Here is a 72089-nt window from a genome sequence, read left to right on the forward strand (position 1 = left end):
TTTGTAAATAAGGAAATGAGCTTTCATGCTAGGTGCCCAAGCTCTTTGGAGCCATTCCTATATTCTTTCCATGTGTGCTGTTTTTGCATTAATGCTGAAAAAGAAATGTAGGTTGAGTTAGAGATTTAAATGACTGCAAGTTGGAAATAGTACTTTGCTTCCATAAGGAATACGTTATTATAGTTTAGAAAGTTCCCAAAGGGAACTAAACTAAACTTCCCAAAGAGAGAAGTGATTTCTCTTGACCAAGAGCCTCATGTAATAGTTTTGCTGCCAAACACATAAGTAGACTGTAGTATAAACTGCTTCAGTGTGTAATCTGAATTTTCAGAGCAGGTAGATGGAGGAGGAGTGTATGGCAAAGTTGATTTTAAGAAAGGGTTTAGTTTCGTTGAGAAAGATTTTTCCGGTAGGGATACATTGGGCAAATGTGATTTGCTGAAAAGTTCTAAAAACTTAGGTGACATGTATGAAATAAACAGCATACAATGCCAGGAAACAAAGTATATGATTTCAGGAGAAGCTTACAGATACATAGAAAGTTCAAGCACTCTGGGAGGCCGAGGCGGGTGGATCGCTCGAGGTCAGGAGTTCGAGACCAGCCTGAGCAAGAGTGAGACCCCCGTCTCTACTAAAAATAGAAAGAAATTATATGGACAACTAAAATATATATATACAAAAAATTAGCCGGGCATGGTGGCGCATGCCTGTAGTCCCAGCTACTCGGGAGGCTGAGGCAGTAGGATCGCTTAAGCCCAGGAGTTTGAGGTTGCTGTGAGCTAGGCTGACGCCACGGCACTCACTCTAGCCCGGGCAACAGAGCGAGACTCTGTCTCAAAAAAAAAAAAAATAAAAAAAATAAAAAAAAAAAATAGAAAGTTCATTCATTGCATGGATAACACATCAAATTCAGAGATTTTTCTGTTATGTTACATTTAAATAAAATTTTTTTATAGAAGTTATGTTACATGTCTTTTGAAATGTGTCTTAGAATTGATGGAATACTGTATAAGGATTATATAACAAACAATCAGGTCTAAAGACCAAAACATGCCTAGGAATTCAAAGGAGCATGACTAATGAGGTACACTTTTGGGGGTGGGGAGAATGGCACTTTTTAAGCTGGAATTATCCAAATTTTATATTTGGCACCTAATTCTACATTTATTCAACTTCATAGTAACTTATAATTGACTACAGTATATCTTTGAAATTGCCAAGTCTTCATTAATTTGACTTTTAGAAAATTTCTCCTTAACTCTAGAAACCTGAAGTAACTTATGCGGAAATAAAAACTCATTTTTTGATGTGGGGTTAAATACATTCTGGTAAAATTATATATTTTCAAAAATAACCAAGGTTTTCCAAGAATTTAATTGTAAAATGAAGTCCAAATACAAACAGGTATTAAATTGATGTGATTGATTCTTGGTTTGTTGTTTCGAATTTTTACTTTGTACATGCCAATCTGACTTTTTGTTTGGTGTATGTATACAACAATAGATACAAGTGGCTTGAGTTGATGCTTTTATTTAACAAAATTACTATCTAGACAGTATAGTAGAATATTGATACATCGAAATTGTTTGCTGTTGCTGATGGTTTTCACATAGTCTCTACATCAAATCTATACAGAAAGTAAGTTGTATATTCTCACACTGTAAAGCTATACCATAGAAATTTTTGCGTTGGATTTTTTTGTTATATATGCGCATTGTTTTTAAAAGGAAATTATTTTTAAATGTATATTTACAGTTTTCCCAAAGTGAAATGCTTTGGATGTGATAATATCTGATTCACTGGAAATGTTATTTTTGGAAGCTGGGTTATTTTCAGACAATGCAAATTTCCTGTATTTCCTGTAGTTTACTTGGAGAAGAGGATGTAGTGAGCCAAGAGGTCACAACTTAAGTTTCACAATATAAGTTTGCTAAACATGAAAGGTGCTGAGATATACTTAGTGTTTGTTCTTTTAAGCTAACTTCATATTCGATTTCAATGAATTCCTTAAATGATTTCTTTAGGCATATTAAAAAACAGTCTTTTTTTTACCCTTGTGAAGTTACACAGTGCATGCCCCTTTTTTTAGTCTTTCCTGGGAATGTTAAGTTTAAATCGGTATGCCCTATTTGATCCTTTTTTTAACAAATTCAAGTTTAAGGCTTATTTAAAACTATTAATAGTAGTTACAGAAAATAAAGTTCTCTGCTCTCTTAAGGATCCATTTGGAGGAGTGTATTCAATACTTGGAATGCTTTAATGTTTTCTGTCTCAAGCGAGTCTGTACAAAATTTTCACAGTCTAGTTGATACATACGTTAACTTACAATGTCTCAAAAAAATACACCATAAAAATCTTCAGAAACTTTTATGAAGAAAAGTGAAAGAAAAACGTTAACAAGTATCTAAACTAGATGTTTTGCCATATATATTTTCTCTTTTAGTTTAGTGGATAATTTGGTTTAAAAAATATAATTTGTAGGAACACCATTGCATTTGAAACAAAAATTGTGTAGACAGCATTAAAGGAACAAAACGTGGGCATACAACATTTTATTGTTTATTTTTGAAACTGTGACTTGTACATTTGTACTCTCCCTTATTTCTACCATGTTCTCCCTGCTGTTGGGCATTTTGAAAGACTTTCTGACTTGATTAGTTTCTGCTGGATACTGGATCCGGGTAGGTAGACCATTGTGCTCTCGAGATGCAGAGAAGTAAAACTGGTCGCTGGTGGGCGCTGTGGGTCCGTGGAAGTCATTGATGTGGTTGCTGGAGCTCGTCAAAGCTGTTCTTTGGACCAGCTCTTAACAGGGAAAGTAATGAATTCCTGCCACCTCTGCATTTGGGTCTTTAGACACTGAATAAGACGCACATTGACTTTTACATCACACCCGGATATATGTTCCCGTCACCCCCTAAATCCCGGTCACCTTGGGAAGCGTGTCTCCAGAAGGCCAATTAATAAGAAAGTCCCTGCGGGCGTGTGCGTGCCGGCGACGTTTGCAGGGGAGGCTTGGGAGGTGCGGCTTTCCCAGGAAGTGAGGAGCGGAAGAGACGCCCGCGAAGAAAGTGTGGAGAGAGTGGAGAGCGAAGACGTTCACGCCCTAATTATCAGCTGCAAATTCCTGCGCCGCGTCCCCTGGAGTCGTTTTGCATTTCCCAGCCCTATTGACTTAAGTCGGGCCCGAGCTGATTGTTTGGTTCCAAAATTAAGTGAGAAACCTTCGCTAAGAGGCTTCGTGAGAAACAGCGAAGAGAGAAGGGGACTCAGTGGGTGCGTGTACGGTGTGTAAGTTAGTCCTATAAAGAGGGAAACATTTCGTTTTAAGAAGGAAAACCCAAAAGGAAACCCACTGCTTGGACTCTGCACAAGTCTGGATTATCTGTTGAAGTTGGGACACTTTCTGGACAACGAAGGCGCTGCCGAGCGCGGAGACACGGGCGGGCGGGCGCGGGGACAGGTGGCCCGTCGTGGTCGTCCACTGCACACTTGGCCGTCCCTATTTCAACGTCTCCACAACGTCCGGGAGGCCTCCCGCCGCCGCAGCGAGGGCGCCGTGTGCACACGCTGGGTCACTTCTCTCTCCCAGTCGACGGCTCAGCTGCGCGGCGCTCTGAGCCGGGGGCGGGGCTCACCTGTCAGCCTGAGCCCCGCCTCGCGGCGCCCAGGGCCGGGCGGGGGCGACAGACGGACGGGCCAGCTGCCCAACCAGCGCGCAGCTACCGCGCGGCGGGCCAATGGGCTTCGCGCTTCGGGGCGGGGCCCCGCGTTTATAGCGCTCTGACAGCGCGCTGACCGCGCGGACTCTTCTCGGCGGGGACGGCGGCGCCGGCCGGAGCGGAGAGCTGCGCGCAGAGTCGGTCCCGGCGCCCTCCCCGCACACAAAGGCCCGCGCGCGTCCTGCGCCCGCGGCGGGGACGGAGTTTCCTCCTGCTTGCTCCGTGAGCCGGGAGCCGCGAGGACTAAGGAGGCTCCTGCGCGCCCGGAGGCGCCCTTCTCCGCTCCGCGCTCCGGGACATGGAACCGCGCCGACGCGGCGCCCGCGCGCTCGGGCCGCTGCCCGCTCCACTGGATCTATAGTCAGAGGCGGCCCCGCTCGGGGCGCAGCGCCCGCCGCCCCGCGCCGAGTCGTCTCTCCGCTTCGGGCCTTTGTGTCCCGGCCCCGCTCCCTCCCTGCCGCCCGCGCCCGCCCGCCTGTCCGCCCGCCGCGGCTGGCCCGGCACCCTGGAGCCGCACGGGAGCCGGCCGTCCGAGCTGCGTCCGGCGCGGCGCCCCGGAGCCCCGAGTCCGCCGCGCCGCCGCGCCCCGCGCATGCGATCCCGCCCCGCACCCTGAGGGCCCGGGAGGGCGAGCGCACCTGGCCTCCGCGACCCCCGGAGCTGCTCGGCGCACCCCGAAGCTGTCTGCGGGCGCCTGCAACCTTACCCCGTGGTCTGCCCCGGAGGATTGCGGCTCCCGGCCCGCGTCCTGTCCCTCCGCGGCCCGGAGTGCGCGGAGCTGGGAGTGGCTTAGCCATGGCCGTGAGGAGGGACTCCGTGTGGAAGTACTGCTGGGGAGTTTTGATGGTTTTATGCAGAACTGCGATTTCCAGATCGATAGTTTTAGAGCCTATCTATTGGAATTCCTCGAACTCCAAGTAAGTGGCGTCCGCGGTATCTCTAGGTCCTAGCCCCGGGGTCCGCTCGCTGTGCTGTCCTGGCGGGAGGAAGGGTCGGCTCGCGGAACCTTGGAGCCTGTTTCTGGAACCTCGGTCCCCTGTCCCCCTTCCCTGCCACATTTCACTAGATGGAGACTCCTCGCTCTATTTTCCAGCCCGCGCGTCGGCTCGAAGGGGCGGTTTCCCCGCCTTTCCTCCCCCAAGCGCTGCCCCGCGTTAAAAGCTCTTGGCGGCTCGGGTGTCACGTCCGGGAAGGTGTCCGATGGTGATACCTGACTCTCTCTTGTTTTCGAGGACGGAGGACAAGGCCACAAACAGGGCTGGCCGGCGCGCAGGGACGGGCGGGCTCTGGAGAGAGGTGGAGATGCTGCACTAGCGAGGAGCCTAGGCGGCCCAGTCCGGGGCCCGCGCGGGCAGGCGGGCAGGCGGGCGGGCGGGCGGACGACGGGTGTGGCGGGACTGGGGCAGTGGAGCGCACCCTCTCAGAGGGAAACCGTGGGTTGCTGCGCCGCCCGCAGCGCCCCGGAACCCGCGCGCCTCGGCGCCGTGCGGCTAACCCGAGAGTGCGCGGGGAGTTCTCTTGCTCCGCAGAACTCGGGCGGCGAGCCCTCTCTTCCTCGCCCGGGGACTGGCCTTGGGCTTCTCCGGAAGGGCCCTCTGCACATCGGCTTCTCCGTTCCTTTATAAACCAAAGGCCCCGAACTCTGTGCAGACTCTATCGCCGCCCCTATTTTTAGGATACCTTGTGCAAAAGCTTAGGGCCCTGCCCAGCCGACGCTGCTCCTGAAGTCTTTGCCCTTGGGGACCCTGGGTAGGAATGGGATCCTTTGGACCAGACTTGCTTTTATCCAACGGTACGGGTGGGAGAGCCAGGCCTTGGGAAGAGTAACTTTCATCTGGGCTACCGCAGTGTACTCACAATTCAGAAAATGCAATGCATCCTAAATATATATGGCCGTGACTCGTAGTCATGTGGGCATTCAATATTGCATATCATCTCATTTCGAATTACATCCAAAAAATATTTTACAGAATCATGGAATTTTATTCTTGGAAAACGTGGGAGAAAGTGTGGAGTTATTAGCTTCTGGGGTAAACGTTTGAGACCAGAAGCAGTATCAATGGCCTAATGGAAGTTGATCAAGTTGGGCATGGATTTTGGAGTAAAGAGATGGGGATCGATTTAGAAATCCCATCTTCATTAAAGAATTTTATCCACTCTGTGAGATGTGGTGCATTTCAAATTCACCAACACGTTAGCCAAGAATTCCTTCAGTAAAAGAGCAAAAACGTCACAGTTATAAATCGGTTTAAAGAAAATCTTGCATGATGCTAGAAGGCACTTAAGGCACTTTCAAACACAGCTCCTATTTAAAAGTTGCTTCATGCCGCCTCCTTCCATGTAGTCTGATCTGGTATGGATTATATTTTTAATGTAAGATTGCATTTGCCGATGAAGTACTGGCGGTCTCATCTTTACACCGACACCGAATCGTGAGGCACCAGGTGATGCCGGAAAGCGCCGGGCTGGGACCTGCGCGCCGAGCGGGCCCCGGAGCCGAGAGAGGCCGCCGGCCAGCCGGGAAGGGGGAGCCCGCGGCCGCGGCTGCGGCCGCTGCCCGCTCGGCGCCTACAGAGGTCACTCTTCCATGCGGAATGCGCGCGGCGCCCGTCTCGCCCCTCCCCCAGGCGGCCTGCTCCACTCCGCTCCTCACTTTCACTGACCGGCTCTCTTTGGGGGCCGATTTTTTTTTTTTCTTTTGAGGATTTAATATTTATATTTAAATCTAGTTGAAAGAAATTCTCCCATTAACTTCTTCAACGTTCAGCTCAGTATATGTATCTTCGCGTTATTATTAAGTATTAGTTTGTGTGTACCCGACAGGAGGATTAGAAATACCAACTTGGGGAGAAAAAAGGTAGAACAATAATTATTTCAACCTGAGTCTTGGGCATTAATAGCATCTTTTCGTAATGTGTCGGGGGATGGGCGAGGTGACTTCTATTTACTCACTATCCTGATGATTCAGATTAGTCTGGTTTTCCAAGCGGTGGCCGGATTTAGAGACCTGCTAGGGCCCTGCATTTCCCAGAAGCCTGCCTCCCTGCACTGCTACCCTTGCTGTTGGTGTGATTGCTCCTGTCCTCAACAGTAGAATTTCTTTTAAAATTCTCAAGATAATGGTTTGCCTGGAGGACTGGATAATATGTTCCTGGAAAAAGATCTGCTTTGCAAACGCATGCAGCTGAATGCTAGCTTGAGAGATCAGAAAGATTTCTTCCTGGAGGAATGATATGAAAGAGCCTTTTCTAAGTTTGAGAATGAATAAAAATCCCCTGGTGCCAAGGGGTTGCTTTACTTGGAGAAATTGCACATTTATTTCCAGGGAAAAGTTTCAGTCAGTAAATATGACTTGGCAGAAAGGTAATCAAATGCATTGAAGTTTCACGTCAGTTCCTATGAACTGTGAAACAATTCATTTGTGATGAAGCAGCCATCAGTAATTAGATTTGTTTCATTCGGAGGTCAGCTTTTTTAGCAGGTGGTCGGCATAGGGAGCATGCAGCAGCTGTTTGGATACGGGGTCCAGAAAGTCCTTTGTGAATTCAGCGTCTCCATAACTACTTTAATCACATTGTCTGCTGCTCCTATCCGGGAGAGTGTATGTGATAATCTAAAGAAGTTCTGTGTACTGAAACATTAGTGGCTGCCCAGTTAGGTTATTCGCATTTCATCCATAGGTTCTGGTAGAGTTGGGTCGGTTGTAGCCATTTTGGTTTTTTAGGGTTTTTTTTTTTTTTTTTTTTATTCAGCAGAAAACAGCAACGCCTAGCTTCCATTTTTAATTAACATTTCAGTAGAACATTCTTTTTCCAAGTGTGATATTTTTGTCAAAATAAAATGATTGGCTATTTTTTTAAAAAAAAAATACTAATTTTACTTTAGCATGAGCAAATCTGTATAGGTATGGTATTGTGGAATGAATTACACTGACTTTGTTGAAAATTTTAATCCAGTATTAATTTCTTATGTCTAGGATTGCTATTTCATCTGCATCACATACCAGTTAGTTAACAAAGCATTTTGTTTTTCCCGTGTAATTTTTTCCCCTACATAATACAGAATTCCTGATATTGATTGACTTGATACAAAAGAATGGCTGGATCATATCCAGATAAAGTATAATACATGGGCTTTACCACAGTCAGGCCCTGAATAAATACGGACCTGTCAGAGATTGATAAAATAAACTACAATGGATAGTGCTGTTTAAACAGTCCATTCAATAACATATATAAGCCAGCCTGCCTTCCATTGTGTCTGAAATTCTTATTTTTGTAGGTAAACAAATGCACATTCAGCACTGATTGAATAGCCCCTTGAACTATGCTCCACAGTTTGCGTTCGGGTTAATCTTGTCGGTTTTAATATAGAGAGAAAAAAGCTCAAAGCACCAGGGGTGGGATTGTTAGTGCTTTCACATCCACATTCCTCACATTTTGTCAGGATGATAAACTGTAGGTAATGGACTGTCGTTGTTCTACAGGACAACTGAGCCAGGCAGAGCACAAAGACAGAGCTAAAGCGATATCTCACAACGTGCTTGGTAGTCTTCTTTTCAGATGAGAATTTATTTGGGAATCCTGTGTCTAGGGACCACACTTCTTAACCTCAACAATTACAACTCAGAGCCCTAGAAACAGGAGCTGGAGGTTAAGATGATTTGTTAAGCACTTGGTTCTAAATCTTTCACAAAGCATAGCTGTTGACACTTGTCCTTCTGATGCAAAGAAATGCAAATGACTCCAACATTTCTAAACGTTTCTGACTTTTAAGCTGTAGTATGTGGACAGGTGAATTAGCCATTGGCCAGAGACCAGCTAAAAAGTACTAGTTGGGATGGTTTTTCCACACAGAGTCAACTGAAGAACAATTGGGATATTTATTATCATAAAGCCTCTTATCTGTAAACTTACTGAAGTGAATCCTTTGGTGGATCGGCGAGATAATTATCTTCCGGACGGACATTGCAACTGGAGCAACTAAGTCCTTGCTATCTTGTCTTCCATTACACATCTTTCAGGTAGCTCCCAGGAGCTTCAGTGTCACACCTAACTTCGAGCGACACGTTTCAGAGTATGTTCACCTAGTGGGAAACTATTTGAGATCCCAGCATGACTGCAGCGGTGCGTCATAGGAATGGGAGTGGCAGGGAAGAGGAAATACAGATTGTAGACCCTAATAAAAAAATTTTTTTAGGAAAGATATTTCTTTTAAGATTTCATGAAAACATTATTCTTAAAATATTTAATTGTAAGTTAGACAAAAAGAAGTGCTCTTCTAAGAAAAATGATGAAAATGGTCCTCATATCTGCCTCCTGTCTGCCTGCCTTTGCTGCTGACATAAAGAACCTGTTTTTCAGGTCACTTATCATACATCTACATAGATTTGCGTATGAGCTCACCCTTTGTGTAGCAGAGTGGAGCCTTAAAGAGGAGTGTTCAACTGTTTAAAATATTTTGATTAAAATATGCAGAACCCATAGAATTATAAGCTCCTAGTCAGGAATTAGCTCTTTCAGGGAAGAGCTCCCCCCTTTTAAGGGGGGAATTAGAATGGGGCTGGAGGAGGAATATAAGAACAGCAAAGAAGGAAGGATAGCAAATGGGACATGTTCCGAACAGCTTGGAAAAACTCCTGTGGCTTCATTGTCTCTGTAAAGCCAAAGAATACAAAGACATAAGCAATTCAGCCCTTCTCCCATGATGGAAGATGTAAACCGTTGACATGCCTCCCCTGTTTAACTTGTTTAATTCTCATTTTAAATTCAGCACTATACTGGCCGTGTGAACTCTGAAGGTTTCTTTAGTAATCCATTTTGTAGTTCCGAATCAAAAACAAAGTGAAAGGGTCTGACACAATTTGCTTTTATTTTTAGGCAAATCAACCCTGGTCATAGTTAATAAGGGGATTACAACCCAGACTAGGTCTTTACAGATGTGATGTACACCAAGGGCAGAGTATAAAGAAACTGATCCCTTTTGATTGAAGTATGGTAAAAAGGCATAGAGAAACCAGCAGCAGTAATCTGATTGTATGGCAATAAAACCACCATTTTCTGTCTTTCAGATAAAAATAATGTGGTAAATCCATGCAGTTCATAAGATGTAAAGGCAGATAAAGGGTGAAGCCATGGCAACATATAGATTAGCTTGATGTTAGAAATGACACGTCTCTGAAAAGGGCACAGAGACGAGGGCCCTTGCTCCAGGCTGTTGGGTATTATGTGAGAACCACGCAGACTTGGAAACTAGGATTAGAAAGTATGAAAGCTCTACTTGTGGTCTGGGATGGCTAAGGCAGTAAAGAAAGGCTGCTCAGTTCTTGCTCATTGGTGGTGGATAATATGGCAAAGGTAGGTTTCATTGACTGCCTTTTTTATAGATTGAGATGGGGGCTGATTAAAACTTCAGATCACTGCAGTTGTTAGGGCCTGGGAGATTTTCCTTTTTAACTCCTGGCCTTACAGCGGCAGCCGTTCTGTAGGATTAACTGCACTTCGCGGTCCTTGCCTTAATCTATTTGGGCTTCAGCAGGGCCATGCTGGGAAGGAACAGAGACCAGAGGGGATAGGTAGGGCTGGGGTTATCTGAAAAGAAAACAGAGACTTTTTGATTTCAGCCATCTTTTCAGAGCCAGCTCCATCTCCCACCGCATGGGAGAAGCAAAGGTAAACAGGACACATTGTCCCTCTCCCTCAGCCACAGAGCTCTTCCGTGAGTTTTGTCTTTCCCAACCTGGAAAAAAAAAAAAAAAAAGATATAATAAACTTAAAAGGGAGGGGGAGTTAGTTTTAATTCAAATTAGTAGTAATGCAATATGCCAAAACCAATGGGCTTATCTAGATGTAATTTTACTCCTAAATGTGAGTCTTAACCTTTGAGTTGAATGGAATAGGATCCCTTAGTGTAAATTATAGGATTATAAAAATGTGAGTGCTGCCCAACCTTGAAGTCAAAAACAAAACCAGAAACTCTCCATGCTGTTGAATCTTATTGCCCTCTGTTCTGAACAACCTTGTAAATAAACTGGACTTTTGTTTTTGCCTTCCACACTTTCCATTTTAGTCATTAAACAAAATAAGCCATTGAAATCATGATTGGGTTACATGCAGAGTGACATCCACAATTGGGTCAAGCCAGGGAAAAAAAAAAATTGCTTTATTGCCTCCTATTTGGCATTGCAGAAAAGTCTCAGCACTTCTTTGGGAGAGTCTAAACTCTCAAGACATTGAAAATACTGAAAACTGCAAACACCCTAAATGTCTTTCTTGATGGAGTGGATCTTGGGTGTGTTTTGCAAAGGGAAATTTGTGTTGTTGTTTTGTTTTGTTTGTTTTGTTTTGTTTTGTTTTTAACAGCAACATAGGGTCTTTTTAGTCTTCTGTGTTCTCTGAATATTGGATGAAGATTGTCATTAAGTCCTAAATATTCAATTTTGTTGATTTTATTCTTAATTCTCAGCTGACTTGATCACATGTTTTGGGCTATTGCATTGTTGCCAGTTTTGCTCATTACTGTGAGAATTGCTATAGGCATTCCTACGTAGCATTCATGTACTAAAAACATTTAAAAGTTATTGCACATAGACTTTGCATACCCAGAGCCTGCTGCTTTACCTTCCTTTCTAACTTCATTCAGCAATTTATATCAATAGATCCATTTCATTCGTCTAGCTTCATCAAAGAGAAGGGATACCCCCTAATTTACAAGCTGGTCACATCCAAGCACCTTGCATTCTGCATTTGACAATGATTGTTAATGGCCCATTCAACTAAAGTATTTGCTTGTTAACAGGGAACAGAGCATGATAAATGTCCAGCAAGCTTGCGGCCTCCTTCAGCTTTTCAAATGCAGACTGGTGCATATTTATGGCAGGCAAATGACAAAAGAAGAAGCTGAATTGCCCTGGCCTCCAGCTTTCTATTAGGAACAGGGTTAAAGTGATTAAAGAAATCATTCAAGAAAGCCCTGCCATTTGTTTACTAACCCTCATCCAACTAGTAGCTCTGTATTCTACCTGCATGAAGGTATTTCAGAAGTGTTGGGGATAAGGATAGTGGATCTAGCAAACCAGTCATGAAAAGAGTAGGTAACCAATTATGAAATGTTTTCCATTCAGTTTACACTGAATGCCAGGTGAACCTATTTCTGTTTTTCCAGCAGAGAATCAGCAGTGGCTCCAAACTATTAAAATATTTTCCTTTTCATGTATAAATTCAAATCTGTAATTCTAGTCCAAAGCATTTTGTGGCTGGTAAGTGCATACTTGCTGATTTCAAATAAGAAGACATAGTAGGGGAAAGCTCTGTTAAAGAAAAACAAGTTGGTTCTGCCCATAGTAATTCTCTAAACAAAATATGAAGAAAAAATTGGCAGTAGCGAAGTATTAATAGTTTGCTCTTTTCATTCTCTAAAGCATGAATAGGTAAACGTTCAAACTGCTCAGTGGTGGGCATACATTCAGAGCGCTGTGAATGAACCACTGGTGTTCTGCCATGCCTTGAAAACATTGTTTTCTTCAATACTATAGATGATTCGTGTTTTCTGTACCTAGTGATTAAACAATCCAATTCACTTTCTTCATTCAAATTCGGTTGCATCCAGTTTTAATTACAGTATTTGTATCGGTCTTCCAATACTTGCTAGCTAAGTCCCCATTGCCACTGAGGCACGAATCTGTTTCTCATGTACACCACTCCTGCGTTACCCCAGAATAATTATTAAATACAAGTGCTGCACAGACTTTTGAAACCAGTAGGGTCGATGCATTTGTGTTGGAGGGAAGGGAGTGATTATGAGTAGTTCTGAGGCTTTAGCTTGTTTCGTAGGGGGGAGGGGGAGTCACTCCCTGCTGTCTGCCCACTCTGCTACCATCCCCAGTCTGCACTCCCTGCAGGGCACCCAACCTCTGTGCCAATAATAGAAGTTCTGGCCTTCAAAGCCAGAAATGTCTTTTACATGATCTCTTCCAGCCTCTCACGTTATAGCTGATGAACCTGAGACCCAGCGTGGTTATGCTGCCTGAAAAAATGCTTCAGAATTTCAGTCCCTGCTCTTTCTACCACTTAAGCTGGTTTACTGCCCCTAAAACATTGCCCTGAATCAGAATTCCCTAATGAGTGAGTGGGGCAGGGCAAACCGTGTTCACGGCTAGCGTAGAATATATCTAACTGAAGAAGAAGTTCGAGAATGTCATTTTTTACTGAACTATAAGAGCTCTTTTTGGGTACATTTAAGATAAAAACAGAGGCCTTGAATCCCCTCCACCCCCTTCTTTGGAAAAACTGACCATGATTATAATGGACTGTCCAGTAAAATTCATGATTTGTCTTAGACGTGTTTCTTCTCTTTATGACATAGATAAAACATAATCTCTTTAAATCTTTTCTCTGTAATCCCACAGCACTTCGTAGTTAAATATGGCACACATAGGACAATATACACCGCTCTCCGTGACTCACGCAGGTCTTCACCACCCTCCTATGCTGAAAGTTAAGGAGAGACGTTGCCTCACTTCGTCAGTCTCTGCTTACTAGCTCTCAGCACTGTGTCTGATAATTGTTAGTTAGATGAATGGACAGACAGCCCAGATTTGCGTCTGTGGCTGCTGACGTTGTCCTGACCTACCATACACCAGCGTCTAGAGATGGATGAGACCAGGGGAGGCCGAGACTGCTACTAGAGACCTGTGGTGCTCCAAGTTAGGGCACCAGCATCACTTGGAGGTCTTGTGAAAACCCCACCCCCAAAGTTCCTGATTCCTGGGGTCCAGGCTGGGGCTCAGAAATTGACATTTTTCACAAGTTCCCATGTGAAGCTGGTGCTACTGCTCTGGGCCACACTTAGAGAACTGTTGCCCTAGACCAGCCTTTTTGAAAAAAACAGTTCAACATTAGGTAATCATACTTTTAAAAGCTGTTTAGGGAGCTATGAAGAAATACGTGGTCCTCACCTTGCAGCTCCTGTCCCCATTTCTGCTTTTGGGGGGCCTCGGGGAATCTAAACCATTGATGGTAGAGAATGCATTGATGTATTCAGTAAGCACTTATTCACCGTTGGACCTATTGCTGGGCTCTGAGAGTACAAAGCAGAATGACCTCTACCCTCAGATGTCAATTCTAAGGCCAGGAGGGAGAAGCCCAGGTGGAGGCAAGCGCTTGGCGTGTGAGGGTGCCCTGGCCGGGGGCGCAGCAGGGACATGGGAGGAAGGGAATGGTGTTCTCCCTGGAGGGGGTCAGAAGGCAGCCCAGGGAGGAGAAGCTTGAGTCTTGAAAGACTTCAGGCATCTCTAAGCAAAGTCAAGTAGATTGCCGCAATAGAGAAAATAGTAAGCAAGTCGAAGTACTAATATTTCAGCTAAGGGTGATGTGTGTCTCTAAAGTGTCCACCTAAGAACATGCTTGGTTATTTCATACGTCTGGCCATAACTCAGAGACAGATCCCACATGGTACAAATGACCCTGTGGGACAGCTAACCCATTGATTTCAGCTACCTTGTTAATGTGAGAATTATCGGTACCTATTGCTTTTAGAAATGAGTGTGATAATGGATAGGTTAGGCAATTCAGTTTAGCAGAGACAGTTGGACAAGTGCCATTTTAGCTTAGTTAAGAGCACACACTTTGGAATTTGGCTGTGTGAGCCCAGTTCCAGTTTAGCCATTTATTAGCTGTGTACCTTTGGGAGCAGTATCCTCGATGTCTCTCAGTTGTCTCATGTCAAAAATTGTGACAAAATTGTGGTCAGGATTAAACGTATTTAAACAGCTAAGCTCTGTGCTTGGCAAAAATGAATCAATAAATGTCAGTTATTAATAAAAATTAATTGAATATCCACTCTGTGCCTGGCTGTGGTTCAATTTGCCTTCCACAGACAAAGAAAAAATGAAAGTATTCTGTTAATAAAGACTGTAACACCTTTTAAACTCTCTGATGTTGTGTTTTATTTTGTTTACCTGCCCAGCTTCTACTCATTCTTTAAAACTTCCTACTATATGAAGTAGCTTTTTATTTCCTTTCTGCTACCAAATTAGACACTCTCTCCTCTGCTTTCTACCCTTGATGCTTTCTTGTAACATTTGTAACCCTGGACATTCTCATTGAGCTATGCGGCTATGGCCTTAGAGTATGGTCTTTGCCTGAATCCATTTTGTATATTCCGCTAAAGGGTACAGTAAGATATTAGATTGTTATTGAATACATGAATTCAGCCTGTAGGGGTGGGCAATGTGGCATTTTTTGCATTGATAGTACATGATAGTTCTCATTTAGAAAACTACTTACTTACCTGGTGGACATTGTTTATTTTATGTAACAGCAGTTTTGTATACAGCACATACTATGTGCCAGCTGCTGCTCTAACTGCTTGACAAATACTTGTTAAACCTTCATAGTAACCGTGTGAGGGAAGAACTTTTACTATTCCCATAATACCAATGGAGAGACTTGAGGTCACACTGGTTAATTAAGTTAGCCAAAGTCATATATAGCTAATAAGTGAATTTGAACCCAGATACTCTGGTGCCAGGATCTCTCTTCTTAATTCTCTGTCTCTCATTTTTATGCTGCTGCATGGAGTAATTAGATATCATGTAACCAAATTAAGGGTGCATTTGCTCAAGACAGTGCATACAAGGTGGATGAAAAGTTTGGAGTATAATTCTTCCATTGTCCATTTGGATTTATAGTCAATTTCTTATGATGGCCATGCAATTTTAAATGGATTCTTTGAATCTTTGCTATAACAAGGTTATATCCAATGAAAACAGAATAATGAGCAGCCCATTAAAGGGATGACTAGACAGTTATTACAGTATATAATATTAATACATTTATTGAGTATTATTCCTTTGACTATTAACATTTTCCTTTTAAAAATTTAAAGAGTTGATCGTTTCTAACAGGGAGAAAAAGAGGTCAGATTTTCAAGAAGAGATACATTTGGTTAGATGCTGAGTGTGTGTCAAGCTAAGGAGATAGTATGACATCTTTTTTAGAGTCTAGTCACAATTAAATGCCATTTTATTTTGGATTTTGGGATCTGTGCCAGCTTCCAGCTTGTCAGAGCTGAGAAGACTCAAATCAAGTCCAGGCCTATTTCTACAGCAAACTGGGATTCTGGCTTCTTGCCTGTGGATTCATTCAGTACAGCCCATCTGGCTTTTGATGTTCTGCAAGTTTGGAGCAGTTTGTTTAAGGAAGCCAGGCGGTGAATATTGGTGGGCCTGGGGTTCTCTGAACTCCAGAGGGCTGCTTCTTGGTTTGCATTTTCACCATGCTAATCATCTGCTTACCTGCAGACCAAGTGGCCTGGGGCCAGAGGTCTCTAACAACCGAATCTTCAGGGGCCCAGCACATCTTCCTACCTCCTCCCTGTCCAGTTCACTCCTGGTTTAGTTCTCAGTAGCTGCTTGTTTGAATCACTTGTAGTATTTAATGTCTGGAGGGTTTTTGGGTTTTGGTCAAGGTAACTCCAGGCTGCATGTGGTGATGTAGAGCAGGAAATACATTGTCCACAAAGGTACAGTGGAGCACAGTTCACATCTTTGTAAGGTACACGGTTTTGGGGTGATCTGTACGGAAGTCAGTAATTCAATCTGGCTTTGCTCCATTTTGATGTTAGCAGTACAGACCTGGCTGTTTTGTAGCCTGCTCTGTTTCTCTTCCCTCTCTTTTTCCCCTTCTCCATGGGCCATGGCAAAGCCCTGAGACATGCAGGAAAATATCTCCTGTCACACGCCCACAACAGACCTGTCCCTCATCCCTCCTGGAGCCCAGGCAGGAGCAAGTGTCCAGGAGGCAGCTGTTTAGTTGCTTGTACAGCAACTGCACACAACCTTGTAAACTGTGTCGCTGGGCGGATTATGCTTGACTGGCAAGGAGAAGCTCTTCTTATAACAAGAAAGAACTAAGAGAGTTTTATCTCATCTTATGCCTTACTTGTTAATTTCTTCATTCTTTAATTACTCAAACACCTATGGAGCATGCGGTCTAGGCAGGGCACCTGGGGGAGTTGGGGTCCAGAGGAAAACAAGACAAGCTGAATCCTGGACGAGTGGGAATGGCAGCCCGTTGCTGGGCACACTTTCAGTGCTGTTTTCCCCACCAAAAGGGAGAGGTTTCATTTTAATAAAACATGGGTGAATCACTTTTCGAAATAGGCAAAACTCTTTGGAGTTAAAAAAACAACTTGATGGGAGGAATGAAAGGGATGAGCAGGGTTGATAAAAAAGATACACACATCCTCACTCTAGATTGTAATATTGCTTTGCTCTACACTATATCTCAATTCCCTTTCTTCAAGTGTTTTAGTGCCAAGCCATTCCCTGTATGATTTACATATGCCTTTCATCTCTGTGATTGTCCCCACTCAGGTAAATGAGCAAATGGGTCTGATCTCTTATATCTAAAACAGCAGAGAACCAGCTGGAGATGCCCTTTGAATTTCTTTCTCTGTGAAAGCCATTTTTCTTTCTGGTGCCTCACCTATAAATAACAAGAGTTCCACCTTCCTTTATAGACTCTTGCTAAAAGCACGGTTTGGAACAAGACTGTACAGGCACAAACAAATTACAGTTGGGAAAGAAGCCTGCAATGTCTCTTGTCTCTGAGGGTTATGAAATCCTTGTTTCAATAATGGAGCCGGCCTGGTAGAGCCAGCAGAACAAAGTTTGGCATTTGTGAGATCACTCCCCTTCTCACTTTCCCACTGCACATCATAGCATCTCAGCCTGACTCTTTAAATCCCCAAATTTTGCCTTATCTAGCTGCACAATTCATGGGATGATTTTGGTGGTGTTGTTTTTGGAAAGTTGTGATACTGGTGGTGGTGGGGTGTTAAATCACTTTCATAAATAAAGACATAATTTTTTTTGCTTTGAGTGGTTGATTTTTGTCTTTAATAGTCTCTGTTAACTTGTGAAAAAAGGCAACAATGGTATCTGTACTTCACACACTTAAACTTTGACTTTATAGATGATTAATATATAAGTAGAAGATATATTTTTCAACCTCAGCCTGTTATAGGTATGCCCTTCGGTGAATCGGAGGTTTTTATGACAGTGAAAATCATGGCACAGATTTAAAAAAATGAAATAAATACTTGTGTTAGTTTCTGGAAAAAAATATTTAAACTATGAGAAAATTATCTTTGAGCATTTTAAAATAAAATTTACTTTAGCCACTCATGTTTTAAGCTCTATATCACAAATAAAAAACAAGATTAACATCAAAAGGAGTCAGTTTTCATTCAATTGTGCAGCACTGTAGGCTGTGAAATTTAATATTATTTTGACTCATTTGGTAATTGTAGAATGACAGAAGAAAATGGATTAAGTTTAAATAAAAGTATATACAACAGCACACACTCTCAAATGCAAGTTGAGGTCATTGGGCCAGGGACTGGGCCCTCTAGCTCTGTCATTACACATTGGAACTTAATAAATAAAACTTTCCTTTCTACTATAGTTTAATTACCTTTTTCCAAATGTAGGCATAGATGAGAGACACAAATAAGCCTAACCTTGAAGAGTTGCTAAACTGGTTTGTGTGCCTGTGGGCTCTCCATGCGTTTGAATTTCTGTGCCTCTCATCTTTCCTTTTCTTGAAAAGAGTTTGCTTGTCATTGGTGTGAAGTTTGAAATGCACTCCCTCCCCCGCCCCCCCCACACTCAACACTATAATGGTTCCAACTTGTATAGCCTACTTTTAGGCCCCTTTTCTTTTCCTTGAATAAATCAGGTTCATGTTGCAGATGATATTTGTTTTAGGAAAGTGTGAAAGAAGGGGCACCTGTGAAAACAGGCAATTGTTCCAACACACATACACATTCAAATTAAAGCAGAAAGTGTCAATTAAAGCCTCCAATTACTACCTTATTTCTTGGAGGTTTAAAGCCACTGAAAAGATAGTGGTGCACTCGCTGGAAATTTTAAGGTAATTACTTGTTACTCTAAGCAGTAGTATCTGGTAACCTAATTCTGTATAACCCTGACAGCCTCTCCCTACACCCCACTCTTTCTCTGGTTTCAAAATGTCTGTGTAGAAACTTGTTCTGATGTTAAAGTGCAAAAGGGGGCAGTAAAGTGCTATCCACAAAAAGGGAAAACATTTTGCCCAAGTATTTCTTGTTATTGCCTGTGTCTTTCTTGGGCCCTGCTTTTATGTATTCATTTTATAACAAAACTCTTCTGTTTGGGGCATTTAAAGAATATCTTACTAAGCCGTAGCAACAATCTGGCATTAAATGGAAATAATGCAAGACTGGATGTCCTACTCGTTTATAAAATGTGCCATCAAACTCATGTGGCTGTGATGTGAAGTCATTCTTTGGGTGTATTTGTATTTCCAAGTGCACGGGGCACTTTGGAAAAGAATCTTGGTCTTTGGTGTTAATGCTGTTCTAGCTCCAGGTGGACACGGAGCTCTCACAGTGCATGGCAGGGGCTAAGGGCCCTGGGGCTTGGGCTATCTAGAGCAGCAAGCTGTCCTTTGTCAAGAGGTGACTGGCAACACCGACCAACTACAGCAAAACTGCAGAATGCACATCCTTACTCAGATTTCATACTAACCAATTTGTACACTACTTTTATTCTTCACTGTAGCCTTTGACATTTAATTAAAATAAAAATTAAAGCATTTATGGAAGAAGTTCATGTTTTCCAAAACGGAGTAAACTCAAAGTGTGCTTAACACAGAACATTGGCTTGGGAATAAACCTATTATATGAATTTTGGTTTACTAACTGCTAGGCCGAGCCTTTTTCTAAAGCTGAGATTCAGAATCTTTGAAATGTTTGTGCATTTCAGTGATTAAGTGTAAATTCTATGTATTCCATATTTTGCACTTGTTTGAATAAACAAGATATATGTTACTACAGCTTTGTGGACTCAGGAATTGATGTATTAAATAGGCCACATTTAGACTGTGATAATTTAATTTATTTGCTTTCTAAGGAATTGCAACGAAAAGTTGAAAAGTTCTATAGGCATTAAATATCTTAAATGCTTATTTTTTTAAATCAGTTATGAAAGATAGAACAGTTTTTTAAACTATACATTAAAAAATGTTTTAATCTGATCACAAAAAACATTGACTGTTTATTGCAGAGAATCTTGAAAAACACAGAAAGCTAAAAATCACTCTTGAGTCCACCATCTGATAGCCCAAGATAGTCTCGGGTATAGGCTCTGTGTGAGATGGTCTACGTTTGTCTTTGTGTAATTAACAAAATAAATGAATAACACACCATATATTTTGTGTATATATTTTTAACTGAAATTAGCCATCTACTTCTAGTGATTGTATAATATAATTTCAGAATGAAAGGCAAAGTAAAATTAATTCTTTGTGGAAAAGAAATGTATTCACCTATGGGTCTGACTTTGCTGGGCAGTTTTCTTCAGAGACAGAAGAACCGTATGTGTAGGTCTCCTGTGTCCCACCCCATGACATTTGCACGCTCACCAGCGTATGTGGCAGAGTTTGCCTTGTCTCGTTACTTGAGTATCATGGCCCTGTTACTCAGGTGCATGATACTTGCCATAGTTATGGAGAAATATTAAATATTTTATCAAAACAGATTTGTATGTGTATAATATTAGATAGGAGTGGCTCTGGATCTGATCTGATACTTTTTAAATGGAAGCTTTCGTACAGCATTTCCAAAAAGCACCGTAATTGCGCCTGTCTGCAGGAGGGGGTTTACCTGGCCCAGCTATTTCTTTGGACACAGAAACTGGTAGTTCCTATCTACCTCTTTTTGTTATGATCTCTTCATTCTGTGTCAGCTTACTCTTTTTGCATGCGATTATTAACATGCTAACTTGCCCTTGTTTGTGTGATAACTTTGGCATGCTCTTCAGTCATCCACCTCTAGGGATCTGTTGCTTCCCTCGGGAGAGCCACCAGGCCATCTCTTTTTCACGTGCATTTTCACAGGCTGCCCCCGCCCCACGTGGCCACTCAGCGATTTGGGTATTCTTGGTAATCCTACGTGCCTTGGCCACCCTTGAAGAAACATGTATGATGTCATCAGACTTTCGTGCTTGTGGTATGGTCAGGGGAGGAAGGAGAAGCGGGGAAGAAGGGGTGGTGGGGGGGCGGAGATTGCAATTCTAGGTCCACTCCAAAGCTACCCGTAAGCATCTCACCTACTGGCTTTGCATGGATCCTCCAGTTACACTGGGCAAAGTGCAGAAAGCGATCTGGCAAGCACTGCCTCCATCTGACTTCTCAGGCACTTTGAGAGACCTAATAATGCCATACCAGTCAGCAGAAAAAATCCAGACGTGACATCCCAATGTGCAGTGATCTGGTGTGTGAACGACAATCACATATAGTGACCTCTGAACTCTAAGTGGCTGGTTTATATTTTAATACGTTATGGCAGTGCCTTAGACAAGCATGTGTTCACAGTGTGGATTAAAACTTTCTGCTGTCTTCGTTAATTGCGGCTATGTTCTAGTCTATTAACATTAAAGAATATTATGTTGCATAATGACTGGGGGAAAAAACTTTCTACAATTACGGCTATGAAGTTGAAACATCTAATTTAGGTTATTAGAGATCTCATTTAGATTACTAAATACTAATGTCTAATTGAGATCGTTAGATTTACCCAAAGTATTATATTTCATGTAGAAGTATTTGAGTCCACTTTGGTGAATAGCTTTTTAAAACTTGGATTAAGTTCAATCGGTAATCCAGGGGTAAAAATAGATTCCAATATGAAATCATTTCACTTCAGGCATGTTAACTTTGGAAAGCCTACTTGAGGGTTTCCATTTTTTTCCACATTATATTATCTCCGTATCTGATTCACAGTCAGGACATCTATTGTCTTGGTTGGGAATGATTCACTGGGAAAAACCACAGGAGTTCCTATTTCTGTTCATTATTCCCCACTCTTGGAAGATCTCCCCTTGGCACCCGGGGAAGCTCTCCAGTGAAAATGCGTGGAGCCACAGCGCCATTGCCTGAAAAGCAGTCCCGAGCCTGAAGGTTCTGCTGTTGGGGAGGAAGATGCAGTTTTCCCCTCTCCAGAAGACAGTAAAGTGCTCTGGCTTTGAGTAGCCCAGGTCAGAGAGGAACTGGCCTAGCTCTGTTCTCTCTCCTATCTAGGACGTGAATCTCTATTGATCGTCTTTGTTTATTATTTTGGATTAAAAAATCTTCAGACTTTATTAAATGACACCTCTCTAGCCACTTGTTTGGACAAGGTTTAATAAGAGCAACCTCCCTTATGTGGTATGGGTTGTAACTATGGAGGTTTCCTTCTGCCATTTGAAGATGAAAGTTATCTCAACACACAGAAAGAAATGTGTGTTTGGCATCCGCTATGGATAGTCAGTTTAGTAATTCAGTAGTCAGTTTGGTAATTTAAAGTTAGCTGGTTTTCATCACCATAATTCTTTTTTATTTTTTTTTAACACTTTCAAAGTCAACATAGGATAAGTGTATTATTGAATATTACAAAATATTCAAGGCATAGATGTGCTATGTAGTCTAAGTTATTAATGTCTCTAAGCAATCTCAAAGTAATAAAATTCTAATGTAAACCCCCTGCCTTCAGTTATAGAACTCTACCTTTACTGACTTGATTATAACATGTAGGACTCATTGTTTTCTATTAAAAAAAATGGCAGTATTAGGAAACTCGCCCCATTTGTTTTTCATGTACATTTTGCTATTTGTGTACTTGTTTGGAATCTATCTGTAACATTATAGTAAAAACACAAATCCCATGTAACTGGTCCGTGTCTTCCTCACCTTTTGGCTCTTGGCTTCCAGGGCAAGGCATGCACACCCCCATGAACAGTGGTGCCAGATGACTATGGCAGAAAAGGCCTCACCACGATAGGTGCAACTTAATGTGTGCTTGGCATGGAGCTAGACTCCCCGTGTCTTTCCATGTGACACTCCCAGCCTGCGTGTGTATTGGCTTTCTCTGGATTTTCTCTAACTTCATGGCTTATCTATGAAAAGCTTGATTTAGGAAAAACTGTGTTTCACCAAAGCAGATTTATAATTTAATGTGCTGCAGTGAGAACTGAAAAAAAAAAACTGTTCAGAAAAAGGGGGTTTTCTGTCACGTGTTGGGCACCAGGGTATCTCCACCTGTTTATCGTGTTGGGTCGGGGAGTGGTTCCTAAATGAAGAAAATGTGATGGAAGGTGCTATGGACAGTGCCTAGCAAAGAGTAAGTGCTCAAAAGCAGCAGCGTTTCTGGTATTAGTGGTTCTGGAAGTAGATGATTGCCTTGCATTTTAAATAGAGAGGGATTGTACAAGACTGCTGATACTTATGAATTTTTTCAGAAAAAAGAGTCAGAAACTCCATCTGCACAGCTCCTTGTTCTCCAGAAACACCATCATGCGTGGGATGACGTCTTATGGAAATCCCATCCCTCCTACTCAGCCTGCCCCTGCCCCAACTCCCAGTGGTTCTGTCTTCAGAATTCCTATCACGCCTATGATCTGCAAATAGTCTGTAGCACTTAATTTGTGTAAACGTTAGCTTACATTTGTTCATTCATATTTTTTCAACTAATACATTATTTATCGAGCGCCTACCATCTGTCAGCCCCTTGGGCATTTAGTATTGAATCAGACACAGGAGACCTGCCTGCCCTCAGGGAGCTAGACTATAAATTCCTGATGATCAGAGATCGTCCACTTTTCTATCACTCAGAGCATCTGGCACAAAATAGGTCGCTTTAGTTCTACTCACAGTACTCTTGTTTGCTGCTGTGTTGCTTTAGAAAGCGTGAGGGCTCTTGGGAGACAGAGGGCCTTCTGCAGCTCTTCTGTGGTCAGCAGTGGAGACCATCCTGAGTGATAACACGGGCAGGAGGTCTGTGGTGGGCTCTCAGCTCAATTGCACTCTGTCCACTGAGAAACCATGATCTCGTCAATTAAAGTCACTGGTGTGCTAACTGTTCAGAAATATACTTAAAAAATAAACCACTGAAGCACTCACGTATTGGGCCCTTTTGTATTTAATTAAAGAAGCAATAATTGTTTTTAATGAGCTCTTGAAACAATTGCTTTTTAAGAGCAATGGATCAAATTCTTGCTTCACTTTTTGCCACAATGTATTCTGAAAGTGGAATTGACGCTTTTTTGAAGCATTAGGAATAGTGAGTTTTGTCAGGATTCATTTTTACCAGCATATCAAATCTGCTTATTGATGTTCGAGACTCTCTCCCTGCACTGTCATTTCGAGAGGCCACCCCATGGGTTGCCATCCACCCCCGGCTCTGACCAGTATAGATTTTTAACAAAGTTAGATTGCATACACTGAATGACAACTTTACATGAAGGAAGGCCTGGCTAGTTTGTGAAATAAGTTTAAAAGATTCATTCAATTACATTTGTGATTTGTGTCTTCTGAAAACGTGGTCTAAAACGCAGAGATCCCTGAAGCCACACTGGCCCACGTCCTGTGTTCTTGACCTCACGGCACCGGGAGAGTCCTGAGGAGTGGCTTGCGTGGCAGGGGGAGAAACCTCCCATGAGTTTTTAAACAGGGAAAAAACAAAACCTCATGAATGAAACAGGATCTTGGGAGCATTTTGAATGAAGAAAGCGCTTAATGAGGCAAACTTTGGACGTAGGGCGTGATGTGGGGGAGTTCTAAGATATGCAGAGATGTACGGCTTGGAAGGGGTGTGATGCCTTTTCTTAAAAGAACTAAATGAATGGACAGAGAAGTGGGTACATCTGGCTTGGTGAGGATCCTGAGCTCTGGGGCCTGGGAAGCCCCCAGGGCTTGTTCTTTATGAAAACTTCTAACAGTAGCTTACACCTCTGTGGTGTTGCTTTGTGCCAGGTACAAAAGGAACAGATTTAGGATAGAAAATGCTTGGAGTGGGATGGGAAACCCCCGGGGAAGGAATTGGCCCCTGGTTTCTGTATACCTTGAAGAATTCCTAAAAAGGTCAAGAAATAAGACATAAAAAGGGGAAGTATCAGAAAGATGAGCAATTTAATGCTCACCGAATGTAGTTGTTACCTACTGCCAGGCATCCTGTGGTCTTTAACCACAGCAACACATCAGAATCACTGTGGGGCGATGCAGAGGTGAAGAAATTAACCTCATCCACGAACATTCTGGATCAGTCTATTCCTGGAGAAACTGAGTTGTGTTTTAGCCACAAAGAAGATGAAATTGTCCAGAGAGAATACATTGGCATTCACGAGGTTGAGTGAGTACCTTGGGGAAGCTGTTCCATCCCCTGGAGTTAAATTTTAGCAGTATCTCTCCAGAAGACTGTAGAAATGGGCAAAAAGGTCACAGAGAGGCTCTCACTAAGCAATGTGATCTACATTTGTTAAAAGTTCTAGGCAATTCTTCAGCAGTGCACACATGGATGTTTTAAATTTATCTTTGTTATAAAAAAAAATCATTTTAAGTTCTGCTTCACAGAAGGATTTTATGTTAAATTATTCTCGTTCACTTTTTTTTTTTTGAATGAATGTCATACGCCTTTGCTAAAGAAGCTCAGTTTAAAAAAAAAAAAAAAAAGGACCACCCTCTCAATTTGGGGTTGTACAATAACACATTCCCAAGAAAGAGAAACAAGCCACCGTGTACAACGTGCATTTTTCCTGCCATAAAGAGTATTGGTTTTTAATATGAATCTGTAATATTATTTCTGTTATGGCTAGTGCTGTTTCATAACCACCCTCACGCACGTTTCAGAAAATGAATACCACTCATGGGCATAAATCGTAAGCTGTTACCTCAGGATAGATTTGAAACTGGGGGTACCCCTCAGCCTCACTTCTTCTCCGGTAGTGAATTATGACCCTCTAGTCACCATGGCTGGTATATCTCTGGTCAAAGAAAGGGTTGGAATGGGAGGAACCAGAGGCAATGCTTTTGTTCTCAGGCTTTAATATTTTAATGAGCCTACAGGCTTGGCTGTTTTCGAAGGAGCTGGGATTTCTAAGTGTGTTGTTAGTGTTAGCACTTGTAGAAGGATGTTCATTAGGAAGCTCTTGTTTCATTTTTTCAGAGAAACTCCCCGTTAAGAAAGATCTTTCAGCAGGATGGCTAGCAAGACAGAGAAGGAGGAGGAGGGAAGCTTTTAGCTGTGAGCACTAAGGGGATATTGTATCAGTAGTCTTAGTTCTAAAGATTTGCTTCTAAGAATTAATTGGAGCAAATACATCTCAAGGGAAGGAAAAGAAAAGATTTGTAGAGCAAGGACGGTAGTTGTTGTCCTTGCAAGTAGAGGACTCTTCATTTTGCAGCTGAATCAATACTACGACTAATTATTTCTGGTTATCTTTTATGGGTTTGTAAGACATTTCTTTTGTTTGGTGTAATAAAAAACCCATTGTTTGATCAGTGACTGACTAATTATGATAAGTAATTTGAAACATTCTTGATGAAACTTGTCTGTTAATTAGCATCAACAGCAAATGGAAACTAACAGGACAACAAAGTATTAGTGGATTCACTGTTCCCTGGAATCGATGAGATCTTTCTGTGGCATGCCCAATAAACTAAAGCTGCCAATAGTTAAAAAATAACAAACATGTGGGAAGCTCTGACTCACCCTGGAGGAAAAGTTGTTGTAAAGTTACACAAAGGAGTACTGAAATGTTACAAACGAAGGGGTGGTAAAGAAATGTCAACAGGTTGCCCAGTCCTGTAGTTTAGAGAAAGGAGGGTGCTTTCTTTCTTTTTTTCCTTTAAAGCTTAATTCCCAAATATATTCATCCTGTGTTGATCTGAACTAAGAGGCTTTTGATAAATAATGTTGTGGATCTGAAAAATTTTAGTTTGGGATTATTGGCATTGTCTGGCTATATTGTAACTATGATACTGTTAACTTTTATCAACTCAATGCCTATTTTTTTTTTTTTTTTTTGTGCTTTTAGATTTCTACCTGGACAAGGCCTGGTACTATACCCACAGATAGGAGACAAATTGGACATTATTTGCCCCAAAGTGGACTCTAAAACTGTTGGCCAGTATGAATATTATAAAGTTTATATGGTTGATAAAGACCAAGCAGACAGATGCACTATTAAGAAGGAAAATACCCCTCTTCTCAACTGTGCCAGACCAGACCAAGATGTAAAATTCACTATCAAGTTTCAAGAATTCAGCCCTAACCTCTGGGGTCTAGAATTTCAGAAGAACAAAGATTATTACATTATATGTAAGTATAATTCTATTCATTTATTTTATAGAAATTAGGATAAGCTAAATAGGTTTGTATTGATTTTTGTTTCCTTAAAAGTATTGTGGCAAATAACTTGGTGAGAATCTTTGCTGAACAATTGTCCACTTTTTTCAAAGAAACTCTAATTGAATTTGGGACCCTGTGCTAGCAGTATTCATTAAATATAAATACCCAAAAAGAAAAGAAAAACTCCTAGAATTCTTATTGCATTAAAATAAATGTATTATGTGAATATATTCAGCATCTCTACTGACAAAACCATTTTTAAGGACCATTGGTGAGATTTTGATAGGTAAATCTTGTGCAATGCCTTTTCTCTTCATCCATTCATCCATTCATTCACTCATTCATTTAGTATTGATTCTGCATCAGAGACTGTGCTTAAGTGCTAGGGATTCAACAGGGAGCAAGGTGGTGTAATAAATGGTACACTTTCCTCATGAAGCTATCGTTCCAAAGAAGAGGACATCATAAACTGGAAGAGTGGGCCTTACAGGCAAAGCACAATGGTCACCTTAAACCAGATTTAGAAAAATAAGACAAAACTTGGTTTGCTCAATGAATTACTCTGTGTGTGTGTGTGTATATATATATATATATATATATATATAAATAATTTGACACATTGTTTCAGGAATGGATTATATGTATACTTTGGGTCATATCTGAAGTAGCTCATGAGTCTGTGAAGTCCACTAAGGATCACACCTTGAGCACATGCCTACTATGTGCAGATCACCTGCGGGCACAAGGCCAGGGTCATTCCCAGGGCCCCAGGTTGTGTCAGAGTAAGGTCTGGGTGACTCAGACAGCCGTTCATATCATTCAAGCAATGTAATATTTTTTCTTAGTTTCTTTGTTTTAAAGTAACAACTCATAACCAGGTTGAATTCTCCATTCCTGCTTCACCTAGACTTCAGTTCCTTAGGGAACTGCTGCCTGTGGTTGGGCTCTCCTACCTCTTGGTGATTGGATTGAAACTCTGGCTTCTCAACCTCTGAGCTGTACTTTAAAGCACAGTATTTGCTGAATACTTATTGAGTGCTCAATAATATATATTTTTATGACATTAATAATTAAAACAAAGGTGGTCATAGACACCTAATTATCTCGGTGTCTGTTGCTGTGAACCTGAAAACCTACTTTTAAAGCCAACTTGCTACTTAGAGTAGCTTACCAAGAATAAGTAGCAAAGAAAAAGAGAAAGTGGTAAATTATATACTTAAAGGAATAATTATCAAAAAATGAAAATAAAAGCATGCAGAGATGAAAAAAGGTAGATGGGGTGGTGAAGTGTACAGAATAATAGGGAAGCCTTTGAAAATATAAAATAGTTACTAAGTAAAATACATGGAAACTTTAAGGTTTTGGAAGCCTAATGGTACTTCTTTTTTAAAAGACTTTTGAAGTAAGACTTTTCCAGTGGATGTGGATGTTTAGTGTGACATTTGTAGGGAACTGAAACTGATCAGATGAATTCATTAAGAAGGTTAATGCCCCTGGGTAGGGTGGGAGAAAGAAGGTGAGTGTGCTGGAAGAATGGACGCACTAGAGATTAGATGTTCCTATGGTGGCAAATGCATGTCCCTAAAACTATGGCTGCAGCCCAAGTGCACGGATAAGCCAACAGTCCCTGGTTCTGTCCTCTTACTTTAGTTTATGACTTCATAAAGATTGCTTTGCAAATTCTGAGTTCCCACTAAGTGCAAGTGGGATTTCAGTAAACATCAAGGGTTTTAACCTTTAAAGTAATATGCAAATAAATAAATGGTTTACCAACATCTCTTTGCTTAAAGCAGTGAGCATTTAATAATTACTTTTTATTGCTACAAGGGAAGATTTATATTTACAAGCACAGTTTAATTTATATTTATAATTTTAATTGACACAATAATGGCATCTTATTTTTCTTTTTTTGAAAATTCTTCATACCACATTAACAGGTTCCTTGAAGTTAGCTGAACTACTCTGACCCCCAGAACTCTTCCTAGAGCTATGATTTACAGTGCAAAAGCATGTGGTGGCCTGGGATAAAAGAATCATTCTTAAAATCCAGTTGAGGATTTCAAGTTTGAAACAATGAGGGCTATGTGAATGTTGCTGGTTGAGAGACTGTCCCAGGATTGGGTAAAGGACCCAAAGCTCAGAAGTTTGCCGGAAGTCCAGGGAGACTTCCAGCAGAGAGTTGAAAGACTTCACCACATGATAGGCATAGGAAGGCATTTCAGATACTTGGAAAAATGCAGACGCCAATTTCTCACTCACCCTACAGCAAAGCTCATTGATATACAAGTTTCCCTCAAAAGGAAATGGGAAATACAAAGAACAAATTTTAAAATAGTTTTAAAAATTAATATTGGCTTTGCATTGCTTCTTCAAGAATTCCAAGGCTCCAAAACAATTAAGGGATTTTAAAAAGTCACTGCTTTCCACATCAAACAAATACACACAGAGTCACGCTCTGTTACTGTCTTTTTGAGAAGGAAAATGTTTGAAGGTAGTAATTTTTATATCAGTACATTCATAAAATAGCATTAGGTAGCATGATGGAAAGTACTCAAATTTACAAGTATATTTTTAACACTTGAAATAACTGAATCACTTTTATACAGTAAATAATATTGGTATTGGAATTGCTGCATTATATACTCCATGTGATTAACTCTAAAGCTTAGTGTCTAGTTGGTAAGCACCTTCACAACGGACAGTGTTATTAATATCATCATCATTGTGTTCTGGTTTCTTTCCCATAGGAAGGAAAAATAGATAGAGATTTGATACTTTGGAATAGTGATTGATTCACCCTGATGGGGGGCAGTCCAAATGGACTGATTTGGTGTAGGGTAGCACCCTAAATGAACAGCATTTCAGAACAATTAGGCCAGGAGTCTCTAGTCTTAGGTTCTAGTCCTGCTGCCTGAGCTCAATGGGAAAGTTACTTTATTTCTTTGCTTTAATTTGCTTCTCTAGAAAATATTTTTAGTGTTGTTCTGTCAAATGATGGCGGTCTTCTCCAGTCCCAAGCCATTTTGTGGTTGAACATACAAAGCTAACATAGGATCACTCATTAGTATGGTTCTTCTCCAATTGAAATGGACAGAATCTGCTGTAAATTCTTTAAAAAATTTTAATTTGATTTGTCATGTTACTTGATTTAAAATGTAATCATCACAGTTTTGAGTTTTAAATGTAAATATTAATTTTTAATTGGAACTGTATTTTTAAGTCTACTGAGTATCCACCAAATTCCTTTAGGAAATGATTTGGCAAAATAATATGCACCCTCATTTATTTTTCTCATAGACGATTATTTGCTTTTGACCTGTGGCAAAATGCTACACAGTCTCCATTTACCATGGTTCAAGTTATCATTTTTGGCTTTTTGATGGGTTTATCAGGGTATCAAATACATTTTCAATGTAATGGTATTTTTAACTTAGCATGAGTTTATTGGGACATAGTCCCATCTAAATTGAGGAGCATCCGTATATGGGTTTTCTTCTTGTTTGGAATTGACTTTTTCAAGTGACCTAGTTTAGTAATTAGCCTTGGGTCTAATTTGCATAATAAAATCTCCTGATCCAAGGGGGGGATGTTATGACTGTTTGGTCAGAAGAGCCCCCTGTTCTTTCATATGTTCAGATCCTTAATTGCCTTGAAAACATAGTAAGTATTTTAAATAACCTATGTATTTTTATTAGGTTTCAAAATTTTTTAAATGTTTATGAACTAACTATCTGTTCTGATATTGCCCATTTTCAAGGGAAGTTCTGTCTTAGACATAGTAAACACTCCAATTAATATTGGGAAAGCATTCCTGTGTTCCCAGCCTTTAATCCACAAAGTTTCCTTTGAAGCAATTTTTGTGCTTGGTTTACAATTCCTTTTTAGAGGTGACATCCCAGAGCTGAATGAGTCAGCAAGTTTGATGTGTTGGCCCTTTGCAACAGCTGTCCTTGTGAAGGTTCTGTGGGTTGGTTATCCAGCCTTACCATAAAACCTTGCAAAATGTTAATACCTACAAAGAGATTTTCATCACACTACCAAAATTATGTGAGTCAGAGATGGGTGAAAAATGAATGCCATTGTGTTAATACATTTTACGTGAACAGTAGCCATGGCAGAGCTGTTAGACAAAGGAAACCATATTAGTGGAGCACCTCCCAATTTAAACTGTGCGGCTTTTGCCTTATTTTGCTGCAGATTCATAGGGTAAGGCATGATCTTGTGGCATAGTCTACAAGTCATCATTTCCGAAGATTGTTTCATTAAAGGTTGTTCTGTAATATATACCCCGTGGTAGTGCTCACAGTGGTCCTTAGAGTCGTCCTTCACTTTCCATGCCTTGGCAAAGTCATCCTCGAGCAACACTGAATGAGTCTGGAGGAGTTATCATTTCTTAGGACCCCCTCACTGGTTTAATTGTCTAAAGCATTTTTTTTTTTAAATAAGAGCATGTAAAATTGGAATGCTCCATAAACAGATTTGCTGTTTTCTTTAGGCATGTACTCCACTTCTAAGCAAAATCACAAAATATAGTAAAATGTTAGCACACATATAATGATACAATATTCTTAAAGAATCAAAACAGAAGAACTGTACCGTAGATTCTACTCCTCATTTTTGTTAAGCATACATATATATATATATATATATATATGTTTTTTTTTCCCTGTTTTTGATTTACTTATTTCTGTGAAGTAGGTTTGGCTAGTGGCACTGAAATATGCTGAATATTCCATAATCTCTTTCCCTAGCAAAATAGTTATGGGAGCTTTCAAATGTCCTTTAACATATAGATCTCTTTTAGAATACATAAAAATATGTAGGCTATATGAGGTGATTATGTGGTTTGTTTGAGGAATTATTTATGTATGATAAATGTAGCAAAAGCCACATTCCTATCATTAAATGTCATCTAGCAGTTTAGTGATATAGCAACATCAGCCTGTCACTTAGGTCCTCTGACTGAGGGGTGAGGATTTATGTTTGATACCTTGCACGTAATTGCTGAGTTCAAGCATTTAAACACATTTTTATTTTTAACTTACAACTGTCATCTTTGTAACAGAATGTTCATCAGAAACTTGCTTAGAGACTACATTTGGGTGTTTGGAGGATAAGTATGTGCATGCCCCTTAGAGAAACAGATTGACATAGTAGTGAAGAGTCAGGTCTGACAGACGTGGGCTCTTGAGTACCTGTTACAAGTAACTTAACCATCTCTGCCTCAGTCTCTTCTTCCGTAAAATGGGAATGATGATAGTACTTGGTTCCCAGCATTGATGGAAGTTTAAATGGGATAAGATACCTAAAGTTCTTGGCACCAAATCAGTGCAACGAAAGCTTAACTTTGGAGCAGAGGAGGAAGAGTGAGGCATGAGACTGGAGGCAAACCTGGGCTTTGCTGGGGGCTAGAGAGGACCTGGGAAAGATGGGCTTAAAAAGCTTCACTGATTAGAAGTCCATGCATAAGATGAAACTCCAGAGAGTTTACAAGTTTCAGTAATGCTGCATAACTTAATTATAAGATCTTCCCTCTTTGTCTTCTTTGAATGTTATAAAAGTTCTTTTGTCCTTGGGCTTCCTTTACCAAGAAACATGCATTTATGTATCTTTTTGTTCCTGGAATTGCCCAAGCTTGTTAGAAGATCCTTTGTAAGACCCAGAAGAGACAGACAGGGGAGGAGTCTTCAGATACATATAATCATTTTTCCCAATTTCCATTTCACCAGTCTTGCCAGGATTTTTCCTCAGTTCCCTATTGCACAAATAAAATACTGTATTTTTATTGATAATTTTAACAGCATCCTGAGGTAGTAGTATAAATAATCTTCCAGAAAAGAAAATAAATGTGTCAGAGTTGCCTCGTCACTGAGACAAGCTGGGAAAGTAGATCAGTCCATTAGTCTGATAATTAGAAGTGTTGTTTCTCTTATTTCCTAACATAAAAGTCCCTTTCTGACTGTATTGGAGGCTGTTCTAGTGTATATCATTAAGGATCCTTGTTGAATTTAGTAGGAATAAAGAAAGCTACATTCTTTACATATAAGGAATGAAGTCTTAGCTCCTGCTTGATTTGAGATTGTGCTGAGAAATTTCTGGCTCTTGGGTCTAATGGAGTTGTGACCCTTGGGATATTTGTCCCTGATGGCTCAGAGTGCATAATAGGATAAGGCTGTTGTGGACAGAGACTCTCTGTTCCCATTAAATGGTGTCACCTGGGCAGTTGTGACAGCTTATCTCATTTAAACCTAGACAGAGATGGCCCTGTGAGTACCACTCCTTATTCCCAAAATAGCCAATGGAAGAACAAGATGGCTCTGATTCTCAGAGCAGTGAGGAATTATTGAAGGAGGGGGAAAGACTAAAAATTAGGTATGCAAAATAGGTGTTTGAGCAGATGAGAAAGGAAGATTACTTAGAACAAAGAATTACTTAGGAAGTGGTCAGAATAAAACTGCCTTTATTACTTTACAGTATATATCTTCCTATCTCTAGCACCTGTATTTATGACATTTTTTAAAAGTTCACTTAGATTTACAAATAATTGAACAATACTGGAACATGAAAGAGGACAAGTTTCTTTCCTGATAGCCTTTAAATATTCATCAACAAAATAAAAATTTAAAGCAAAATAAAACAAGAAAGTAGTCAAGAGGCACCGAAAGACATAAGAAATATTACTTTGAGCAACTCTATTTATACAGTTCTTCAAAGTCACACATTTGTTCCTAAAGTTTCAAAATCTCAGGCTGGGTGTCTGCTCACTTAGGGAAGTGTTGTGGCCTTCACAGACTCTTACTTCACTTTAGAGTCTCGAAACACAGGTGAGAGAGCAATTTTTATCACTGTGAGAACACTTGAAATTTAGACAGTATGCGTAGCTTAGTACAGTTCTCATGGCCACGGAATGTCAGAAACATAACTAAATCCAGGGTGTCAGACGCTTCGACCAATATTGTTAGTGTATGACCATGCCTCCTGGGTCACCAAACATTTAAGTGCATCCATAACAATAGTTAATATAGTATACCTACATATGTAGTACATACATATAGTACAGAGAGTATACATACACACAGATTGCATGTATAGCAATAGTGAAGATAGTTTACCTACATACATAGCGCAGATATAGATAGTCTAAGAGAGTATACATACACACTTATTGCATCATGCATAGCAACAGCAGGGAAGCTCATGAACTATAAATGATGAACTCTATGCTGTGTCAAACATGTTGGTACTGATGCCTTGTTATGTATTGTGTAACATGTAACTAACTTGCAATCATATGCCTCCAAAGTTGAACTAAGAAAATTTTCCAGGGTAGTAGAGAGGGAGGAAGGGCCACTGGGAAAAGGTAGTTATAGTAGCAGTTAGCTAAAACTTCTAACCTTACTTTTTCTTTTTAGCTCTACTATTAATCAATTCCATTGCTTTAATAAGTCTATGCTATTTTGTGTTTTTATAATATTAGTAAGTACTTTGAGCTGCTCAGTAGAAAGTTGATAAATAGTGAAGTTATTAAAAATAAAAATTTCTCAAACATTACAAATAGAGGCAATAAGAGACTTCAGATGTCCTTGGCCAAGTACAAGTGCTTCAGTTTTGTTGGATGGAAGGATGGACAGACAGGTGGACGGATGGGCGGGTGGATTGTCAAAACCCCGGGCAGGACCGTAATTGATCCCATTACAGAGGAGCAGCTCTGTGTGTTGCTGAAGGACATTTTTGCTTTGCAAATGGCTTTTTGCATTAGTGAAGTGGCCCGGTTCTGTTGTTCCTGATGTTAAACAGGAGATGAAGGTATTCCTTTATTGAAGCAAACATGTGGAAAATTGCTCTGGATTCTTAGAGTACAGAACGTGTCCCCAGAACAGAATAAGGTTCATGCGTAGGGCAGATTTAGATAGGGGCACTTTCTTGGGGTTACTGCTGGCCTCTAAGTGGTCAAAGCAAATAACATCGTGTCCGTCTAAACTATTATAGCATGAGTGGCACATTTTCTCATTTGCAGTGTTAGATTCTAAACTGTCAGCAGACATTAACTCAGTCACTGGTGAAGTCCTACCACCTAGAGATGAACTCGGCCTCAGATGGATGTTTTCCACTTCAGTGCTACTCGTCTTCCAATTACTGGGTCATTAATATCATTGCATGCAATTAGTGACAGCAGAATGAGCGCGAGGCTTGTAGGATGTGCCCCCTCCCCACCATGAACTTTCTACTCTGACCTTCTCCTAGCTAGACATTTCCGTATCTCTGCAAGGATATTTTAATGACTAAGACTGTTAAAAAAAACTCAAGAGCTAGCAATGGATGATGTGCTGGAAATAATTCACTCAAACACATGCTTCTTTAGAGTTCCCAATATTTTTATTAGATATTATCACTATCTCTTGCCTGGGAACTTTCATTTTTAAAAACCTTAAATGCTTTAGTAAAGCTAATAGAGACAATAGGGGATTATGTTTTATCTTTAGAACTCTTACATTATTCTTTTCTTTAAAAAAAATGCGAGCTTAGTCATTACTATTGAAGTGTGCATCTGGCCACCTATTTTTAAAACACAATTCCTCTTTCTTAGTAGGTTTTGGCCCATATTAAGCTTGACTTTTCTATGTGAATTTATTTATTCTTTTACCATGGACTATCATGTTCTCACTGTATTAACTTTGTTTGAATCACTGTGGTAGTAAGAAGTACTCCCTTAAAGTCTACTAGATGAAAAGCTTTTATTTTTTTTTATAGAATCATGTTGAATTTTTTGTACCTGATGAGAAATTCTTCCTGCATAAATCATCATAACTTTTAGCAATAAAATTTTAGACTTAGAAAGAGATGTTTTCGCTCAACAGAATTCATTAAAAATCAAGATACCGAGGTGTTGCAAGCAATATTTGAGGGAAATAAAGTGTTATAAAGCCTTCCATAAAGAATCTCATGTGCCTAAAACATGTCTTCAGCAAAAAAAAAAGTGGGGGGGGGGCTTCTAGTTTATTGCCATACTGTTTTGTCTTCCTTAGAAAAGTACCAGTGTGCTGGATTGAGCCTGGAGAGATTTCTTTTCTTGATATATGTACCCTCTGTGTGCACACATGCTTGTACACACATGCACACATGTAGACATGCCTTCACTGCTTTTCTTCCTCTTCTGTCTTTTTCACTCTGAGTGTCTGTGGCCGGTAACTTTTCAAGTCCATATTGTCAAAGATATGCATGGTTCTTGGCATCTTCATTGATTGTCACTTACTTGACCTCTATACAGTTTTTAATGGTTAAAAGTTTCTGTGAGTAAGCTGTGCTAGAATTCCTTAGGCTCTGAATGTGTTTATTGCTTCACCTTGTGACTCTCCTCTCAATACATTGGTCTTCCCCAGGGTCTAGGCCTCATCTGTTCTGATAGGGTCAGTTCTCCAAAGTACCCTTGCATCCTCTCTTCCCCAGTAAAAGTGGCTAAGTAATAAATACCATTAAAATCTTTCAAATGCACATACAAACAAAAACACCTTACTGAACTGTTTCAAAGTTGTTACTTTTTTTAAAAAAAAAATCCCTCTTATTTCTGAGTTGTCAATAGAATGTCTGGTTATTGTTCATGATAAGTATTTGAAATTAAGGAAATAAAATTATACCATTTTATTCAAGAGCATCTATTTGTACTTGATACCTGGTATTGTTGGTTACATTTTAATGCTAGGAAACAGAAGGGAAGGTCTAAAACTTGTGACTCCATTTTAGAATTCACTATTTCCAGATCCACTCTGTGTAGTGGAGAAACTAATTAATTTTGTTGCATAGAAAAGTCACCGAGGCATAGCCAGTTAGTTATTACTTCTTAATGCATGATTTACTGCTTTAAATTTTCAAAACACAACCATAGTAGTGCGGTATTAATTCAAGTGATTCTTCCTGTCATACTAGAACAATGGTTTTGGGGTGAGAAACTCCACACATCCTATATCACCGATAGTTTATACGGTGTTCTAGCTGTGAACAATTCCCCACGTGCAAAATAAGAGTTAATCAAACGTCCCTGAGAACTATCACATCAAGTAGAAGATTTTGTTTTTCTTTTCAACTTTGGTGAATATAGGTTCCTTTTTGAAAATATTTTTTTTGTGTGTGTTTTTCTTTCTTAAAATGAGGTCATATAATGAAGTAGACCATAGAACTTTTGCTCTAAGATAAGGCAAATTTGGTATTAGTGGATGAAGTGATATGAAGTAATGCTGAACTTTTTTGGATATTAAGCCAAACAAAAATAATGAGGCTCTTGGAAAGTCGTGGTGGTATATTCCTCATTTCTTTCTTTGTAAAGCCACATAAAAAGGAAGAAGTTAGAAGAAATGAATAAGTTTTTCTTCTTTCTTTTGGCATATTATAAAGATGCTTCTGTTTCAGAAGTTTTTATTAATTAACTATAAAGAAACAGGATTTAATTTTTGGCATTGAGTGAACATTATCATTTCCATGTTTAGAACTTTATTCTTTCTAAGTTAGTATCTCAGAGAATAAGTGTGAAACTCAAGGCATTAAACGATATTAATTTGAGTTCTAGAAATTGAATCCCTGTTTCTGTAGTACATACTCTGAATTTGTATCACATATTTTGAATTTGAATTGATGTCAGGATGTTAAGTAGATAGATCTTAGCTTCTTGGGTTCTGTGTTCACGTGAAGTAATTACAATTTTTTTTCGCCTCCTTATTTTTCAGCTTACATACCTTATTTATTTATTTACTTATTTATTTTTGGACACTCAGATTTATGAGAAAACAGTAATTAGTTTGGTATGTTATGTTTATTTAAAGTCACAGTTTTGCTTTCTGGGTTGTTAATGGATTATGCTTTTTTTAGCTCCTGGCTTTGCCAGTTCACAGGCTTCTGGTCTTCCCAAATCTGTGCTGAGCTGAAGCAGACTGATGTGTAGGAAGGCTGGCCTGAGAAATCGCAAGGAGCAGGGCCAGCGTGTGATGACATGGCAGAAAAGAGTAGTAGAACTAGAGCATGCTTTCCACAGAGGATCTTCATGAAATGCTGCTTGTTTCTGACCCAGTGAGAATGAATCATGCCAGGTGCAGCTTCACATTCTTCTAGAAAGGTTCTTACTCTTTCTCCTCTGTGGTTTCCCTGACCCTGTATGCTCATTGGCTGTCTCTCTCTGGGGGACTTCTTTGATGAAGTTGACATAAATGTTTGTTTTCAAGTGTCTGGCAGTCCCTCACCCCATCCTGGACTCATATCAATAAGCTATATTTTAAAATAGTTTTAAATACCCTCCATAGTATTAGTATTTCTTGATGTTTCATTCTTCCCACAAGAACTTAAAACTTTCCCTTCATAGTGATGCCATCATTCTGTAAGACACTTTGTACTTCCCCATTCCTAATCTCTCTATGAAGGAGGCCCACATACCAGCACAAACCCAAAGTTTGATTCCATCTGATCAGCACCTTCTTACCAGTGTGATGGACCGAACACAGCCAGGGTCCGGAGCTGCAGCTTCGCCTCCTGGGGAGAGAGCAGTACAATCAAAGGAAGACCCGCTCAAATGGAATATTATTTCCTCTCCGTGGGGCTGGCCTGAAAAACACTGCCAGAAATATTCTTGCCCCTTTACCCTGTTTTAATACTCACTGGTTTTCTCTCTCTCTCTCACTCTCTCTCTCTCCTACTCACATAACCAGTGTCCTGTTCCCAATGACTGAAAGTGACAAATAAGTATAGGTGCAAATAAATGGGTAGCCACAGACGTTGGCAGTGAACTTTCAGATGTGCTGCAAGAACTTGCAGACAATGTGAACACAGGGAAACTGTTTTGCTGAGCAGCGATCTCCACCCACTGGAAATTAGGCCCTGGGGGGAAATACAGGGATTGCTTCATACTCACTACTGGCGATTAGACCCCGAAAGCAAAAGCTTTTAAAACAGCAAATGCCCATGTATCTTTATTAAGCCTGTTTTCCAACTGGATAGAGAAGTTTTCTAGTAATTTATAAATTTATAAAGTCTATTTTTTCCTTGAGCCAAGGGAAAAAAATATCTGGGCGCTAAAAGCTTAGGTATAATAATGTTATTTTTTTCTCTCTCAATGATTAAATACAATTTCACCCATTTAGTAAAACTATGACTGTGGCGACATTAGATAATGCTGGTAGAGAGACACAAAGAAAAACTGAGTATGACGAGGTAACAATTTATTTTTGCTCTTTCTCCAAGTTGAAAAATCCCAGTACATTCAAATGAACAATAAAAATAATTGCAAAATTGTCTCCTAAAATGGAAATAGATTTTATTTCCAAGCATTCATGATTTCTTGTTATTTTTCAAAATCAGCCACGAAGGCTTTTAAAGCTCCTTGGTGACTGACTGTTGCAAGAGAAATCAGAGTATCAATCTCATGGTTTTATCTCAGAGTTCACTCTTGGCTGTGTCATTGTTCAAGGCAGGGTGGGGACCTCTAGAATTAGAATTATACTCCCAGATGAGGATATAGTAAGAAAGAGGGAAGTTAATTTTCACTATGGGAAATTATAGTTATATCAAACATAAAATAGATTGAAGTCATTCTGAATTATGTCATACTTGTAAAGTTTACCTTCTGACGTTTCGGTTGTTACTAACGTCTTAAAACAGGGTTTTTCGTGACAACTTAGATCATTCCTAACTGGTGGCAAAAATCTTTCATGGTGAAACATGTATGACAGGATTTTAAAGTTTAGCCCTTTTCTAAACGGCCAAACATTTGGGAGGCTATTTTAATGTTAGTAATGAATTTTTTCAATATCTTCCAGTAACCTTTGCAAGTTGCAAGTTGACTTAAAAGGAAAAGAAGCAGAGTCCTGAGTGTAGCAGGAAAACTGTCCTCACGCAGAATGTTCCGCCCCCTTTTCCTCACCCGCCCCCACTTCATCGGCACCTCCCCCAAGCAAGCAATAGCCTTGGCTTCAGAAGAACCTACAAAGGCAGCATCTATAGATTTTCCTTTATTCAATGCTAGACTTGAAATAGACTTGAAAGCTTTTTTTTTTTTTTTTTTTTTTTTTTTGGTTAACCAAGGAATAAAACAGTTTCAATTCTTAAAGGTGCAAAGCAGTTTCATGCTTATGCAACACAGTGTTTCTTCTACTGTCTTAAGGTCTCTGAATGTTAAATTATACATTGTTAAATTATAGATTTAATTTTAATATTTTTCAAGTTTTTTACATTTGGGAGTTGTTCAGACATCATTTTGGGTAAACCTAGGGGGCGCTGCATAAAGGCATTGATATTCAGAAAAGGCATTGACCTACAAATTAAAAGAAAAAGAAGTCACTGAAATTATGTGTGCCTCTCCAGTTTAACAAAGTAGAAGTCACTGGTAGTTTCTCTCTCTGCAAATGCAGTTTGGAATTATATTTTCGAACGGTTCTGCTGTAACATGCCTGTCTGAGCCTTTCTGGTATTCATTTAGTTGTTTTTCTTTTATATCTGAATCTTTGACTTTTTTTTTCCCCTCAAGATTAAAATGAACAAATCTATATTCCTCCCTTTCTTTCTATGCACTGCCCTTCAGATCTTGTCATTTTTCAGTTTCATGTTGAAACTTTTAGCAAGAAAAAGTTCATCATTTAACTTTGAGTATCTACGCATATGTGAATTTTAATTGGAATTCCACTTGAATTAAGTAAACTAAAGCATTTTAAACTAACAGCTAGAGACATCAGTTTTCCACTTCATTCTCTATGAAGACAGATTTTAATTTTTAAGAAAAATCAAATGAGAAAACTCTAAAAAATTAGTTGAAGATTATAGTGCTTCTCTGAAAGTTTCCAGAAATAGAATCTGCTCACAGAAATCCATACTGTTTCAAGCTTTTGGGAAGAAAGGATACTTGGAAATGTAGGCACATATTTGAGGGAAAAGAAAAGGAGGAAGAAGAATTGAAAAAGACATTTTTTCTTTTGATTCACAGAAGCATACAAAGTTTTTAGCTATTTGATTTTACTTATCTGCCAAACATTTTCTCAACAGTCTACAAACAGATACTGTGTACTTCTTACCACCATCCTCCCCCGCAAAAATTATTATTATGGCAATTATTGCCCAGTTTCCCAGGAAAAAGTTCATGTCAGCAATAGCAGAAGATGTGAGACAGTATAAGTGAAAAGGAAGCACTCAGAGAAGCAGAGAGACATTTACACACAGAAGAGGCAGGCTTTGTTTTTAAGGAAAACAGTGAAAGTAAAAGTTAATAATTCAAGAAAACAAATGTAAGTGAGTAAGTGCCTTATTTTTCTAGTTAATGTAATTGTCCATGGGATGCATATTTCTACTATAAACGCATTTAGAACTGGTTTGCTGATCTACTATTTGGAAAACAAATGGCCCAGTTAAAAGACTGTCTTTGGGATTTATGTTTGCCCTGACATATCCCTTTTCAGGCTCTTTCAAAGTACAATGTTGGTGGACGAGACTTTGATAATCAAAGTAGAAGAAAGTTGATTTAAATTGCAGAAACGTATATGAAACACTTTTGTTCCTTGCCCCTTGAACTTTAGGGGAATGAAAATGTCTAGCATTCTCCACCTTCTTTTCTCTTCTGGAACTTGAACTGTAATTTAAATCCTGTTCCTCATTGAAATACCTGGCAGCCTATCTCTTTACAGCTTTAGTTACAAAGCTATTCAGAAAACTCACGGGTCTAAAGAGACAGAACAGGAATGTGTTTAAATAGAGTAGAGCATAGGCTGTTTAAAAAAAAAAAAAAATACTGAGAATAGTAGAATGGTTCTGTCCTTTGCCCTGCCCCTCACTGCTGAGATGGAAAGGGAGTAGAGTTGGTAAACATATGCAAATGGATGCTAAAAAGTCCACACCCCCCGCCCCTTTTGTCCAGGTTTGCCATGGGACCCAGACAGGGTTAGGGTTAAGTGGTAGGCGCGTGTGCTGACCCTCTATCCAGTCAGAATTTTCCTACAACAGGTAGTTTGGTTGAAGAGGTTGTCTGAGGTTGATACTGGCAAGAATAACACAGGCATTCCTGTGGGTTTACAAAGTGATGGAAAGAAAAAAGTGAGATTTTGAAATCCTGAATCCTGGTATACTTCTTGTATAAGGCTGGTAAAAGAAGAAAAGGGCTGTGGGAGGCTCCTTGTCTAGTGTTTACAGAACTTGGATGCTTGACAAACAGAGCATCAAGCTAATTGTTCTTGAAGCAGGAAATCTGTAGTGGAGGAAGCAGGTGTCGTGTGATGATTACCACGTTTTGAAATGGCCGTATTAACTCTTTTGCTTTTCTGGGTTTGCCCCAAAAGAGTCGGTGGGCTTTTTGGAAGATACTGTCCCTTTTACCTATAGATAAATACTAAATCAGTCATTTGCAAAGGAGATTAAGTAAATTTGGAACCAGATAGCGTACATGCGGCAGTGTTTCCAGTATCCATTTTTCTTTATTTCTTTTTCTTTTTCTTTTTGGCTTTCAGCATCCCATACTTTCAGAAAACTTGTGACTAAGAGTGAATTCTTATTTTTCAAATTGTTTTCAGACATTTCATGTTCATGTAAACTTGGCTTATTGATTTCCTGATTTTTCTTTATTTTTTTGTTTTGTCCATCTTATTTTTAATCAGCTACATCAAATGGGTCTTTGGAGGGCCTGGATAACCAGGAGGGAGGGGTGTGCCAGACAAGAGCCATGAAGATCCTCATGAAAGTTGGACAAGGTAAAGACCATCTGCTGCTTCATGAAGCCACTGTGATCTGGTTAAGCCCCCCAGCTAGTGTGGCACTAATGTTGATGAGACTCACCTTCATTCACGCTTCTCTTTAGTGTTGAAAGCAAACCCTTCTCTGCACCTTGAACCACTGACAGATTTCCTCATGTCCATGCACTAAGCTTCTTTTATTGGAGATCTCTATAAGAGTTAAGGTCAGCCAGGTAGAATATCTATTGCCATATATAGAGAGATACATATTTCTTTTTAAAAAGCAAAACACCTCTTTGGTTCAAAATCAAAATAATCCAGAATGAAAACTAAAAGTTTCTGCAGTTTTGCTCATTTCTGAATCTTGACTACAGAAGAGTTTTGCTCATTGTGCCTTTTCTTATATAGACAAACCTATTGTGCAGAAAGAATTATTCTTCTAATTAGAAATTGGTATAGTAGTCAATCAACTTGCTCAGTTAAATTGAAATGTCATCTGCAATGCTTTGCCTGCCAAATGCAAGAATCCCTATAGTTTCCACAGATGGCCTCACAATCTAAACCTCTGAAATAACTAGTATAACCATTTTGTTTTAAAAGAAAATTTATATTCTTGTATTTCACAGTACTTTGCATAAAGAATCTTATGTTCATTGCTATTCATGCCTCTTGAGATACATATGCAGCTCCTAAAGCTAGATATCATCAGATGTCTGTGCCGTAATTAATCATTTGTTTTTCATATAGATGCGAGTTCTGCTGGATCAACCAGGAATAATGATCCAACAAGACGTCCAGAACTAGAAGCTGGTACAAATGGAAGAAGTTCAACAACAAGTCCTTTTGTAAAACCAAATCCAGGTATAGCAGCATGATCTGTGTGTTATAGGTCTGTGGGTGCCACGCGCTTAGTAGTATCTCAAGAGGTAGAACAGAGTCGAAGTACTTGTACTCCACTAGGATTAACTAGTAGTTACAGACATTAGTAACCTTTGCTCTCTGTGAGTCATTATTAATTACACTCAATAAGAGCAAAATAATTCAGTCCCATGAAAGTCTTACCTTCAAAAGAGGAGAATTCATCAGATGTAAGTGCCAGTTATTAGTACTACTCTGTCAGACCAAAGTTTTCATTGGCTAACACATTATCAAGCTGGTTGTCAACACCAGCTTAAAGCTGATGTTAATGTATATATAATTAATGTGCTAATCCCTCATCTAATTATATATAATCGACAAAGAGCCCAGTTGATCCTCTCCTAAGTTTTAGATGGTAACATTTTAAAATATAGCATAATAGCATGTTTTTCAGTGGCTATTGTTAGGGGTTTTTTTTTCACATTTTCCATGTAAAATAAAATATTAAACAGATCCCTGACAAAAGTGTGGAATACTAGATAAACTTGGCTGTCATTGAACTTCATTTTCTTGATGGGCTTGGAACAAACAGCTATGTATTTGTTACCATGCTAATGAATTTCTTATATAGTAGCTGTTGAGCAGACGTCAGCAGTGTTGTATTAGGGATCTGTATGCTTGGTAGGTAGTTGTGTGAATTTAGCATCTGCAGCAATATTCCGTCTCTTTCCAAGAGTCAAGGAGGGAGGTTGTTATTTCTAACTTTCAATGACAAGATGTGTCAAATTCTTGTGACAAACTGATAAATGGATAATATAATGATGCCAGGCAATTTTTTAGTGCTTAACATTTGGGCTGGCAGTCTGTTCAGTGTGAGAGTTTCTGCTGCCTTCCAAATATATTTTAAGTGTAAATCAAATAATACAAACGAGTTAGAGTTGAACATTTTCCCAGGCTTGGTCCCTCCGTTCACGTTCTCGAGCTGTTCTGCCAGTAGGCAGGGCCCTTCTTTAAAAGGCAGGCTGTTCGAAGGTGCACATGAAACGCTGTTTCTAAAAGGAAGGGGACGCGCAGGGCCACGTGAGCACTAAACGCTGACCTGGAGAATTGGCCACTTGCTTTTTTCCTCCCTGCTGCTGCCCCAGGCTGGCCCCCACCGGTAAAAGATAAAGCAGGATCGAGGGTTGGCTGTCGCAGAAGGCAGTGCTCTTGATGGATGAGGACAGGTGAAAAGCAAGCCGTGTGGCTTGGGGCAGCATCAAAGTCCGGCCTCGGGATACATCTCCTTTCACATTGATTGCCTCCGTCTGCCCTTGCGTTTCGCTATCAGGCGAGGTTATTTGGCGCGTCAGCGTCTAGCCGCCAGTGAGGTCCTTGGCCCTGCTTATTTTTCTCGTGTTGAAGGGTCTCAAAGGCAGCCGTCAGCACCGGGTCAGCGCTGACTATCCGCGTTCTTCCTTTCTCTCTCCGTGCACGCAGGTTCCAGCACAGACGGCAACAGCGCCGGACATTCGGGGAACAACATCCTCGGTTCCGAAGTGGCCTTATTCGCAGGGATTGCTTCAGGTTGCATCATCTTCATCGTCATCATCATCACCCTGGTGGTCCTCCTGCTGAAGTACCGGAGAAGACACCGGAAGCACTCGCCGCAGCACACGACCACGCTGTCGCTGAGCACGCTGGCCACGCCCAAGCGCAGCGGCAACAACAACGGCTCCGAGCCCAGTGACATTATCATCCCCTTAAGGACTGCGGACAGTGTCTTCTGCCCTCACTATGAGAAGGTCAGCGGGGATTATGGGCACCCGGTGTACATAGTGCAGGAGATGCCTCCTCAGAGCCCGGCGAACATTTACTACAAGGTCTGAGGGCCACTCTGGCGGTACCCTGCTTTCCCAGAGGCAACGTACTGTCCCAACGCGCCCCGTTGCGGGTCTCACGAGCCCGCGAGCTGGCGAACTGACTGAAGCACAGCCCTGGGGCGGAGGGGACACACTCCTTCTCGGAAGAGCCCCGTTGAGCTGGACAGCTTACCTAGTCTGTAGCGTTTCGGCCTTGGTGAACACAAACACTCCCTGCAAGCTGGAAGACTGTGTAGGAGGTACCCACTCGGACTGCTGGGCCGGCGCCGGCTCATCCTCGAAGCCATGTGCTGCAGTCACTCAGGCCTCTGCGGAAGCCACGGGAAGGCAGAGAGCGCGGTGAGCCCCGCCCCCGCCCGCCAGCGCCCGGTGCCCGGGGCGCCACGCCTGGGGATGCCGGCCTCGCCTGGGGTGCGCCTCCCCCGCGGCGGCGCATACTAGACTTGTCACACGGACCTCGGGCTAATTAAAGTTTTCAAAGATCTCTAGCGTTTAGTCCTCACTGTCTCACTCCTCCTGTGACCCAGGGCCTGCAGCACCTCCCCTGAGATTGCCTCCACTCCACATTCTGCATCACTGACGGAGCACTCAAGCCTAGAGTCCCCTACCCCAGCCGTGTGCAACAGCAGCTTCAGTCGAATGGGTAATCCATGTCTAGCAATTGTGTTTGCTAATAAGGTGCCCTTTAGCCAGATAGCTAGGCCGTCAGCCGAGGAAGACTAGGAGTTCGTGGAACCCCGGCTGGGGCTGGGGAAGGGGCTGGCTGCAATCGCAGTTCACTGCTGCTGCCTCTGAAACAGAAAGTTGGAAAGGAAAAAGGAAAAAAAAAAAAAAAACCAATTAGGTAGCACAGCACTTTGGTTTTGCTAAGATTTAAGAGGCAGTAGGAGACACAACAACATACACAGTGGATCACAGTGCATTGGGAAGAATTCACTGTTATCAAATAGCGATGTGCAGGGAAAAAAAGAAGTCCCTCTTCATTCCGCGGAACAAAGGGGGGTATTGTTGGTAAAGGAACTGGCTCGGAGGGAAGGGAGAAAGTAGGCCGCTGATGATATATTCGGGCAGGACTGTTGTGGTACTGGCAATAAGATATACGGCTCCGAAGCTGTAGGAGAGTCGGTCTGCTTTGGCTGATTTTTTAAGCAGACTCAGCTGCTATACTTATCACATTTTATTAAACACAGGGAAAGCATTTAGGAGAATAGCAGAGAGCCAAACCTGACCTAGACGTTTAAAAGCCAAAGGTCAAACAGGCTGTAATTCCATCATCATCGACGTTATTAAAGAATTCTCATCTGTAAAATGTAGGTCAGATCCCCCTTCCCCTGAGCCCCCCTCCCTGGCTGAGCCTTACGACACTTTGGTTTGTGGCGGTGCTGCCTGGTGCAAGGCTGCAGGGTAGGTACTGAAGGAGGCCGCGGCGCCCGGTGCTCTGTGTCAAAGAGAAGCACACACGGAAAACCTCCTAGAGTCCTTAAGACGGAAATAAATTATGATGTCGAAGGGGAGAAGGAAGATAGGACGTATTTATGATAGCTATATAGAACACAAGGGATATAAGATGAAAGATTTTTACTAATATATATTTTAAGATTGCACACAGTACACACCAGAAGATGTGAAATTCATTTGTGGCAATTAAGTGGTCCCAAGGCTCCGTGCTTAAAAAAAAAAACAAACAAATTGGACAGCTCCTTCTGGGAAAAACAACATCACTCCAAAAATAACAATAATGCGAGCAAATACAAAAATAACAAAGTCCTCTGAAGGCATCTCACATAACTGCAGACTAGGAAATACAAGCCCCAAATACCAGGAAATCGATGTTACTGCATCACATATTTAACAATGACAAGATGTTCCGGCATTTCTTTTCCGTGTTGGGTTTTCCCTTGCCTTATGGGCTGAAGTGTTCTCTAGCATCCAGCAGGTCTCACTGAGGGGGTTTCGGCTGAAAGTTTGGCTTTGGCTCCCGCCCTTTCTCCTCCCCTCCCCCCGTCCCCCACCCCTCCCTTCTGGGAAACAAGAAGAGAAAACAGGAAACCTACTTTTTATGTGCTATGCAAAATAGACATCTTTAACATAGTCCCGTTACTATGGTAACACTTTGCTTTCTGAATTGGAAGAAAAAAAAATGTAGCGACAGCATTTTAAGGTTCTCAGACCTCCAGTGAGTACCTGCAGAAATGAGTTGTCACAGAAATTATTATTCCCTATTTCCTGAACCTGAAAAATGATGTTGGTCCAAAGTGCGTGTGTGTATGTATGAGTGGGTGTGTGGTATACATGTGTACATATATGTATAATATATATCTACAATATATATTATATATATCTATATCATATTTCTGCGGGGGTTGCCATGGCGACCAGCCGCAGTACATATGTAATTCTTTCCATCACCCCAACCTCTCCTTTATGTGCATTCAGACAAGATTTTCTTGTAAGCCATCAAAAGTTACTTTTAGGATGGGGGAGAGGGGCAAGAAGGGGAAAAATGGGAAATAGTCTGATTTTAATGAAATCAAATGTATGTATCATCAGTTGGCTACATTTTGGTTCTATGCGAAACTGTGAAAAACCAGATGGATTGATAAAGAGTTACCTGCAACCAATTGAAGTGTTCTGTGCGTCTGTTTTGTGTCTGGTGCAGAATATGACAATCTACCAACTATCCTTTTATTTGAAGTTGGTTCAGCTTTGGAAAGTTACTGTAAATGCCTTGCTTGTATTATCATCCCTAGTCACCCGACTTTGGAATTTGCACCATCATGTTTAAGTGAAGATGCTGTAAATAGGTTCAGATTTTACTGTATATGGATTTGGGGTGTTACAGTAGCCTTATTCACCTTTTTAATAAAAATACACATGAAAACAAGACAGAAATGGCTTTTCTTACCCAGATTGTGTACATAGAGCAATGTTGGTTTTTTATAAAGTCTAAGCAAGATGTTTTGTATAAAATCTGAATTTTGCAATGTATTTAGCTACAGCTTGTTTAACGGCAGTGTCATTCCCCTTTGCACTGTAATGAGGAAAAAATGGTATAAAAGGTTGCCAAATTGCTGCATATTTGTGCCGTAATTATGTACCATGCATATTTATTTAAAATTTCGTTGTCCAATTTGTAAGTAACACAGTATTATGCCTGAGTTATAAATATTTTTTTCTTTCTTTGTTTTATTTTAATAGCCTGTCATAGGTTTTAAATCTGCTTTAGTTCCACATTGCAGTTAGCCCCAGAAAATGAAATCCGTGAAGTCACATTCCACGTCTGTTTCAAACTGAATTTGTTCTTAAAAAAATAAAATATTTTTTTCCTATGGAAAAAGCGCCTTCAAAGTATTTTCCTTTTCTTCTTTTTTTTTCTTTTCATTTTTTAATTTCATTTTTGTTTCTTATTTTAAGTTGCCTCCTTTTACTCTGTTTCTCCAAAGTTATGCAGAGACATGATGTCCATAGACATTGTGTGTCCACCTTTCAAATCAGGACATTACACATAATGTGAATATTAATTTTGCTAAGAGCCATAAGCCCATTAGTTTCCCTGTAAGGCCACTGAACTGACCTTTTACAGATAATATTTTGTAATAAAGTTTTATAAAATCCTAGTCATCCTGAACAGCAAATGTCTCTAGTTGCACCTGAGTTGCACAGTCGGAATAGTCACCGACAAAGTTAGCTGTGATAGGAAAAAGAGGGAAATGTACACTTATCTTGCACTTAATTCCAAATTGATGTAGTTTCCATTTAAGCAAAGTATCCTACCTACGGCTTCATTTTTCTTCACATCCTAGAGAGAAGGAAAAGTCAAACATTCTTTGTAAAAATTTAACATTGATGAAAGCACGTTTGGTGATCCTGGGTTAAGGCAAGCCGGAGGCCAGCTGTGAGTTGTGAGTTTAACCAAATTGTCAATAGGCACCTTCCTGGGGAGGGTTTCTGTGTGCTCTGAGGGTGGGAGCATTTTCCAGGCCTGCTCTGACCATCATACTTCCTGGAGCCTGGAGACCTGAGTGCTAAGGTCTCCATCTCCATTATCTCAGCGTAATCCTTCCCATGAGGAGTGTGATATGATCCTTTAGGTAGGGAGGATAAGAAAGGCCCCTGAAGTCAGGAAGCAAGCCGGGTTTTCCAGGCCTGATTGACCTGCCCAAGATCACACCCCTAGTAAGCTTGGAAACCAGGGATCGCTGCAGCTTAGCACCATACTTGCACTGAAGGAATGTTTGTTAAGTAAATGCTTTCCTTCGTTAACAACAACAACAAAAATCCCCAGGGGCCCACAGTTTTAGTTGACATTAGAAATTTACTCCCCCAAGTTTATCTTGCTGCCCCTAACTGCCCTGGGAATCCAAGCTTAGGGGCACAATTTACAGCCAAGTAACTAAGTTGAACACTCGACTCTCCCTACCAAGATCACTTCTGATTAGTCTGGGTGATAAAAAGAACAACAGTGAAGTATTGTGTTTTCAGCTGTTAACTTTGTGGCTTCTATTACCATATAAATTACCAAATAACACAATGTCCGTTTCTACCTTATTTCTGAGACCACATTTTCCAAAGTGAGCAAGCCAAGCTCAGCTAGGGGAGAAATAAGTTGTGTCCAGTTGTTATTCTGTTCAACGGGGAAGAAGGAATCTCACATACAGAAGCTTCTCGCAGAAGTTGTATAAACCAGATGCTCTTTGTTCTGTCTGAAAGGTAAGCCCAGCCCACTGTTGAGACATCACCACATTGCATTGGCAAGCTTTCTTAGCTGGCTGACTGGCTTCTTCAGAACAGCCCTCACTATTATCAATTCCCTTTTTGGCAAAACAGTTGCCCATTCAAACCCTGTGATAAAAGGTTTGCAATGGAAATGAGAAAAAAAAAATCAATAAAATATCTCTCGCTGGGGTAACTGCTGTCCAGTTTATTGTCAGTCTCTGGAACCAACCCAGAGAAGAATCAGCAAAATAAATAAGTAAAAAATCCACAGTAGTAAAAATCACTTTCCTTATGTATATGAAAAAGGACAATTACCCTACTTTTTTGGTTGGGTAGCAAATAGGTTTTCAGGTGGCTCAGAAGGTGACATAATTGCTACTGTAGCACTAAAGACACTGATGTGACTGCTCTGCTTTTGATCTTTTTATTTCCTATGGATTTAGGATTATGTGTATAATATTTACCGTATATTTGAAGGCAAATTTTCAGTGTGGTAATGGGAGTATTTCCTACTCCTACTCATTATGCTAGGTAGAGAATCATTCATCAGTGATCTGAGGGAGGTTTTAAAATACTACATCTATTTGTAATATAGTAAACCAAGTAGGTGAGTTAATTTTTTATTGATTAAACTGTGCCCCATAAGCTAAAGATACATTCAGCATAAAGATTTTATACTTGGATAAATTGATTAACGGCATCTCTTAAAAACAAATCTTCATATGAAGCGAATTGTATTTTAAAAAAATATCAACCCTCTCAAAAAAATCTCCAGGTATATAAATGCCTCCAGGCACAAGGGAAGTAATACTAATTATGCCAACACAGCTTGTAGCCAGTGGTAGATAGTTAATAAACTAAACGTGTTGAATGAATGAAAGGAGAGACCTGGCTTCCAGCTCTATTCCTGCTACTGACTCACGCTGTGACCTTTCAGCAAATCCTTTTACATTCTCTGCCTCAGCAGTCTCACCTGTAAAGTGAGAGGGATGGACTGTAAGAGATTGAAGGTCGACTTTGGCTTTTCACGGGATTTGAAGCACAGCCATCACCATTTGCAGCTGCACAAAAATATCTTGATGCAAGCTTGTGTGTGTCCTGGTGTACCACAGACAAAGCCCTGAGGACCACGGAGGTGGTTCCCACTCAACCTCCGAACCCCTCTTTTTGCTTTACCCCACTGTCCAAACACTGCTGCCACCAAGTCCCCGCTGCTGGGACTCAGAGCTCTGCGGCCCTCCACCCTTCCCTAAAATCAAAATCCCAAAGGCTCTCTAATAGCTAACAGTTTATACACACTGGGAGCAGAACTCTTGTGTTGTCAGGCCCCTATCTACAATCATTAAGTGGAATCTTTTATCTTTATGTAAAAACATGTTCAGGTCACTACACACAGGGGCTCCACACAGCCCACACTGTCTTCCACCTGGATATTATTTTTAAGGGCCGCTATGAGCCGGGCCACGTGGCAGGTGGTGAGGGTGCCGTCTTCCAGCAGCTAACGTAGCCCAGCTTCCCTTCGTCTTCCTTGCAGACTTAAGATTAATTTACTTAGTGTTTAATTTTTTTTCATGCTGGTATCTGGAACACATCCTTATCTCTCCTTTATTATTTATACTTCTGATCTTGTAGTCTGTGGCACAGAACTGTATAATTGAAAAACATCTTTTAGTTCATAATGGAGTTATTATTTCTTAAGTAAGTGCCATTCGTGCTTAATAAAGAAATTAGAGGGTTTCATGTGTGTATATGTGTGTGTGTGTGTGCTGTTTTTAGATTCATGAGGACTCTTTATCTTAAAAAGTCCAAGAACAGGAGGGGAGATAAATGTCATCAAAGAAAATGGCTTAAAATCGACTGGAATCTTAAACTGAACACCACAAGATTCCTCTTTAGGTGTGTCATTTTTGAGGAGTGGCTTCACTAATGCAACATTAAAGGAAGGGAAAAAAGTACTGGAATTTAATGTGTAACTGTAGGATCCAAGTGGGATAAGAAAAAAATGCTGCAGGAGGAGCTCCCAGCTTGCTGTAGCTCCCACCCAGCCTCTAAGTATTTGGTCTCTTAGTTCTTCTTCAACTGAATTATCTGCAAGTTATTCAAGATGCCAACAAAGATGTGAGAGCCGTTTCTATAAACATAACTCCAATTTTGTTGTTTTACATGAGTAATTCAGCATAGCTTAATTCCCTTTACATACTGAGAAAGCTTACAACTTATGGAATCTGGGACACCTCTGTCTGGAACTGCTGGCTCTTCGTGTGGCCCCAGGCAAATCACGTAGCTGCTTTCCAGCTTGGGCCAACCATCTGCGATGTGGATTCTTTTGGATACTCAACTAGACTTCCTAAGGTTTAATTCAATTACATGCTTCTAATTCTGAAGTGTAGCTTTATAAAACAACAAATCCAAAAATATCATCTCTTTAGCTTACCAGCAGAGAACGCTTACAGGTTAGTAGAGAGTCATCATATACAGGCAGATACAACACTGAGTTCAGCCACCCTCAGCCAGAGCCTCTTTATCAGACTGGTCCAAAACACTAAGAATGAGTCCACCCAAGCAGACTCTTGCTTATCTACAAGTCTAGAAGCTTCTATATAGTGAACACACACATGCATGGACACACATACACATTACTTTGTTCACTTGTACAGCATGCATCTATTTAACACTTAGTATATGCCAAGCAGTGTGCTAAATATTGGAGATTACCACATAAAAGACAGGCTTCCTCCTATTAGAGAATTTAGAGTCCAGACAGCAATTTAAAAACTTTTGTGCATAGCAATTAGGCATCCCAGATGCATGTATGAAAGGAAGCAATGGGCTTATAACCCCTCTATTTTTGTATTCCGTGAGCATCTTTTTAGAAAGGTGTTTGGCTATCAGTAGCCTTCTTTTCATCCACCTATGTCTTCTGTTGTGGTGGGTTGAATTTCATTCCTTTTAAATCTTTCATTATTTATATACCAACTGGCTGGTTAGGATGCTAAATTTAGAATAACTGTTCTGTTCTTCAAAATGTTTTAGGAGTTTGTCTTAAGTGCCTGCCTCTGGCCTTAAAGGGCAAATCAAAAAGTTTCCAATTGGTTTCCAGCCCACATTACAATGTGCATGTGTATTTGAAAGACTGTTTCTTGGCTGTAATTGGTAGTTTTCCTGTAGCTAGTTCTGAGGAAAGAATTGCAGAGAGCTTTATGTCTGCTAACAGTAGTTAGTGCTGAGCTAAAAAACAGTAGGAAAAAAGTGAAGTCTGAGCATCTGGGATGTTTGCCAAAGCGACCTACAGGCTACGTGCAGCATAAGCATTTCAGACTAGCGGGCACAGGCTCCTCCTGCAGAAACCCAGGTCCCTGCCTTTTAACTTCCCTCCTTGCAAAAGGGGAGGAAGAAGATAAGGGTCTCCTACCAACTCCCTTAAATATTTCAGATAAATATAATGACTGTGTTAATCACACTTTAACTTACACAAGTTTATTCCTCCACACTGTTGGCCGAGTGTCAGGAAAAGACGAGAAACACACCGTTTTCCAGGAGCACATGTGTCAGAAGTTCGTATTGTGTGCAACAGTCACACGCAGGTTTTAAAAAATGTCTCCTAAACATGGTCGAAGCACTGTTCACCATTTCCAACGCTATGGGCTTCCTTGTTAAACAATGGAAAAGATACCTTGATGGTTTGTTCTCTGAAGCTCCCACACCGCACTGCGGGGACAGGGGTTTTTGCTGCAGAGAATTATTGAAAAAGTGGAAAAATTTTCCTACTTTGGAGTTTGTGTGTAACACAAAACGAGGAGGACTCATAAAGCCTTGTGTGCTGTGATCATTACACTCAGGGAGGGGCAGCTGTCAACTGGAAAGGCGGCATGCCTACCCCACCCCTTAGAGAATGACCTGGAGGGACATACTTTCTCCTTGAGTCACCGCTAGCCCAAGGACTCTCCAGGGCATGGATGAAAGTCATGTGGCTTTTCATCCTCTGTGCGTTGTTTTTAAGAGTCTCATTCATGCTAACTTTAAGAACAGATTCCAGAAAAGTGTTTGAAATATGGCAATAGAATTTTCTAACTGGCATCACCAGCCAAGCAGGTACCGTGATTACGACAGTGATTAAGCAATTTAAAGAGTCTGGCAATGCTTTATAAGGTTGCCCCAGCTTTTTATAAGACTGAGCAGGAATCCTTTTAGAGAACGTTTCTATTGCAGACTATAGTCACCAGTGCGTTCTGTGATGTTTCTTGGTTTCACATGTGCATGTCTGATCGCCGACATCTGCACACGGCGACCTCTGAACTCAACATCAACCCTAAGGTAGAGAGAATGGAGATATGTGAGGCTCTCTGTTCTTGGGTTGTGTGGTTTTGCTCTTTCTGTTCCTTTGTATTTTTTTCTAGCATTTTACTTTGAAAATGTTCAGATATACAGAAAAGATGAAAGAACAACGAACCCCCATAATAATCATGTAGAGTCAATAATTAGCATTGTGCACATATGTGCATGCTTGGTGTGTGTTTCTACATACATCAGCACATGTGTGTATATGTACATGGATGTGTCTACATGTTATACACACTCAGTTCTTTGGCTGAAGCATTTGTAGACCTCGTGATGGTTCCTTCCCCATCTCAGCATTTCAGAAGACAGAATCCTCCCCTGTAACTGCAATGCCATTATCAATCGTGAGAACATTAACCAGTATTTTATAATATAATCTATCTAGTCTACTAAATTTAACTTTTTAGCTTTTTTAAAATTTTGGATTAAAAGTAGTATTGTACTTGTATATGGTTAAAAATCATTTTTTTCCCATCCCTTCCTCCGTCTCTTAAAAAACCATCATAAACAGTCTCTCTTGTCTATTTGTTCAGAAAAATATTGTATGCACCCACTTGCATATAAATGCATTTTTAGAAAGTGATCACTATAGAGATCACATGATACACGCTGTTTTATTTCATGCACTTTTGGTAAATAATACGTCCTAGACATCTTTCCTCATCACTACATTCAGATCTAACTTTTTTTTTTTAAAACAACCACATAATATGTCTTTTTATTGAAATCATCAGCTACTGGCAAAATTTGGTTTTTAGACCCCTACACATAATACCTCATGAACATCTTTTGGTTTTTGGCAGAGACAGTAGAGGTCATCAGATAATCGAGGGACTCCCCCATTTTTCCAGCTTTGCTTGCACCTAGTTTAAGGGCAATGGACCATAATTGGAATGGTTTGGGGAAGCATGAAAGAGCAGGTATGGGTTCTTGTTTGTTTGTTTGTTTGTTTATTTATTTATTTATTTATTTTTAGGGACAGGGTCTCACTCTGTCACCCAGGCTGGAGTGCAGTGGCACAATCACAGCTCACTGCAATCTCAAACTCCTAGGTTCAAATAATCCTCCAGCTTCAGCTTCCCGACCAGCAGAGACTACATGTGCATGCCACCACACCTGGCTAATTTTGTCTTGCTATGTTACCCAGGCTGGTCTCGAATCCCTGACCTCAAGAGAGATCCCACTTTGGCCTCTCAAAGTGCTGGGATTACAGCTGTGAGCCACTGTATCCAGCCAGCTATGAGTGCTTCATGTTCTCCTGTCTTGCTGCAGTGACTGATGACATCACAAGTTCTACACTGCACAGCTCAACCCGTGGCCAGCCTGGGTTCCCAAGTGAGCATGTGGAGCAGAGCCTCCTGCCCATCTGGGGTACTATGTCCTGTGTGTGAGAAATAAAATGTACGTGCTAAGCCAGAAGATTTGAGGGGCTGCTTGTTACCACAGTATAGGCCTACCTATCCTTACACACACTAAACATCTCAAACTTTCCCAAATATATCCTTAACCTAAATTCTTAGTGGTGGGATTGCTGGATGAATGGAAATGCCCTTTTTAAATTTTGATAGGTACTGCCAGATTGCCTTCCAATTCCCTTCCTCTTTCTTTACTGGTTTAAACATATAACTTGTGTTCTACTCCATTGCTTCCCTTCTCTGGTTTATTTACATTTTTACTCTATGTTGTGCTTTAAAAGCTACAAGAGGCAAATAGGATGAAAAAGATTAATACTAAAAGAAGCCTTTTGTTTTTGTGTGTGTGTTACTGTGTTTAAAGTAATATCTCTGTTTAAGTAACAACTTTGAGACACTATGTATAACTTTGGTGCCAGCTCTGAAATTAGAAATAAGTCAAATAAATAAATACATATCAAATATTCTGAAACTGCCACTTGTTGCAGTTTTGTTCTCTTTGCTTCATAACTCTGGATACATGGAGCTCATTCATTAGTGTGTCCGCTCCTAATGCAGGACTTAATATCTGTTAGTGTGTCCAGAGCCTGCGACCTTGAGAACATGATGCACAGAGACTTGTATTTTTGCTTTTAAGAGAGAAGAGGCCTAAGTATAAGCCACTTAATCACAGTCAGTTGTCTAGATAGTGCAAATAAAACTGAGTATTCAAGATCCAATACAATTTCATCTAATGAGATTTAGGCAGTAATTCTCTCACGAATTTGATAAACTTTGTTACTTCTTTCTTTTTTTTTTAACCAGTAAGAAGATGTGTTAATAGCCATACAGAAAGATCGAGAGACATGTGCTTTATTTATTTCACTATATATCCACTGGGTATTGCCCCAAATGTCTCCTCATTTGCCTAAAATTGTGCTAGAAGCTTTGAAGGAGACATCAAAAGCACATGAGATACAGCTACTATCAAAGTAGCAATCATAGCCCACTACGGGTAATCTTAGTTTTCTAAGAGAAGCATAATCTTCTTACAAAAATAAATTTTGCTTATTAAAACAATAAAACTTTAGAAAAATAAGTCATTGTTTAAAGAATTATGATGATCTACTAAAGGAGCTCTGTAAACTTTGATGCCCTATTTTAAAATAGAGCTTCCTGTACCCGAAGCCAGAGGTTCAGGTTCAACAGGACTGGTGTGATCCAAGAATCTTTTTTTCCCCTGTAAGCATAAAAGATTGCTGGCATGTACGTGGCTGATAACAGCTTTAAGTTTTCTCTCTCATGGGCCCAGTCTCTTCAATGAAGGGATGAAAACTCTCTAACATAATTTCAGTTACTAGCTATGAAAGAGGAATGAGGATAAGGAGTTACGTGTGTTTCTGTGTATATATATATATATATATATACACATACGTGTATATATATATATATATTTTTTTTTTTCTTGGACAATAACTTAGATCTAGAACTGGAACTTAGATCTCAAACTCCTTAGATCACACCAAGCATGTGGTGGCCAACTTTGTCTAGGAGAAGCCTTGACTAATCCTCAACTAGCTCCTTTTATGGACAAACACCTACTCTCTCTCTCTGTCTCTTCAATGTGTCTGGGCCTTGTTTGTCTGCACAAAATACAGATGGTTTGAAAATAGATCAGAGATTTTAAACAGAGAGATTCCCAAAAGGATCAGCCCTTAGCAAAGTGGTGAAGCTGATTTTGAATGAGTTGAAATCTGCTTCAATTCTTCCTCCCAAACCACCCAGGCTGCACGTCCTGGGCCTTCTGAGTTCCTCTCGCTCCTCCTGGCCAGCCTCCCTTCAGAGTTGGCTTTGGCATGAACCACGCCCACTGAAGTCTCCCTGTTTAGTATCTCAGTTCCTCCACCCCAAATTTCAACTGTCTAATCTGATGAAGAGTTTCTAAAGGTTAGAAGGCCTTGCTCAGGAAACATATGGTTTGTTTAACTCGGGCCTTCTGAAGACAATGCCCCTGTTTTTCTTGTTTTTCCCAATAAAATGTCAGCTCCTAGCAAGTCAATACAGAAATATTTTTCTGGCAATGAACGCTTCTCTGCAACATTCAAACTATGCCTTCGTTGTCCAGATGTAGGTCTGGCTTTGGCTGTAGTTCCCCAGAACAGCAAGGATAAGCGTAATTTGTTTTTCTTTTCTTCCTTCCTCTTTTTTCACACTATGAACATTCTCAATTTTTTTTTTTTTATAGGAACTGAGACACTGGGTGAGGCTTTTAATTATTTCAGCAAACACACACAATCAATAGCTAATGGTGATAACCAAGAAGAGAGAAAATGGAGTTCGTTTGTTTTCTTTTAGGTTCTTTCCCTTTCTTTTTGCCAATTTCCACATGCAGGGAAATAGCTCCTAGGGCTTGCGTTCTGTGGATCTGAGCTACAGGAGGCTTCCATAGAGCATTATCAAAACACATTAGAAAAAGATCAGATTGCAAGGAGGAGCAGGCTTGGCCAGCCGGAGGTATCTCCCCCTGTGTTAGGAATCCAATGGCAGCAGCCCTGTGCAATGCTGTTCATTACACCGCTTTCCTGCATCCTGCACTGCACAAAATCTGCAAGTGGTGGCCTCCCTGTTCAATGCAGACAATGCCGTATCCGATATGTAAAGGGGCTCTTTAAAAAACTCACTGTCATCCTAGCATGGCGACTGTAAAGGATAGCTGAGCATTTCCATCGGAGATGGATTCGATGGGAACCCCCATCCGGCTGCTCCTTAGCTATGAGTTCTGGAGAAAGCTACTTAACCTCCTGGAACCGCAGTTTCTTCATCAATGAAAAGAGGTCTCTTAACACCCACCTTGAAGGGATGTCATGAAGGTTAGTGGAAACAACATGCGTGAAAGGGACTAGATGAAAATAGGCACTCAATAATGATCTCCAGACAGTGTTTCTGTATTTCAAATAGCTGATCTCAAGACTTGGCTTTGTGATGGATTTGATTCATGACCACAAATAATCCTAGGTTGTGGATATTTTAAAAATCTATACTTCTTTTAATAGACAGGCAAACATTAATGTTAACAACAATACGTTATATACACAGTAGTCTCCCCTTATCTAAGGTTTTGCTTTCTATGGTTTCAGTTACTTGCCATCAACCAAGGTCTGAGAATGTGACATCACTACTCTTGAGATTTGAGGCTACTATTTCCTAAAATAAGGGTGATTTGCTCGCAAGTGCTGCGTTACTGCCGCAGTTGATCTGAGAACCGAGGAGGGTACTAAGTGACTAGTGGCAATGGGGGCTGAATGGAGTAGGGCAGAGAAAGACTTCATCACGCTTCCAAGCACCGTGTGTGATTTAAAACTCATGACTTGTTTATTTTTGAGATCTTCAATTTATGTCACAATGCTTACATCATTCACCTCACTTCATCTCGTCACTCATGACAGAAAGTGTGAGCACAGTACAATAAGCTATTTTGGGAGGGATCACAGTCACATAACTTTTATTATAGTATATTGTTATAATTGTTCTATTTTCTTATTAGTTATTGTTGTTAACCTCTTACTGTGCCTAATTTGTAAGTTAAACTTTATCGTAGGTGTGAATATATAGGACAAACATACAGGGTTTGGTGCTATGTATGGTCTCAAGCCTTCACTCGGGTCTTGGAACATACACCCTGGGTGTGAGGAGGAACTGCTGAACAGCATTTTTGCGTGTCTCTAAATGAAGGGGAAAAACATTTGCATATTTTTCCCGAGTAAGGAAAGAACAACCATTGTTTGTACCTGGCTGTTCTGCCTTTGTTATGTAAGTCAATGCTAGTATGTACTTCATACTAAAGTGCTCCTGACTCAGACCCAAAATAAATTTTGTTTTTTCTGGTTTGTACGATAGACGAAAATCTCTGGTAGCTATGATAATACGAAAGTGTACACAGAATGTGTTGCTGCAAAGGTTCCTGTCCCTGTGTCAGTTTTCTATGTTTGCTAGCTGTTGCCAGAGAGCAGGGCTTTTCTGAATGCTGGTAACCACAGGACTTGAAGTGTTCACAAATAGCCACCGAGTTCCAGAATTAGAGGAATGGGGACGAGTGTCCTTCTGGACATAGCCACCGCAGTGCCATTTTCATAGGCGGGAAGAGAATCTGACCACCTTCACAGGGTATTTAATGGGTGTACAAAGTCCCCTCTAACCAAATTTTATGGGTGGAGTTGTGTCCCCAAAGTGCATAGGTTGAAGTCCTGAGCCCCCAGTACTTCAGAATGTGAATGTTTGGAGAGAGGGTCTTCATAGAGATAATTAAGTGAAAATAAAGTCATAAGAGTGGACCCTAATCAAATATGACTGGTGTCCTTATCAGAAGAGGAGGACAGCAATGTGGAGACACAGGAAGAAGGTGGCCACCTATAAGCCGCAGAGAGAGGCCTGGAACACATTCTTCCCTCTGAGTCTGCAGAAGAAACCAACCCTGCCCACACCTTGACCTTGGACTGCTGGCCTCCAAAACCGTGGGAAAATAAATTCCTGTTGTTGAAACCATTCAGTTTACGATACCTTGTTATGTTCGCCCTAGCAAACAAATACACTAAATATCTCCCTCAAGTCGTTATTGCTCTGAAAGAAATTCCTAGAATCCTTGTCACCTGCAGTACATAACATACAAAGTCATGTGTTTTAGTTGGCATAAGGAAAAATCTGTGCTCCAGTGGAAAACTCATCATTATCTAGGGTAGGAGTTGGCAAACTTCACCTGTAAATGCCCAGAGAGTGAATATCTTAGGCTTTGTGGGCCATACGGTCCTCAGCTATTGTGGTGGTGGAAAAGCAGTCATTGGCCATTAGTAAACAAATGGGGGAGGTTGTGTTCCAATAAAACTTTATTTACAGAAACAGGTGGTGGGCCAGATTAGCAGGCCTCTGGTCTAGTGCACACCATTTGAACTATTTTATAACTCTACAATTTATAGACAGCCGATAGTAATGCAAAATGTTGTCTAAAGGCACACAAACAAATTCTGTGCAGTAGAGGTAGACGTTCAATTGACTTTCCTCCCCAACAGTGGATGAAGCTGAATTTCCTTCAATTGCACCTTCATTTCAATATTCCTAGTGTAAAATTGTGTCTGTTCTTTGGATTATTCTTTAAACTGGTTGTTGCTTCTCACCAGCTTCCTCATGAATCAGTAAAGTATAATCTTTAACGTGTTCATTTTTAGATTGGTATGAGAATTTTGATTCTATCTCTTTTTGGAAAATTATCCTTTAACATGAGGTAACAGGATTATGTTATCTGGGCTGATTAAAACATCAGCTATATCGTCATGCAAAAACACAGGGAAGTACGAGTGCAGGAGGCAGGTGCGCAAACTTCAACACAGCAGGCTGTGTCTGGCTGCTGAGTTGACGGTGCCTCCCTGGGATCTGGGCAGTCACATTGACACAGAGGTTAACAGCAAAGGCTGAGAATTAAACACATCCTGATTTGCATCCCAGACCCATAATTTGCATGTGACATTGGCATATCTTATAAACTCTATGGTCCTACATTTTCTCACTATAAAATAGAGACTGCAGCGGTGCACACCTCACAAGGTGTTATAGGAATCAAATGAGACAAGGAAGATGAAAGATTTCTCATCCTGTGCAGCCCATTCTCAGAGCATGATAATGTGTTGGCTGATTGAATATAAGCAGTTATTGGGATGCAAGCAAGACTGAAGACACACAAAGCTTGAGGGGTATGTGACATAGCAAAGGAAAAAATGTCACCCCGTCCTTAATTTTGTCTGGGTGGCAGTTTTACATTTTTAGAGAGAACTTTAAACAGTCATTGGTACTGTGGCCAAGGATATAACTCTTCCATATCTTCCAACCTGACAATAGCCAGCGGTTTCCTTCGGTATTTTCTGCCAATGATTCAAACTCCCCAATTTTATGATAAATAGGTAACAAAAACACATAGTCATAAATCTATTGCCACAATGTGTTAGGGTTGGATACAGGCTGATAGCAGCACAGCTTGAGAAGTTTCTGAGCACAGAAAAAGTAGAAAGTTCAGATTGCAACCTTAGGCAGAAAATACAGCTTAAAAGGCCAGGCGTTCTGTCTTCTGAAGGATTGCTTTCTATTTCTTGGTGTGGATCTATGTCCATTATGAATGCATCAAGTCTCAAAACATGTTATGTGTCAGGTAGTTACTTTTTGTACGTTTATTTGAAGAAACTGTTAAATAATTTTAATTTTCTTGACTCTGTTCAAATTATGTTTCAAAATGTTTGCTCGGCTCCAAAAGCAAAGCCCCTCAAATTCAACAAATACACAAGGATCTATAACTACGCTGGCTGCTAAGCCAGGAGCATGAAAAATATAAGGATGAAGGTGGCTTAGTCAATGCCCAGCAGGTTTTCACATCTCAGAGAAGGTAGGCAAGGATGCCCCAGTTGTAACCCAAGGGAAGGTGAGTAGAGCCTCCAGGAGGGCTGCCACTCCACCACCAGCCTCTGTCTAGTGGCCAGGTGAGTTGCTAACCTAGGAGAAATGCCAATGCATGTCCCCTCAGAAGGGGTAATTGAGGGATCAAGGTAGGGAGGACAAGAAGCTGTGTTGCCATAGTACCTTTGTGATTATTGTCACAAGCGAATCATGCTGTGTGGGGAGGGGGGCTCCATTTCTTAGGGTGTGTTTAACTCATGCCATGAAGATAATATGCTTTTTCTTTTTTATCTCACCATGAAAGAAACTGACAGATAGCTGTCATTGTGTCCAGAGGCAAGTGATATGATACCTTAGCTCAGATAAGGATAAAGAACCAGTTAAGTATTCTCAGGCAGGGTCCAGTTAACTCAGTAAGAGCCCAAACCCTCACAGCCATGCCCTTGGATCAAGCACAGGCTGGGTGGGGACAGTGTTTGTAAAATTCTTTAGACTGAAACCCAGTAATGCATTACACAGTTATCCAGTATACACACACACAAACACACACGCACATACACACCCATACAACTTAAACAAAAGCTTCGTGAAACATTTACCATTATCATATATGATGTAACCTGACACTTTGTATACTTTTTTGCTCTATTCCAATTTTTTAAAAAAAACAATCTGACTCATTTCATTTATTTTACCACTTTCTCCAACTTCCTATAGGTCAAAACCCACAGTTTGAAAACAATGGTAGAGGAGTTTATGATTTTGAAGAGGTCAGTGTAATATGAGCATAAAGTTAAGGCAACTGAAGCAGTTAACAAGTGAGAAGATATTCTTACAGCCACATGGTTATATTTCTTAAAATCTTGCCTTATGATGAGTTCACAGTTCTGAGTCTGTGCCTCAATTTCCTCATCTGTAAAATGGGGAAAATAATAGTCCTGACCTCAAAGGGCTGTCATGATGGTTAGATGAGTCAATAAAAGTAAAGTGCTTAAAACAGTGCTGTCTAAAGTTTGTTAGCTTTTGTTGCTATTACACATACAGCAGCAGATTCAGTAAATACACAGTTTTTGAAATGATTATTTAATTTTTTTAAAACCATAATGGAGGATGAAAGTGTTTGTGTCCTCTCACTTCTTTATTCAGGGCAGCCATTAAAAATTGCAATTATAGTGCATATGAGCGAATTAGCAGCCCCCATGGGGTCTGTCTTAATAATCTTTACCAAGTTGCAACGGACAACATTTCCAAATAATTTATCAGTGCAACAGGCCAATGGAAAGAATATCGGCAAACGGTTATTTTATAGAAAACGCAAGTTCGATTTCCGTCATGAAGACCTTCCCAAAGTCTCCATCGACTCTGTCCTCTTGTTTAGCTGCACTCCTAGGGCAGCTGGGGGTTCGACTCCGGGACTGTGCTTCTTGGCTGGCCCCGGAGGCGCGGATCCATCGCCGTGGGGTTCAGGACCGTCCAGGGCACCGGACGACCAGCAGTGTCGGCCTGCCCAGACCTGTGTCTGCGGAGAGCCAAGGAGCTTCCTGGGAAGGCATCGTTGAAAAATGAGACAGAGACGGGCTCATCGATTTGATTCACGGCCAAGTGCCAAGGTCAGAGGAGACCTGATGACAACAGCACACACGCCATGGTCACTCCATTCTCAGCACTGGCTGGGGTATCACATGCTCCCATCTAGAGTCCTGGGCAAGGGCCGGGCATCAAAGCAATGTACAAATTGAAGAGCAATTTTACCACAGTCCCTGTTGCACGGTGAGAGCACACAGCTTCACTTCAATTCCGAGAACGTTCGAGGGCGCCCCAGCGGCCAGGCTGCGCCGGGCAGAGCGCGGGCCTGGCGGGGTCTGCAGCCCACGGGCCCATCTGGGCAGCAGCCACAGCGGCGCCGCCCTCGGCCGGAGTGTCACCGGGGTGGAGTGCCCCGGTGTCAGTGGACACAGCATCTCCTTGAGGACGGGAAGCTGGATCATAGCTGGCTGGAGCGGCAGAGGGCGACGATGACGAATATCACCTTGGAGTCGAGAGGAATACACACGGGACCTTCCCAGAGAACTTTTACGCTGATTAAGGGGAATTTAAAGACTCTCTAAAGGGAGGGAGACCTGCTAGGGACACACTGAATCATGAGTGTAGTCAGGAGCCTGTTTTACCCACAGATTAGGGGGATCCGGGAAACGCCAGTCACCTTCGCAACCGGCCTTCCCAGGGTTTGTAACCTGGGACCCGTGGATAGTTTGGGGGATATTATGCAGTGTTCCGTGAACCCACACACGAAAAACCAAACCAAAACAGAAGAACAAAAGCAAAAAACTACACCTGCCTTTTTCCCAACCTCTAACTGAGATTTAGCATTTTCTGCCATCGTGAATATGTGCGCTTTCCTTGTCAGCGGCTGCGGCTTATGTCATCTCACGTCTTCCTTTGTAGGAACGACTTCGACTTCGTTCTCTCTCCCCTTCCTGCCACCCAGGACGCTCCGGGAGAGGTCACTCCTAGGGAGAACAGCTTGGCCGACGCACAGCAGTGCGGGGCCCTGTCCCCTCCGGCGGATGAGTCAAGGCGGAGACCGAAACTCCAGGGCCAGGGGGTCAGGCAGAGTTTGGGAAGCAGAGGTCAGAGTCAGATTAGGAGACACGCAGGAGAGAGTCTGGAGTCTGGCGGAGCCTGGGTTTGGGAAGGGGCCAGGTGTTCCTCCCCCTGTCAGTGCCAGCCGCCCTGGGCACCGCTGACTCAGGGATGGGTGGGGCTGCCCTCCTGGGTGGAACCGCACTGATTACAGCGGCGGCCCGGGCGCCCCCGCCTTCCACCTCAAAGGTGCGCCACGTCTGTATGAAACCCACTATCCTCAAGGAAGTAGAAGTTAGTTGCCCAGTTTTAAGAACATTGCTTCATAATTGAGGAGGAATAATTTGTATATGCAACAGAGCCAATATAAGAGAAGTTTGTAACCAATTTTTGTGCCAAGAAGCCCTTTAGCAGTCTGGCAAAGCCCACACATGCCTTCTAGGAATAATATTTTAAAATCCATAACATAAAATACATAGGCCACCAAGGAAACCAATTATATTGAAATAGTTATCAAAGGAAACCAAATATGTTGACATACAGTGATCTAAATATTAAGTAATCATGATATAGTAGTACACATGCCTCTTTATTAACTCATTAAGTAAGAAGATCTCTGTGTGATTTAGAAGTACACAGTATTAAGTGGCAATGACATTTGAAGGCGTTTGCCAAAACTGCAATGTGTTGTGAAAACATCTGCATTTTCTGTGGGTGACCAGGTAACATTTTATGTTATACATTCTTCTAGAGATAGAATGGTGTGTTTCCTTGCTTCTCATGGGATAGTATGATGCTTATGGGGGAATTTCTCTAAAAAGCAGCATTCATTGATGTTGCTGATGTATTCACTAGAGTCAAACATTCCATTTCTCAAATTAAAAATTATGAGGAGGAATGTGACTGTTTAGCAATATTAAAAATGGCTTGGACATGTTGTTTTAGTTAAGAGAAGGGGTTTTGGAATGAGACCAACTGCTGTCCTCCAACCTCGGCCCTCAGCTCCCTCTGTGGCCAGGGATAAGTTCCTTTACCTCCAGCAGCCTCAGTTTCCCCTTCTGTCCTAAGAGCGCCCCCTACAGAACTGATAGGAGGAGCACACACGAGACCATGCTCCAAGGTGCATGGCACATTGCCCAGTACCGGCTGCATACCCCAAAAGCCTTAACTGTTTTATTTTTTATTATTCAGATGCTAAGTACACAGTGTTGTTAAATGAACAGGAAGAATCTAAGGGGATTGTCATTTGCTTATAAGCTCTGTGTGGGTGTTTTACATAAATGGCCATGGCTTCCCTCTGTGCTAGAGCGTTCACAGCAGGAGCACTGGCAAGGGTGCGCCCAGGCTTTAGGGAGCAGGGAGAGAAGCAACGGGAAGGTTGCGAAGGATCCTCACCAAGTATCAGAGACCCGAGGGTGCTGCTCTGGCCATGGGTCCTGGGAGAGGGGAAATATTAGGGTCCAGAGCACAATGCTGGCATCACTGGGAGTAAGAAACATTTTATTTTTCAATAAAAAGATTTCCCATGGAAATAGGACAGAGGATGCTTGTCAAGATAACGCCTTATGCATCTCTTTTCTTCTTCAGTTTAACTTATTCAAAGCAAAAAGTGTTCTTATTTGATTTTCTTCAAAATAATTTGTAAAATTATAAAAAGTTAGACCTACATGCAGGAAATAAACGGAATAGGTGTCCCTGCCTCTCAGGGCTAAGAGGTTAAGCTGTCTGCAAACATAACCGGCATCAACTGTGGGGCGACACATGGTAGGGATTTTTGCTTGTTTATTTTATCATTGTTGGAATTGATGAGATTTGAATTAGACCTCAGCAAAGCACCTAGTAATTCTGGAGGTCTGGTATGAAAAGCACTTTCCAAAATTGAATTTATCTTTTCCCTGGGACATTCTCCTCCAGATTTCCCTGTTTCCGTCAAGGCCCAACAATGATCTCATCACTCTCCCCTTCAAAAGAATAAAAACAAAATTAAAAGTCAATCAAGCAAACAAACAGAAACTTGTTTTCGATATGTTCAGGGTTTCCAAAAGAGCAAGGAGATCTGTATGTATACAATCTGGTGCTCTCGTCTTTGCTGACCAAGAGAAATATGCCAGAGAGCTCGCCTTAACCTTGAAAAGCAATGCTGCTCTTTGAACGTTTTGTTTTTCAGCTTTGAATTCTTCAGTCTGTTAGCAAAATGAAGAGCTGAACAATCATGCCGCAACTTTGATGGATGTCAGAGGCATCACAGGACAAGCCCCTCTTTCTACCAGCGGCTCCGACGCCTTCCCAATTATTGGCAGGATGTCCCCATGCCTCCCAGGGCTGGGTGTCCACAGGACCCTGAAAGAAAAGTCACCGTCAGAGGTGAATGGAGGCTTTCAACAGCTCTGTTTGTGCCAGGCCAGAAAAATGTGAGTTTCTCTACATATTTTTCCAGGGCCGGCTTCCGTGCTGTTATTAAGAGCAGTAATGGTTATCAAGGTGATTTCTCAACAGTAGAAGAATCTTGTGTTGTGGCTGTGCCCTCACCATGGCTGGTGCCAAGCAGGGGCCGCGCTGTTCCTTGCAGGAGGATTTCGATGAAAGAGCCGTCGCCTTTCATGTGCCGACAAGGACAAATCCCTGTGCCCAGATTAGATTTCCAGAAACACCTGTGAATTCTGCCCACACACCTGCAAGAAATTGGTGTTTTTCTCTGCGGCGTCGTGAGGATTACCTGCATCCTCCATTGTGCGTTAATAAAAAGTGGCACAAGTGCTTCCCGCATGGGCTGCGGTTTCCTAAAGAAAGGGGAGCTTTCACAGTGCAAGGAGATGTCTCCCAGGCAACGCATAAAAGGAAAATTGCAAAGAATCATGTCAACAGTTGTTAGGATTTCTTTTTTTTTTTTTTTAAACAATTCACCTATACTTTTTAGTCTAAAGTATGTTTTGTCTGGGATCCCGAACTACAAAAGTGTCAACGTGATTATTTCAGACACAGACACACAGGGAAGCAATGGGTGACCGTGTCTAAGATTGAGACACAGCATGACGAGTGTCCAGCTTTTATGGAGAGGCAGGTCTCCGCTTCTCATTTGCTCCTGCCACATTCCACCTGTCCCTCGAGGCAGGCATTTTGGGGACGGCTGGTCTAGTCCAGGCCCCCCCCCCCCCCCGTTCTTCTCTCTGGTTTAGTTTTGTTACTGGTCTCAGTTAACTGCTGTCTCTTTCTCACATAGTCGGCCGTGCCACCCTGTCTGAGGTGGCTGGCGGTCGACCTCTGTGCCAGCTCTGCAGAGCAAAGTGCTAATTGAAAGTCGCCCTCCTCACCCAACATTCTCAGTTGCCTCCTCGGAAGGGCTGATGCTTCTGACAACGTTATCAGTCCAGGCTGCAGCCCAGATTGGCAAACTGGGGACATGTGAACCCCCAGCTTCACTTTGGCAGGAGAGGCCTGGCATTTGTTGCCATGCCAGGAGCTTGGCATGTGCCTGAGGCTACTGCAAATCTGGCACGTTCGCTTACGATCCAATTCTGATGGCTTCCTGGGTCAAGGAAAACACTGCGATTGTAATCTCTACCTTTATGCTGAATCACGCACGGAGGCAGCTGGGTTTGTCTACTTAGATAATTTAGGAGAGAGTTAAAAAAAAGTTCTCCCTGCATTACTTTCTGGCTTCCAACTTTCGTTTGACTTCTAAAAGAACAGCTTTCACAGCTCCTAAAAGGGAAAGGTTTAGGGTGGCTCCCCTCGCCCTTGTCCCCCCACCCCCCAGAGGGGTGATGCTAGCCAAGCAAAGGGCGGGTCAGAGGGGTTACTGGAGATAATGGAATTTCAAAAACATTGTAAAGGAGCTGTCAGGCCCCGGCACGCTGAGAGGGAAGTGAGCTACGGCTCCCAACAATTTGATGTCTAAGAGTAATGAAATGATGAGTCTATTTCACACAATGGACCTGTCAAGAAAAATAGTGTCGCTTTAGAGGAACCTTGGAAAGCTCTTCTTAGTGGCCTTCAAAGTATCAATTTTCAGGTGCTAAGTGGTAATTAAAGTTAGCAAGTTATAGTAGCATTCAGTGAAATTAGATCATGTCAAGGACAACAGAAAGGGTCAGTATTCGTGTTCATTCCCATGGATGGAACATTCCAGCCAAGCTGACGTTGACAGGACTAGAGAATACTTCTGAGCTGAGAAGGGGAATGCATCTTTTTATTTCATCAAAATGCTCTGTTCTCGCTGGTTGAAATTCTCCTTTGAGGGAAGGGTCTACTTTGTTTATCATTAATACTCAGAGAAATAGTTCCTTGTTGTAAAAATTGGTGTCCTTATTAAATCTTTTATTTTTTTCTTAGAGTTAAATAGCAGACTGTTTTTTTCTCCAAGCTGAGGAATATGCTTCTTTCTTTAAGAATTAAGTCTTATAACTTGTATTAACTTACGGTTAGTTTCCCCACCACCCCCAGACCCCCCCCCCCATTTTGGGGTGGGCTTTGTCATGATTGCTTGTGAAGCTCAGGAGTGTTAAAAGCACCATTGGCATAAAAATTCTCACCCCCTTCATTCGTTGATTCTTACATTATTTTTCTTGTTTTAACCATTTTATTATATCTGTGCATTTCCTCTGAACATTTGTTTCAGAAAATATTTAAAAATAGGCAAACTAAACCCAAAAAGAAATAAAATAGCTAAGTAGTAACAAACTTGGCGACAAAGTGGGCTATGCCAGCTCCTGCCCGTGGGGCCCGGCTGTGGGACTGCTGATGGGGGGACAGGACCTGTGTGTGGGGAGGGGTGAGTGGACCTGGATAGGTGTTGATGGGAAGGTTGTTTGTTTTATCAAAGAGCAGAGAGGGGAGATGAAAGCCAGAGGCTGGAGGAGGGGCCGAGGTCACAGACTAAGAGAAGGTGGATCATGCATCAAATTGGAATGACAAGGAAAGGTATAAACAGAGATTAGACCAGCAGAGCAGTAGCAAAGGAGATGGAAGAAGTGGAACCAGGAACCAGGTGCAGGGAAGGAGACATTTGACAGTTTGGGAACTAAATTTTCCAATGGTAGGCATCCCGTGGGTACCGCTTTTGTGTGAGCCACAGTTTGTCTCATGAGGGGTGAGGAGGGCAGCTTCTTAGAGGAGCCAAACCAGGCTGGACGGCATCTGCATCATATCCTTATGGTGACTAATCGGCCCGTGGGGGCCAACCGGGGGGATCGATGATGGGCTGTGGCGGCGGCACGTGCATTAATTCTATCGGTAGTAGGGCTGGGTGGATGGGACGGAAGCACTAGTGGACCGACCCCAGCCTGCCGGCACCCTGTGGGAAGGGGCTGCTCCAAGTGGTCAGACATAGACTTTTCATACCCATGTTCCAAATTATTACATGTTGCCTCAAATTTATGAAACTGCAGACCAAAAAAATAATGATGAAGACATGTCCATGGACTGTATGTAACCCCTGGCCCAGCAGTTTGCAATCTCTAGATCACGCAGCTGTGTTTTAAAGTTAAAAGAGCACAAGTTCCAGTGTGGTCTCTGCCACTTGTTGGTTGTTTGACCTTGGGCAAGGGCAATAGAGCCCCTGGGCACCTGGGACCGCCTCCCTCTCTTGAACGCTCTTTATCTGCTCCATGATTCTTATCGGTACCACTGGATGCCTTTCCGTATGTTTACACACAATTTTCCCAAGTGTATTCCTGGGAAGACAGGAATTGTGGTTTATATTTCTTTGAGTCTCCCCTTCACGCAACACCATAACTAACATATTATAAAGGCTTAACAAATATTTATTGCTTAATGGATACCTGGTTGAATTTCTGGAGAGCATTGAGCATTCGTTCTCATATTCTTAGTAGCTTGTCTTTTTCCTCTCTATATTACCAGAACTCATAATTTTGAAAAAAATGACCTTTGTTATTTTTTCATATTTTGAATTTCTTATTCTCTAATGAGGTTATTTTCTTAAATAACTCCAAGTTGTACATCCTGATCATTTTCTATTTTTCATTCTTATTTCTTAGGATTTCTAATTTTTTATTTTGCCAAGTACAGAGTTAAACAAAGTCACCAAAAATATCCTTTCTTTTTTTTTTTTTTTTTTTTTTTTTTTTTTGAGACAGAGTCTCACTTTGTTGCCCAGGCTAGAGTGAGTGCCGTGGCGTCAGCCTAGCTCACAGCAACCTCAAACTCCTGGGCTCAAGCGATCCTCCTGCCTCAGCCTCCCGAGTAGCTGGGACTACAGGCATGCGCCACCATGCCCGGCTAATTTTTCTATATATATATTTTTAGTTGTCCATATAATTTCTTTCTATTTTTAGTAGAGACGGGGTCTCGCTCTTGCTCAGGCTGGTCTCGAACTCCTGACCTTGAGCGATCCACCCGCCTCGGCCTCCCAGAGTGCTAGGATTACAGGCGTGAGCCACCGCGCCCGGCCTAAAAATATCCTTTCAATTGCTACTTTCCATTTCCCTTATTTCATAAATGAAAGATATTTTAAAACTAAAAATTAAGGATAAGAATGACTGTGCTAGAAGAAAAATTATTTTTGAAAAACATACAGTTGAAAATATTATACCTGCAGACACAGACATTCAGTGATACCCAGGGGTCCCCAACCTATGGTGAGTTGTATAATTATTTCATCATATATTACAATGTAAAAATAATAGAAATAAAGTGCACAATAAATGTAATGTGTTTCAATCATCCTGAAACCATTCTCCCCCTCTCTGTCCTGTGGAAAAATTGTCTTCCATGAAAACGGTCCCTGGTGCCAAAAATGTTGGGGACTCGAGTAATACCTAAATCTAACCATGCATCATAATATACATATATTCAAATAGTTTCTAGACTGAATAACCAACCAAAGGTGCTGATTCAAGACTGAGGATCTGTATATTTGAAAAGCTCCTCAAGTGTCCTGATCCTTTTTCCATGATAGTAAATGAAATGCTAAATAATTCTATCTTATTTTTTTAATCCAAAAAAGAATGGACACAACAAAATGTGTTGTGACATTTAGGGATGATAGAACTGTTAAACATCTCTCCAGGTCTGAAATCCCAGGTCTTAAGACAGAAAACTTTTAAAAAAGAAGTTTTCTAGGTATGTAGCCTACTTATTTATTTTTTTCCCTGATTTAGAAGGTTGGCGTTTTTCTGCTTTCATCTATTATTTATGGTGCTTATAAGCAATCATAAAAGTTCTAAATTTCTGATAATATAAGTCCTTTTTTTTTAACCTATTCTTTGTTCTTTTCTTCCTCTAATAAGTTCTAAGCATTGATAAAACACAGCATTTCATTATCCCCCTCAG

At 41.1% G+C, this 72089-nt stretch overlaps 1 protein-coding gene across 3 annotated transcripts; it reads left to right on the plus strand.

Annotated features, from left to right (window-relative positions):
- The first annotated feature begins 3802 nt into the window (after positions 1-3802).
- Positions 3803-48673, plus strand: EFNB2 (ephrin B2). Of its 3 annotated transcripts, XM_069467040.1 has the most exons (5): positions 3803-4639; positions 26614-26897; positions 42542-42634; positions 43364-43477; positions 44954-48673. In XM_069467040.1, the coding sequence occupies exons 1-5, from the start codon at positions 4518-4520 to the stop codon at positions 45340-45342; spliced, it is 1002 nt and encodes a 333-aa protein (XP_069323141.1). In that variant the 5' UTR covers positions 3803-4517; the 3' UTR covers positions 45343-48673. The 3 variants fall into 3 exon arrangements, with proteins under 3 accessions (XP_069323141.1, XP_069323143.1, XP_069323142.1); XM_069467042.1 differs by lacking the exon at positions 43364-43477; XM_069467041.1 differs by lacking the exon at positions 42542-42634.
- Positions 48674-72089: the final 23416 nt, after the last annotated feature.

The sequence above is a fragment of the Eulemur rufifrons genome, chromosome 4 (genome assembly GCF_041146395.1).
Source record: "Eulemur rufifrons isolate Redbay chromosome 4, OSU_ERuf_1, whole genome shotgun sequence".
Classification (NCBI taxonomy): domain Eukaryota; kingdom Metazoa; phylum Chordata; class Mammalia; order Primates; family Lemuridae; genus Eulemur; species Eulemur rufifrons.

Bases quoted from the DNA above. Each gene is read 5' to 3' on its own strand.
- EFNB2 (XM_069467040.1), top strand. From the start codon at position 4,518: ATGGCCGTGAGGAGGGACTCCGTGTGGAAGTACTGCTGGGGAGTTTTG. The intron at 26,898-42,541 runs GTAAGTATAATT...ATTTTTAATCAG, and splicing joins CAAAGATTATTACATTATAT to CTACATCAAATGGGTCTTTG. The intron at 43,478-44,953 runs GTATAGCAGCAT...CCGTGCACGCAG, and splicing joins TTTTGTAAAACCAAATCCAG to GTTCCAGCACAGACGGCAAC.